Here is a 72089-nt window from a genome sequence, read left to right on the forward strand (position 1 = left end):
AAGTTGCCATATTATAATGCTTTTGATGTGCTTATTGATATTGAGACTAATAAACATGACCTTAGAATTGTAACTAATAGGGAATAAATATCTTAACCTTTATTAGCTTTGCGTGATCATTTATTGGCTGGAAGGTCATGGTGTTTCGGTCTTATTGGAGGGTATTGGTAAGGCGAATCGATTAGTTATTGTGAATACTGATGCAGTGATTGATCTATTGATTGAAATGCCAAATAGGTATCTCATCTTAAGGAGTCCCCAATCAGGGTCAAAAGGTTCATTGGCCTAAAACGAGTCCCCGTGTAAATAAATTAGCTAGGTCTGGAAGCGTTAACAGCTACGCTTTCCCAGATGAAACATACCAAGAAGAAATATCCTTATTTCTCCTCCTTGCTTACTCTTTCTATGTGTGCTGCATTGTCCTGTTCTACGCCCCAGCCAGAGCACCTCACTTGCCCCTACCTGTCTGGTGGGTAGGTCCAAAATCAAAAGACAGAGGGGATCAAATAAGATGGCCCAGAGTGGCTTGCAGGCAATGTAGTTCCATTGGATGAAGATCCTCACAGTGTGGGCATCAGCCAGTAGATCATGAGAGCAGTCCTAATGACCACGGCCAACAACCAGAGAAGGTCACCTGCAGGAGAGTGGGGGTCAAGCGACCACACCATCATCCAGTCATTCTGGGCTCCAGCACGCCCCTGCATGTCTGTGCCCCAAATAATGTAAGAACCACCTCTAGCCCACTGTGACATCCACATGCCAATCCTTTCATTTGCAAGGTAGGTCACTCCCTATTAATGACTCAGGTTTCCGCCGCTGCCACCTGCAAGTACTGTCAGTAGGGGGCTTCAGTGTGCCAGTCATCATGGATGGGCCCTCACTGCCGGGATCAGACCCCACAGGTCAAATGAGAGGGACTCGAGTGCTCCCAAACCAGGTAGTCCCCATCACTAGTCTAGTGCGCCAGGGCTGCCTGCTCTCTCACCTACTGACAACTCAGAGGTCAGCTACTGCTGCTCGATTAGAATACTCAGCATACTTGGGACAGTGTATACTCCCTGCAGGAGCCACCAAATGGGCCCTTGCCACAGGAAGCAGGCCCACTGCAAGCTCTCACGAGAGAGGAGCACTCCATCCAGGCCCCGACAAGGCGGAAGGGACATGTATTGTAGTTCAGTTTATTCGTTCATCTCTTACAAAGGATCCTTATGTCTTTGAGCTGTAGGAATTCATAGAGTTTTCCCCAAATATAGAGAGTGGGTGAACATAGATTGTCACATGGTGATTCATATATCATAGCAGATGTAGTGAACTGGAATACATATAACAAAGAACTAAAGGAGGTATTTCCTGTTGTAGATATTAAAGCCTCTGCAATACAGGTTGAGCCTAGCCATAAGAATGGGAAGATTGAAGCTATCCAGTTCCTCTGTTTTTCTCTCTATTTTACCATTCCCCTTTGCAGGGGTCTACTGGTGACCGACATAAATATCCTTTCATGGTCATTATTGATTTCAGGGAAGTGTGGCTACTAGTATTGCTCTTGTTGGATCTGGATTACCAGGTTAGTGCAACCTTGACACCCCACTTATAAACATATACATAGAGTCTCCTCTATATAAGGAAAAGATCAATCTGATGAACTGAGTTGGGAAAATCATTTCTCTTAGCAGTGATTCTACGAATTCTTAGTTCACCAGCAGTACACCAGATCAAAGGCTTTTTGAGGATTGGAGAAAATGACAGCCTGAGAGGATTTAGGGCCAGATGTAGGAAACTGTTTGCGACTCGCAAACGGCAAAATTTGCCGTTTGCGAGTCGCAAAACGCAGTTTCCTATGCAGAAATGCATTTTGCGAGTCGGAACCGACTCGCAAAATGCATTTCCGACTCGCAAATAGGAAGGGGTGTTCCCTTCCTATTTGCGACTCGCAGTGGGATGCAATACCATTTGCGACCGCGTACGCGGTCGCAAATGGCATCGCAGTTACCATCCACTTCAAGTGGATGGTAACCCACTCGCAAATTGGAAGGGGTCCCCATGGGACCCCTTCCAGTTTGTGACTGGACCCACAAATATTTTTTCAGGGCAGGGAGTGGTCCAAAAAATACCAAAACTAAAGGTTTCGGTTTTTTTTTAAGTGCAGCTCGTTTTCCTGTAAGGAAAACGGGCTACACTTAAAAAAAAAATAACTGCTTCATTGATCAAGCAGTCACGAACATGGAGGTCTGCTGACGACAGCAGGCCTCCATGTTAGCGAGTGCCTATACTCGCTATGGGGCCGCAATTTGCGACACACCTCATGAATATTCATGAGGTGGGTCATTGCAACCCCATAGCGAGTCGCAGTCGGTGTCTGAGACACCGTACTGCATAGCAATTTGCGACTTGCAAATTGCGAGTCGCAGGGACTCGCAATTTGCAAGTCTCAAATTGCCGTTTTGCTACATCTGGCCCTTAGAGTTTAAACAGAAATCTATTGTGTCACAATATGAGGCATATTGAAGGCCAATAGCCTGCCTGTGGTGAACTCAGTCTGATCAGGGTGTATGACGTTGTAGATGATATTGCCAAGTCTAATATATATTAATTTCATGAACATTTTAAAATCAGTGTTTGAGAAAGTGATTGCCTGGTATGTCCACGCAGTCAGGAATCATTTAATGGCATCAGGATAGTAATGAGATTTCTTCCAAAGAAAAAAGCAAGCGCTTCATCTTTGACAAGGATAGCATCAAAGATCATTATGTGATAAGATCGGTCCCCAAGAGATTATACACTTTATTAGGGAGACTGTCGTCTCCTGAGATTTATGTGGATGGAAGTGCTTAGTGAAGAGGCTATCCTGACCTCCTCTTCACTAAACTTATTAGCCTGGTGAGCCCATCTTTCTCTGTCATTTTATCTAGTTTGGTCTGTTGTAGAACTTGTTGTATGTATCCAGCTTGTAGATGTAATTCTTCACTGTACAATCTGTGGAAAAAGTGTACAAAATTATTTCCTTTTGCCTGTGGGGTGTCCAGTATGTCACTTGAATCAGCATCTACTATTTCCTCTCAGTAGAGTGCGACAACCCTCATTGTAACTAGGCGGATGGGCAGACAAGTCAGAAGGTAACACCAGCAGAGCCAGTAAAGGATCCACCTGTGTAAACAGGGCCCGTCCATCAAAACACTAAATAGAGTAGGGCAACAGCAAGTTTTGCGGAGCAGAAGCACCACACTGTTATGGTAGTTCTCCCGCTCTGCCAAACTCTACTTGAAGCCATTCGCTTTACCTTTGTCTTTGATCCTAGTGACTTGAACTTGTCAGCCTGCAGTATATAGTGCTGAAAAAGGATGGTCTCATAAACAGCAACTCAGTGTTCTTTGGAGAGTTGAACAAGCTGGTAGTTTAGGCATATCTGGCTTAAGTCAGGGTAAGAGAAGCCAGGCTTCAACCCTTCCAACATTATCTGTAAATATATACATATACATTTTTACATTTAGCAAAACACAAACTTTTATTTTACACACTCCTACAGCAGGCTTTGAAAGCACCACATAAATGTCAATGACTCATGGATTACAGATTGTCTCTTACTGCTTTTCAAATTCAATTTCTTGGGCCTCCGACTCCTCAAGTGCTCTACTCCAGGCAGTCTCCAATCTCACCAATTTGACCTGTGCCTAAATTACTTTTTTCTTTCAGAAGTTGTTTGTGATTGTTAGAAATGGGGTCTCTGGTTGACAGTCAGGTTACCCCCTGTTCAAGCAAGGACCCTCACTCTAGTTAGGATAAAAGAGAATCCCCCTCAGCTAACCCCTGCTTACCCCCTTGGTAGCTTGGCAGAGCAGTAGGCTTAACCTCAGAGTGCTGGGCGTAAAGTATTTGTACCAACACACACAGTAACTTAATGAAAACACTACAAAATGACACAACACCAGTTTAGAAAAATAGGAAATATTTATCTAGACAAAACAAGACCAAAACGACAAAAATCCAACATACACAAGTCAAGTTATGATTTTTAAAAGGTTTAAAATAAAAAGAGTCTTTAGGTAGTTGTAACAACACACTAGCGCTGCTAGCGTGTAAATGTACCTGGTTTGCGTCAAAAATAACCCCGCACGGGCGGTGTGCGTCGAAAGTAACCCTGCACGGCTGTGTGCGTCGAAAACAACTCGGCACGGCGGTGCGCGTTGAAAAAGCCAGCCACACGACGATCCGAAAGTCCCGCGGCGCAGGGTGCGATCTCTCAGCCTCCGTCAGCGATGCTGCGCGTCGTTTCTCCTGCTCCGGGCGTCGGTTTTTCGGTCGCGTTTCCTGCGGCGTCGTTTCTCAGCTGCGGAACCGGCGTCGCGTCGTTTTCTCAGCCGCGATCGGATTCGCGTCGATCTTTTCTCCGCACGGTGCTCGGTGCGTGTATTTTTGTCCTTAGGCTGCCAGCCTCTCCTTTCAGGGTCCCAGGAACTGGAAGGGCACCACAGAGCAGAGTAGGGGTCTCTCCAGAGACTCCAGGTGCTGGCAGGAAGAAGTCTTTGCTATCCCTGAGACTTCAACAACAGGAGGCAAGCTCTACATCAAGCCCTTGGAGATTTCTTCTTCAAGATGGAAGGCACACAAAGTCCAGTCTTTGCCCTCTTACTCTGGCAGAAGCAGCACTGCAGGAAAGCTCCACAAAGCACAGTCACAGGCAGGGCAGCACTTGTTCCTCAGCGATCAGCTCTTCTCCAGGCAGAGGTTCCCCTTGATTCCAGAAGTGTTTCTAAAGTTTGTAAGTTTGGGTGCCCTTCTTATACCCATTTTAGTCTTTGAAGTCACCTTCCTTCAAAGGGGACTCACACCTTCTTGTGAAATCCTGCCTTGCCCAGGCAAGGCCTCAGACACACACCAGGGGGTTGGAGACAGCATTGTCAGAGGCAGGCACAGTCCTTTCAGATGAGAGTGACCACTCCACCCCTCCCTCCTAGCAGAGATGGCTAATCAGGAAATGCAGATCACACCCCAGCTCCCTTTGTGTCACTGTCTGGGGTGAGGTGAAAAACAACCCAACTGTCAAACTGACCCAGACAGGGAATCCACAAACAAGGCAGAGTCACAGAATGGTTTAAGCAAGAAAATGCTCACTTTCTAAAAGTGGCATTTTCAAACGCACAATCTCCAAATCAACTTTACTAAAAGATGTATTTTTAAATTGTGAGTTCAGGGATCCCAAACTCCACCTGTCCATCTACTCTCTAGGGGAATCTACACTTTAATCATATTTAAAGGTAGCCCCCATATTATCCTATGAGAGAGAGACAGACCTTGCAACAGTGAAAACGAAATTGGCAGTATTTCACTGTCAGGACATATAAACCACATTACTATATGTCCTACCTTATCCATACACTGCACCCTGCCCTTGGGGCTACCTAGGGCCTACCTTAGGGGTGCCTTACATGTAAGAAAAGGGAAGGTTTAGGCCTGGCAAGTGGGTACACTTGTCAAGTCGAATTTACAGTGTAAGAATACACATACAGACACTGCAGTGGCAGGTCTGAGACATGATTACAGAGCTACTTATGTGGGTGGCACAACCAGTGCTGCAGGCCCACTAGTAGCATTTGATTTACAGGCCCTGGCACCTCTAGTGCACCTTACTAGGGACTTACTAGTAAATCAAATATGCCAATCATGGATAAACCACTTACATACAATTTAAACAGGAGAGCATATGCACTTTAGCACTGGTTAGCAGTGGTAAAGTGCTCAGAGTTGAAAAGCCAACAGCAACATGTCAGAAAACAATAGGAGGCAGGAGGCAAAAAAGACTGGGGATGACCCTGCATAAGCAAAAGTCTAACACGACCCCCTACCAGCCTAAAGCCAGGGGAGAACAATCAATACCTTGATGTACTTCCCTGATTGGGGCGATAGAACAGGGACCCAGGCTCACAACAGCAGGGGCATGTTCCAGTTCTACGCCTTCCTGACTCCAGTTGGATCCCTCTGTCCATACTCTCAGGGCCCACTAAGCTAACCCATGGGGAACCCTTCTCCACATCTACAGACACCATCTGTGCAACACCTAACTTTACTTTGCTCACAGATGTATTGCAATGGGCAGATAGTACCACCAGGGCCAACACAGTGGTGTTGCCCACTCCACCCCCGGGGTGTGACTCTCGTCCTCCCCCCCCCAGGGGCAACTCTGTCCACCAGGACAGCAAGCCACAGTGGCCCCAGACAACTGTCAGGGATGAGAGCCCGACCTCAGGCCTCTCTAACCACTGTGACTGTGGAGAGTGGGGGGTGGTAGCCCCAGGTGCCTGGCACCCTTTGACCACTCTCTCTTCCACCAGGTCAGGGATGACAACCTGACCCTGGTCCTCCCCTCTGGGGCTCTGTACCCTCCCTGCAGAAGCGGCACCCCCAGAGTCCAAAACTGTCAGGGTGCTTGTAGAAGCAGTCCTGCACAATTCTTCCATCAGTGCAGGGATGTTAACCTGCAACTGATCCTCCAACCTGGGGTCTGTACCTTCAGGTTGGACCAGGGCCAGGGGTGAGGCTTCCCTCCCCCTGCCCTCTCTTCTGGGGTCCTGAACCACCCAACTAGGAGCGGCCCCCCCAGAAGACAACATGGTAGGGGTACTGTTAGCAGTAGCCCCTTCCTCCAGGTCAGGGGGGACACCCTTAACCTGGCCTCCCAATCCAGGGCCTGTACCCCCAGACTGGATCACCGCCTGGCAAACCAGGACTTCTTGGGGGGCATACCTACCCCCTACCAGGTCAGAGTTTACCCTCTGAACCTGGTCATCCAACCCAGGGTCACCACCCTGCGGTTGAACCACTGCCTGGCACACCAGGACTTCCTTGGGAGCACCCTTACCCCCCATCAGGTCAGAGTTTATCCCCTGAACCTGATCATTCAACCCAGAGTCACCACCCTGCGGTTGAACCATTGCCTGGCACACCAGGACTTCCAGGGGGGCACACTTACCCCCCTCAAGGGACACACTGTCCCGAAGGGCCACACAAGAGTCTGGCTGGTGCAGGTCTCCTGACCTCTGCCCATCTGACAGAGTCTGGATTCCCCCCAACCCAGAAATGGTCTCACCAAGGTCATTCATGGGGGGCTCTGCTCTCAGAGCTGACCCCTGACCCTCCAGGTTCTCCACTGGGGTCCGCAACCCCCTCTCAACCCTCTGTCTGGACTTCTGCACCCCCTCACTAGGAGTGGTACTGCCAGACACCAGAACTGGTGGGACGCTGGCTACAGCCGCCCCCCCAAGTTCTCCTGACACTGTGGGGTCTCCCTCAACAGATGGCCCTATGGTACAGGCTAGGCTCCCCTCCTGGTGTTCCCGCAGGGAACCCTCCAGGACCTGGGACCGGATCTCGGGCACCTTGGGCCTCAACCCATCCCCATTCCCTCTCCTCTGAGACTGGACATGGGGTCCCTCACCCATCCCACTACACTGGGACCTACCTGGGACACTACAATCCTTCCCTACCTCACCTGGTTGGGAACTACCTAGACCACTCCTCTCAGGAGCACCCCCAAATGCCTCTTCAGACTCTCTGGTACTCACCCAGAAGTCTGCCTCCATTGTAAGCTCCCTGGGGTCAGAGAACTCACACTCCACCTGGTGTTGGCATAGCTCTGGAAAATAAGGACTAGACATATGCTCTCCAGCAATTACATCACTCAGCCCCTCACATGAATTAACCAAAGTACCCTTCACCCAACCATCCAGTGACTCTGCTTTGAAAAAGCACCCCACATCACCCTCCTGAGACTGGTGAGACAGTACCTGACTGTCCCTGACACTCAACCCACACTCTTCTGGGATGTTTTCACACTCCATAACCAGGACTTCTACCTGGGGGGAACCCCTCTCCCTGTCACTCTCAACTAGAGTCAGTAGAGTGTCCCTCCCACCAGTAGGAATATGACTCCCCATGCCAGTTCCCCAATCCACCTCAGGGACCCTGTGCATCACTGGAGCTACCTCATACCCCTGAACCTCCTGGCGTGTGTTAACTCCCTCCTTCAAGTAGGGCACCACATCTCTGGGCATGTGCACTTCTTCAGCAGTACTGGATACAAGATTTTTGCTGCCACCATCTGAACTGGACTCAGCCCTCATGGCCTCCAGCTTCAGCTCTTCACAGCTCAGCTCTTGAGCTGCAATCCTTTCTTTTTCCAGGACTAAGGCTCTCTCCTCCTCAGCCCTCTCAAGCTCTGCATCTAGCTCTTCCAGACTCCGGATTCGAGCTAGGAGCCACTCATCTCTTTCTGTTTCCTCCTCCTCAGAGTAGTTATCCTCCTCCTCAGAGTAGTTATCCTCCTCAGACTCATTTGGTGGTGTTGCCTGACAACGTTTCAATTCATACTGAAACAGGGCTGACTCAAGATCCTCCCTTCTGGATTTCCTGTTCACAGCCAGTCCCCTTTCCATGCAGAATGCTTTAAGCTGCCACTTTTTATACATAAATAGGTGCCAGAAATTGACTTCCATTCTGCAAAGGCTTCACAACCCAAAAACAAAGTCCAAAAATATTATCAATACTTCCAGGAGGACATCAGAGAACAAAAAGCAGAATCACAAGACAAGTAGTATGTGGTCACGTAGTGGTCTGAGATCAAAACAGTAGTGTACACTTAATTACTGTATGTCAAGTACAAATACAAGTCCAATCCCGACCGCTGGTCACCAATGTTAGAAATGGGGTCTCTGGTTGACAGTCAGGTTACCCCCTGTTCAAGCAAGGACCCTCACTCTAGTTAGGATAAAAGAGAATCACCCTCAGCTAACCCCTGCTTACCCCCTTGGTAGCTTGGCAGAGCAGTAGGCTTAACCTCAGAGTGCTGGGCGTAAAGTATTTGTACCAACACACACAGTAACTTAATGAAAACACTACAAAATGACACAACACCAGTTTAGAAAAATAGGAAATATTTATCTAGACAAAACAAGACCAAAACGACAAAAATCCAACATACACAAGTCAAGTTATGATTTTTAAAAGGTTTAAAATAAAAAGAGTCTTTAGGTAGTTGTAACAACACACTAGCGCTGCTAGCGTGTAAATGTACCTGGTTTGCGTCAAAAATAACCCCGCACGGGCGGTGTGCGTCGAAAGTAACCCTGCACGGCTGTGTGCGTCGAAAACAACTCGGCACGGCGGTGCGCGTTGAAAAAGCCAGCCACACGACGATCCGAAAGTCCCGCGGCGCAGGGTGCGATCTCTCAGCCTCCGTCAGCGATGCTGCGCGTCGTTTCTCCTGCTCCGGGCGTCGGTTTTTCGGTCGCGTTTCCTGCGGCGTCGTTTCTCAGCTGCGGAACCGGCGTCGCGTCGTTTTCTCAGCCGCGATCGGATTCGCGTCGATCTTTTCTCCGCACGGTGCTCGGTGCGTGTATTTTTGTCCTTAGGCTGCCAGCCTCTCCTTTCAGGGTCCCAGGAACTGGAAGGGCACCACAGAGCAGAGTAGGGGTCTCTCCAGAGACTCCAGGTGCTGGCAGGAAGAAGTCTTTGCTATCCCTGAGACTTCAACAACAGGAGGCAAGCTCTACATCAAGCCCTTGGAGATTTCTTCTTCAAGATGGAAGGCACACAAAGTCCAGTCTTTGCCCTCTTACTCTGGCAGAAGCAGCACTGCAGGAAAGCTCCACAAAGCACAGTCACAGGCAGGGCAGCACTTGTTCCTCAGCGATCAGCTCTTCTCCAGGCAGAGGTTCCCCTTGATTCCAGAAGTGTTTCTAAAGTTTGTAAGTTTGGGTGCCCTTCTTATACCCATTTTAGTCTTTGAAGTCACCTTCCTTCAAAGGGGACTCACACCTTCTTGTGAAATCCTGCCTTGCCCAGGCAAGGCCTCAGACACACACCAGGGGGTTGGAGACAGCATTGTCAGAGGCAGGCACAGTCCTTTCAGATGAGAGTGACCACTCCACCCCTCCCTCCTAGCAGAGATGGCTAATCAGGAAATGCAGATCACACCCCAGCTCCCTTTGTGTCACTGTCTGGGGTGAGGTGAAAAACAACCCAACTGTCAAACTGACCCAGACAGGGAATCCACAAACAAGGCAGAGTCACAGAATGGTTTAAGCAAGAAAATGCTCACTTTCTAAAAGTGGCATTTTCAAACGCACAATCTCCAAATCAACTTTACTAAAAGATGTATTTTTAAATTGTGAGTTCAGGGATCCCAAACTCCACCTGTCCATCTACTCTCTAGGGGAATCTACACTTTAATCATATTTAAAGGTAGCCCCCATATTATCCTATGAGAGAGAGACAGACCTTGCAACAGTGAAAACGAAATTGGCAGTATTTCACTGTCAGGACATATAAACCACATTACTATATGTCCTACCTTATCCATACACTGCACCCTGCCCTTGGGGCTACCTAGGGCCTACCTTAGGGGTGCCTTACATGTAAGAAAAGGGAAGGTTTAGGCCTGGCAAGTGGGTACACTTGTCAAGTCGAATTTACAGTGTAAGAATACACATACAGACACTGCAGTGGCAGGTCTGAGACATGATTACAGAGCTACTTATGTGGGTGGCACAACCAGTGCTGCAGGCCCACTAGTAGCATTTGATTTACAGGCCCTGGCACCTCTAGTGCACCTTACTAGGGACTTACTAGTAAATCAAATATGCCAATCATGGATAAACCACTTACATACAATTTAAACAGGAGAGCATATGCACTTTAGCACTGGTTAGCAGTGGTAAAGTGCTCAGAGTTGAAAAGCCAACAGCAACATGTCAGAAAACAATAGGAGGCAGGAGGCAAAAAAGACTGGGGATGACCCTGCATAAGCAAAAGTCTAACAGTGATGGTTTGGGATCTTTTTTCTATGAGCAGATCACAAGATCAAGGCAATTCATAATTGCATTGCCTAGCTTCTGGTTGCATCCTGTGTCATAGAGCATAATTAAACACTTTCACCATTTTGTCTCTTCTATAATAGCTCTCCCAATGATTAAAGAAGAACAGGAAGTTTCCTCTGTGCTTACATCCCTAAACCTCCTTAGATAATGTATTCTCAGTATGGACTCGAAGATGGTTACACCCGCTTTTACCTTCATCTGTAACACCTGTTTTCATCTCTCAGTGCCCCTAATGGATAGAACAATAGGGTTGTCAAACCGCTTTTAAAGAAATCAAATTTGGTATCCAGGGCAGAAGCTAACTATAGGCTCATTTCTCTCTGGCCACCTATCACTAAAATTGGTGAGAATTTCTGATGCACCAGCTTTCTAAACACCTTGAAAAGCACCAGTTGATCGATGCTAGTCATACACGTTCAGGACCTGTTTAGGCACCGAGACTGTCCCTGTGGCTGTACTGAATGATATCAGACAAGAATACAATTGTGGTATTTCCATTTGCCTCAACCTGCTGTTGCAGTTGTTTTGTTACTTCCAAAGGAGCACCTTAAAGAAAAACCTTTGTTTTATTTTCTTCTACCCAACATCCTATATTTTTTATGCTACAATTTTTCTAGATTGAACTATGCCAATACCTACTACAGTGGCCTTCTTGCGTCAATTATTTACAGGCTCAAGGCATTCACAAAATGTATTTTCTTTTGTTGCTTCTGCTTACTGGAATGCACTCTGTCTTGGCCTGTACAATGTATAGGCCGTTCTATGTTTAAGAAGGCTCTTAAATGTCATCTGTTTTATTGACAATCTTCATATCTTTTCTATTGTTGTTACTCATACAACAGCAAGATACCAGAGGGCATTTGTTGCACCTTTTAAGTAACAACTCAACTCATATCTTACATAAACAGGTTTTCAATATAGTGGATGTCCTTGAGCACTAAACACAGGGTGAGTGGCAATTGTAGGACAAATTAAGCAGATGTGAAGGGTTATAGCTCTGATGAAGCACTGTCACCTGAGGAATACCCGAGGTGTCTGGACTCTGACCCTTGTGTAAACTGAGCAATAGCTCAGCTAAGCAAAGCCTGAACTTATAATTTATGTCTAATCAAAGCCATACCTCTTCTGTCTAAAGCAAATGCCTCTAAAGCCAGTTTTTCAGAATGCATTGTAATGTATGGCTGATGTGGTTTCCTCGAGGATGGTGCCTATATTGAGGTAGTACAGCAGCATTTCCCTTTTGTGGGCATTATATCACTGTGTCCTATTGTTCGATGAGAAAGATGATGATGCAGATTTTAATGAATATGAAAGTGATTTAAAACAGCTTGACTTATATTTTGGGAAAAAGAAATATTAAGTGGTGGAAAGGTTTACATTTTTGAAGAGAGGACAACTTCCTGGAAAATCAGTAGATAACTACTATGCTGCTTTGCAATGTCTAACTGCTATAACTATAAGAGATTTCTAAATGAGATGCTACAAGATCAATTAGAACAAAAGGTTAACAGCACTAAGGTTCAAGAGCAACTAATTAATTTAGAGGACTTAACTTTGAAAAAGCAATAGAGACCCTAGAGAGAGCAGAACCCACTGTGAGGGTCTAATGGAAATGTGGTTGAATACTCAGAGATCCTTGTGGTGTTAATGTACATTGGCAAAAAGAACTCAAGAGTAAAAGGTTTGCCACAGAATCCCCAAAAAAATGCTGGCGCTGACAACTTGGACATAGGGCCTGATTTAGTTATTGGCAGAGGGGTTACTCCATCACAACTGTGACTGATATTCTGTCCGCCAAAATCTAAATCCATCATGAGTTACTCCATCACAATGGTGACGGATATCCCATCAGCCGAAATTTAAATCCCTTAGGATATAATGTGATTTAGATTTCCATGGATGGGATATGCACCACCATTGTGATGGAGTAACTCGTCCGCCAATATCTGAATCAGGCCCTTATTGCTCTGCCTTGACCCCAACCGCCCTGATCAAGCCTTAGGAGCAATGTCAAAGGTAAATGTAACAAAAAGAGGTATGGGGATAAAGGATTTCCTAAGTTTTCAGGAATAGCCTGGTTTGCTGGAGGGCTCTGCGCACAAAATAATCTTAAAGAGTAGTTTTGTGCCCAAGGCACATGAAGTTCATACTGTACCTTTACTCGTGAGAGACCCCTTACAGAAAGAACTGGAAAGATTGTATGAAAATGATATTATAGAAGACATTGAGGCGTCAGAGTGGTTGACACCTGTGGTGCTAGTGAAGAAGGCCAGTGAGGAAATTTGCCTTGTGCGGATTTGTCCTATTTGATTATTACAATGAGGGTTAATAGGCATTTCCTTCCCAACATTGGGGAGATGCTGACAATAATAACTGGGGCGTGAGTGTTCTCCACCTTGGAATTGTTGTCAGCGAATCTCCAAATAGCTCTCCATCCACAATCCAGACCATTGATGTCAAGCCTGATGGGGCATACATATTCAAGTACATGCCATTCAGGTTGCCTTCATGCGCCAACTTTTTAGAGATGTCTCAAATGTGACATGCTTTCAAGATGAAAGTGCAGAGAGGCATGATAAGACTAAGTGAATGTGCAAACTTATGTTGAAAAGAGAGAAGTTTGTTTGGGACTAGGAGTGTGAAAAATAATTTAGGGCAAGATTTATGAAAATGTGAAACAGTGCAACACAGCACATCAACATACTGCGCTACGACACATGCAGAGGGCAGGAATGTGATATATCAACTGAGATATGGTGCATTGTTGGTCACTCACTGCTCCGGCACGCATTGCAGCCTAGCACAAATGCAGGCACCCTTGCACCACGGTGCAAGCGTGGCTCTGTTGCAAGCAGGATTGTTTTTGTGCAGGAAGGGATAGCTTCTTGTGCAAAAACAATCTCTAGAGGCTTTTCTTCTCTTTCTATGTGTATGCAGCACATGCAGAAAGAGAACTAAGAGGAATAAAGTTATTTCTCCTCGCTGTGCTTAATGGAACTTTAGCAAGGAATTATCTTGTTCTGATGAGGTTGTAGTGAGGAAGGATTGCTTGTGGTTCCTGAGATGTTAATGGAGAAAATTTTAAGTGCTGGCACATTGAGTTTTGAAAAAACTGATGCTCCATGGAAGAACATTGAATTGGACATGCTGAGGTATTCAAACACATTACAGGTAAAAAAGAGTTGATCCATATCCTGTAAAAGTGAGTGACAGGAATGTCGGAATCAGGGAAAAAATAGTGAAGATGCCAGAGTGTCTGACCAGAGCTGTGATGGAAGACCAGGAAGATAAAAATGCTGTTGAACCCAATCATTTCCAAGTTAGGACACACAAAACACCGAGCTAGTTGGAATAATTTGTAGTATCTAACTAATGTACCTATGAACATAGAAGTGGTGTAGCAGTAGTTAAGTTGTATCCAAGCATGATGCAATAGTTATATATATTTGTAGATGCTACAAATATATATTTAAGTAATTACATATTTTATTATTATCATTATTCAATGAGGAAGATGTGTTGTATCCGGTGTCCTGTATGAAGAATGTGGACAAACATTCTGATTCCGAGAATGTTTACTATTGATTCTGAAAAAGGAGCAGCTGGCAGGCTCGCTCCCTCCTGTGCTCTTAGGGCCAGTTTTACAAACCTCTCAGGTAACGCAGAGAAGCACCCAGAGATGCGTGAGAGGGAGAGAGAAGAGCAGTGGCACATCTACAGAGATATGGCACCCTCCTGCCCTCTCCCTAGTGCTAAAGTATGCTGCGAGTGCCACGCACACACCTTTGCTCCATAGCTCCAACGTGTCTGTGAGCCTAACATACATTTTGTACTGGAAGGGTGCCTTCCAATACAAACTGCTATACTTAGACCGACCTTACGACTTTTCCTTCTCCGTATGTGTGGGGTAGAGTGCAGCACACATGCCAAGTCGGAACAGCAAGGAGAAGTGCAAGCATTTCTGCTTTTAACACCTGCCTTCAAATGGCATTCATTGTTGGTGCAAAACCTGTCTACCATTGTTAGTATATAGGGTTTTGCATCACAAACCATGGGTGGTAGCACGGGAACGCCCATGTGCCACCCATGTAACGCCCCCTTGACGCATAGTAAGACAAAGCAGCACTTTGCACTTTTTTGTGTTACTTTTTCTTACAAACCAACACAAATGGCAATTTGTGTTGGCTTGTTGATCCCGTATAAGGCTTCACATAGCGCCCGCATCGAAAAGGTAACACAAACCTGATGCAAAACCTCTGTAAATCTGGGCCTAAGTTACTAATAAAGCTTGCTGCTTTTATTCATTGGCTTTTCTTTTCTCGACGTCCTGCTGTCTTTGCTTCTCGTCAGCGTCGTTGTCTTCAAACAACTTTGTAGTGAAATTTGTAGATGCTGATCTTTGGTTGTCAAATCACTTATTTCCCTTTTTAAAACTCTGTCCCATTAACCATCCTCAAATTCACTGAAACCTGTGTGATGTAATGTTGTCGGGTTTGTCCACTATGGTTAAACTGCACACTCTCTTGCTATGTACTTCAATTGGCTCGAAGGATAGCTCCAGCCCAGTGTTTGAAGTTAGTCCCGCCTCTATTGGTTGACCTGTTAGCCCCGCCCCCCTCGCCTTCCCAAAGTTCGGGGTCTTGTTGCACCTCTGTGGGTCTTGTTTTCATGAGGTGGGCTGTTGGCTCTAGGCTGGATTAGTAAAGCATTTACAACCAAACCTGCTGCGTCATTTGAATGTCACCACAGTCACCAGCCAATCCCTGGACAAGTGGGGGTTGCGGAGTCCCACAATTACCTTGTAATTTGGGTCAGTGTCTGGTTGACTGAACCTAAAATGAGGCTTTGTGCTAAGGTTAAAATTGAGGCGCTACAAAAACACAGAAGAGATATATTAAAAATGTAAGATATGTTTAAAAATCTTAACATGGCAGCCTCTTGCAATCACCGCCTTTTGCCCGACGCAGGTCATTAAGGCTCGAGGGAGCTTCTTTAGAGAGCCAGGCTTCTGTAATGAAAAGGCAACTTAATTGCATCCTATGAATTAAACTGTGGTTTTAGTGCGAGGCAGCACAGCTGAGCTTGCATTAAACAATGCCCACAAAGTGTAAATGAGTTGTCAGTGCTCGCGCTGGCACCAGACACAGCAGCATGAATGCTCCCTGCTGTTTCTAATATCCTAGCGCCTGCTGTGGTGGAATCATACTGAGGGTGGAGAGGATTTTTATTCATTTCAGAGTTTTGTTAAGTGCTGGCACGTCCCCTTGCGGCTCTTGGAAACTTAGGAAAGTTATTTTACAGAGAGTTAGCCCCTAACACTGAGTGGGATTGGAATGGTGCTCTATAAAACCACCCTGGGGAAATTATTTGACCACCCCCTGTGGTGTTGCTAGGAGAGGGCGATGAATGTCCCTCTGCCACGCTTCTTATTCAGAGTTCTGGCCAAATTCTGCCACCGCTGCGTCGCAGTTTTTTTCTCGTGTAGCTCATTGTAGGAAAGTACCCTCTTTTTGGCATGGTTAGTCCCACTTTTTGCCTGTTGTCAGTATGTTTTGACTGTGTTCACTGGGATCCTGCTAACCAGGACCCCAGTGACTGTGCTCTCTCCCTTTAAATTTGGTTGCTTAGACCACACTCACCCCACATTTGGCATACTGGTGCCCCTTGTAAGTCCCTAGTATATGATAACTATGGCATTGGGGCACCAGGGATCCCGCATGGGCTGCAGAATGTATTATGCCACCCATGGGGAGCCCATGCAAACTGTATCTGCAGGCCTGTCATTGAAGCCTGCGTGAAAGGGTGCATGCACCCTTTTAACTATAGGTCACTGTACCAGGTCACTGTAAGACACCCCTATGGTAGGCCTTCCTAGCCCCGAGGGCAGGGTGCAGGTACCTGAGTGTGAGAGCACCCCTGCACGAGCAGAGGTGCCCCCACAAACTCCAGCTCGATTTTTATGGACTTTTGTGAGTGCAGGGACGCCATTTTAGGCGTGTACTGGGCATAAGTCACTATCTATGTCCAGCTACATAATGGTATCTCCAAGCCTAGGCATTTTTAGTATCAAACATGTCGGAATCATACCCCAATACTGTTGCCAGTATTAGAAGGATGATTCCATGCACTCTGGGGGCTCCTTAGGGGACCCCCAGCATTGCTCCTACCAGCTTTCTGGGCTTTTCAGGGCATCCCAAGCTGCTGCCATCCCTCAGACTGGTTTCTGCCCTCCTGCTGCTTGATCAGCTCAAGTCTAGGAAGGCAGAACAAAGGATTTCCTTTGGGAGAGGGGGATAACACCCTCTCCCTTTGGAAATAGCTGTTACACGGCTTGCGAGGGGTAGCCTCCCCAAACCACTGGTATGCTTTGAAGGGCACACTTGGTGCCATTTTTGCATAAATCAGTCTACACCGGTTCAGGGGCCTCCAGTCCCTTCTCTGGCGTGAAACTGGACAAAGGAAAGGGGAGTGTTCACTCCCCTGTCCATCACCACCCTAGGGGTGGTGCCCAGAGCTCCTTCAGAGGGTCCCTGGATTCTGCCATCTTGAATCGAAGGTGGTCAGCGGCCCCTGGAAGCATCTGAGTTGCCAGGTCAAGCAGGTGATGTCAGAGCCCCCTCCTGATTAAGTGGTCACCTGACTAGGTGACTAATCCCCCTTCCAGGGCTATTTAGGGTTTCCCTCTTGGGCGGGTCCTTAGATTCGGCTTGCAAGATTCCATCAGGACTCCTCTGCAATCACTACTCTGACTTCTGGCCACTGGAATTGCGACTGGACCCTCCAGGAACCGACAGTCTGCATCACGACGAAGACCCTGCGTGCAACATTGTTTTCACTGCTCCTTCCAGCTTCTGCAACATTTCCCCGCTGTGCATCCTCTGAGGGTGGCAAGTTATCAGTCTGCACAAAAAGGAAGAAGAAATCTCCCTTGTAGTGAAGGAGTCTTTTCCCTGTATCTGCAGGGACCAACAGCAACGACAACCTGCTACGTGTATCTCCTGTCATCCTGAACTACGGTGGTGTACTGAAGTGGTCCCCTCGATCCTCTCCGCCAGCTGTCCAACTTTAGTGAAGGTAAGCCCTTGCCTTCCCACACAGGACAGTACCCCGTGCACTGTGACTCTTGCAGCTACTAAGGCTTGTTGGCATCTCCCCCAAGGGATCTTCAGGCTCCGTATAGCCCCAGCACTCTTCCCTGTGATGCACAACCCTGTGTGTGATTCTCCTGCGGGGGACACTGTGGTACTTACCTTTGGGGTTTCATAGTTCCGCCAGCTCCCATCTACAGATTCCACTTGCCTAGGTGGGGGCCCTGCATTCGCATTCAGTTTTTTTAGTATATGGTTTGGGCTCCCCTTAGGGTCCCTATTGCTATTGCACTGTTTTCTATTGCTATTTATCCCTATTTCTGATTACTAGTGTACATATTTAGTGTGTTTACTTACCTCCTGGTGGAGTATTGCCTATCTAGAATTTTTGGTAATTGTGCCACTAAAATAAAGTACCTTTATCTTTGTAAAACTGAGGCCCATATTTATACTTTTTTAGTGCCTCATTTGCGTCACTTTTTGACGCAAAAGCTGCGCAAACTTACAAAATACACTTGTATTTTGCAAGTTTGCGCCGCTTTTGCGTAAAAAAAATGACGCAAATGGGGCAGTAAAAAAGTATAAATATGGGCCTGAGTGTTTTCTTTCATGTGTATAAGTGCTGTGTGACTACAGTGGTATTGCATGAGCTTTGCATGTCTCCTAGATAAGCCTTGGCTGCTCATCCACAGCTACTTCTAGACAGGCTGGTTTCTGGACACTGCCTACCCTACACTAATAGGAGATACCTGGCCCTGGTATTAGGTGTAAGTACCTTAGGTACCCACCACACACCAGGCCAGATTCCTACACTCATCAACAGTATGTTGAGAACGTGAGCGAGTATTGGTGTCCGTTAGCATGATATTTAGGCACTAGGAGGGCACCTGGTGAGATTTTCTCACCCCCAACATTCATGTGTGGACATGACCTTTCGCTGTAAGAAAGCTGCTGCTCGAGTAGAAAATCAATCAGCGTGTCAGCAAAATCAACTCGAATAGCAGCACCGTATCGTTCATGCAGATTTCTCAATGCAGTACGAGCTCCTGGCGCTAAAAATCAGTGTAAGCAATGTAATGTGCTGATTTCTGCCCCTTTGTGGAACTTCACAGAATCTCACAGAGGTTTTATGTAACTCTGCGGAATTCCACAGAGTGAAACTTCGTGAGTTCTTCTGACCACTAGGTTTTACCACCTGATTCAGAATTCTGCATGCTGGGTTGGGATTAACATGTGGTTTTACATTTACTAAACAGTAAAACCATATATTTTACTAATTTTCAGAACGTTTTCCCTTTGGGGGCTGGAGAAGAACCCAGAGACAAGACCAATCCTGGCTCAAAATACAAAAAATACATGAAGAAGAGACACATATACAACTCTTCTCGTGTGTTTTCTGATGCCCTGGAACAAACTACCCCTAGCTTCCAGAGTGGGCTTACTTAACCCAGAATAGACCTCTTTTTTCTCTGTATCCTACTTCCACTGTATGTCTTAAGTGGTATATTTATGATGGTGTTTGCGTCACATTTGCGCCATGCAATGTGGTATATCTGCAACACAGATTCCAAATGCGATTTATGAAGCCATGCAAGGCCACTTTGCGTGGCCCTGAGTGGCTTCATAAATCTGGAGTAAAGCAACACAGCGCAAATCGCTGCGTTGCCTTACTCTGCCCCAGGGAGGCATTTCATGACTGTTGCGTGAGCGTCCCCATGCAACTTCCATGAATTTTCATTCCCAGATTTAACAGAACCAGTAACCTGGGAATGCACCAAAATGCTACGCCTTCACAGGGAACGCCTAATGAGGAGAAATATCTTTATTTCTCTTTATTACTTCTTCATTCTGCAGGACACATAGAAAGAGGAATATGCCTCAGGGATTGATCTTGTGCAGGAAGGGGCCCCTTACAATGCAGGCACCCTAGCACCATGGTGCAAAAATGCCTGTGTTCGCACAAAAGGGCACCAGCGATGGGGAACAGGCAGGACTGCACCTTATTGACTTAAATACTGCGCATTCCTGCCCAATCCATGTCACGCAGTGCAGCACAGCAAGGTGACTTGCTGCGCTGCACTGCATGTTTTTTTCATAACTATGGGGGTCATTCCGACCCTGGCGGTCACGGGGACCGCGGAAGCACCGCCAACAGGCTGGCTGTGCTTCCTGGGCTATTCTGACCGCAGCGGTAAAGCCGCGGTCAGAAAAGGGGAACCAGCGGTTTCCCGCCGGTTTTCCCCTGGCCCAGGGAATCCTCCATGGCGGCGCTGCTTGCAGCGCCGCCATGGGGATTCCGACCCCCTTCCCGCCACCCTGTTTCTGGCGGTTCTTACCACCAGGAACAGGATGGCTGGAACGGGTGTCGTGGGGCCCCCTAACAGGGCCCCACAAAGATTTTCACTGTCTGCTTAGCAGACAGTGAAAATCGCGACGGGTGCCACTGCACCCGTCGCACCCCTGCAACTCCGCCGGCTCCATTCGGAGCCGGCTTCCTCGTTGCAGGGGCTTTCCCGCTGGGCCGGCGGGCGGCCTTTTGGCAGTCGCCCGCCGGCCCAGCGGGAAAGTTGGAATGGCCGCCGCGGTCTTTTGACCGCGGGGCGGTCATTCGGCGGTGACCGCATGGCAGGCGGCGACCGCCGCCCGCCGCGGTCAGAATGACCGCCTATGTCCCTAAATCCTTAGTCCATACACAGAGTTCTCCTATCAAGGTTTGGGGGACTATGCACCTTTTGAGAAAATGTATATAGAAATGACATCTAAACACCAGTATCCAAGCAACCAGACCCAACAGGAACCATTTATAACTGATGAAATTAACTCCTGGGTCTTGCCCTCAGCCTTGAGGTGGTTAGGTTCATTGGCACTCATTAAAAGCTGGGTGGAACACCATGGGGTTAGGATACGAAACTGTAGCATTTTCCAGGATTTAAATTCCACTTGCCAAAACAAGCAATCAGATTTGTAATACTTGAGGTGCTTAGGCCCTCCTTACAAGTTCAGTGGAATTCCTCCTGTACTGAAATGGTGACTAGAATTTTTTGGGTGTTTCAAGATCACATATATACCATTTCCACACATTTCTACTATTGATGGTCGACTGTAAATGTAGCAATTGTGTGTGCACTCCAGCAACTTGAATTAAAGGAACAGTAAGGGACATAAAAATGAAATATTATGGGAAAGGACAAAATACATAAATATCTTCACTGAACAAACAAGAACTAAAGTGACAGCATAGTTAGCTGTAGTAACAGGATCTTAACTCACATTTATAAAAACAGAGAAATTCACTGAAATAAAGGCTAAAGTGATGTTATAGTTAGGTGCTGAAATGAGACAAGACCTGGGCCCTCATTATGAATCTGGCAGTCCATGGACCGCCAGACTCATGGTGGCGGGCGGACCGCCACAGTAGTGGCGGTCCGCCCACCCTATTATGAACGTGGTGGAAACGCCACGGTAGAAATGCCGCTGCCGCCACCAGGCAGCCTGGCGGTGCCCTGCGGATTATGAGTCCCATTCCGCAAGCCTTTTCCTGGTGGTTTACACCGCCAGGTAAAGGTTGGTGGAATGGGTGACCTAGGGCCACATGCACAGCCCCATCGTGCATTTCACTGCCTGAATTACAAGCAGTGAAATGCACAACAGGTGCTGCTGCACCATTCCGCACTGCCACATTGGCGCCGGCTCCATTTGGAGCCGGCGTCAATGTAAAGGCCCTGTTTCCCACTGGGCCGGCGGGAGGAAACACTGTTTCCGCCCGCCAGCCAGCGGGAAAATCATTATAGGGCCAGCCGTGGCTTCGCCGCGCTGGCGATCTTCCGTCAACCATCAGTGCGGTTGTCGCTGGGGTATCCCGTCATTATCATAATGACCCCCCTAATGTTTAAAACCCCCAAAAAAGAATTTCATCCACCATAGTTTACTGAACAAACTATAACTTGCTCCCCTCATGCACTGCTTATGACCTCACATATTACATAATTTAAGACATTTTAAATGACATAATGATGACATCGCAGATGACATCATTGCTGGTATTACTAAGGACTTCATCTAGTGAGTGCTTTATGGACTGGAAGTAATTCAAACAGCTACAGCTTTACCCAATTTACTGTCAGCAATCAAGTAATAATGGGCATACCTTTTTGCAACATGCATAACACATGGCATATCTTTAAACTCACTCACATTTGGTGGACTTCGACAAGTTTTTACTGGTATTTACCCACCTCACAAACAAGGGGCCTGAGTACGAGTTTAGCGGTCCAACTGTAAAACTGCCAAACTCGCAGGGAGGAGGCAGCCGTCAAACCGGCGGCCTCACCCCTGGTCGTTTTACAATGTTTCCACCGGGCTAACCAGCATAAACATCGTATTATGACTTTTCCGCCGGTCAGCCCTGTGGAAACAGTGTGGCGGCATTGGCCTCGGCTTGGGAGCTGAGGCTAATGCCATCGCACACAAGCACCGTCTGATTGCGCACTGTCTGCATAGCAGACAGTGTGCATTGCAAGGTTGCTAGTAGGGGTGCCCCTGCACTGCACACGGCATGGTCGTGGGCAGTTTGGGGGCCCCCTGTGGCCCCCAGCACTGCTTTCTGCCAGCCTTTCCATGACGGTGCAACTGCCATGGAAAGTCTGGCGTAAAGGTAGTCGTGATCAGCATGGCGGTGCCGAACTCAGCACTGCCGTGGCTGACTATGACTCCTACCACTGCCAACCCGTCGGGCCATGATTCTGGCCGCCAGGAGTGTGACAGTCTGACCCCACCATGGGTTTGGCGGTCCTTGGACCGCCAAACTCGTAATCAGGCCCAAAATGTCTCCCACTTTTTAAATCTTGTACAGCCTACAAAATAGTGTTTGTTTTCTATTCACCTTAATGTGATTAGACTCTTAAAACCCTCATGTGATCCCCAATTTTCAGTCAAGAAATTGGCCGGTATGAAATTAGGCACTGATAAGACACCTCTAGTATACCCATATAAACAGCCCTACATAGTGTAGTAAAATACACCCCATACACTACTTTGAGGAGCAGAAACGAGTACAACCTTTGAGCCCTTGTTTCACCCACACAGTGTTACACCATTGCTCAGTGGGTTAATTCTACATTGCACATTATTATTGTAAAGGTGGGATGCCTCAAAATCATCACGGAAGTTCTGCGATTTAATATGATAAATATGCACACCTAAATCTTCAGATACAATCTGTCTATAGCAGTATATGATATATATTGAACATGGTCATGTGCCCAAGCATCCACAGGTCAATAATAATTTGTGAAGAGAAGCTTTCGCTTTTCTCTGAGACTTTTGGAAACAGCCTTTGTGTTCAGTCCACAACCTCCTTTACAACATGGCTCTGCAACGTACATCATGTGTGCTCACCATTTACCTTTTTTGAGATGGAGAGCTCATTGTACCCGTAACTTTAGTGGTAGGTAACCCATGCACCATATAACATTTGCCATGGAGAACTAGACTTATAGGTTCTACACTATTTCCATTCTATGCACAGAGTCATTCTACGCTGTATAAAGCCATTGGTCCTTTAATACTAACTTAATATTTTTAAAAATATGCATAGTTATTGAATAATGAAAATAGCAGCGATATGGATGATGTAATCATTGATGTCATCAATTATGTCATTTGAGATGTCATCAGTGATTAACATGAGCAGTGCATGAACAAGTTCACTCATTCTAAGTGGTCAGTTTCAGTGTTTTTTAGTTTGTTTAAACGTTAGTGCTTGCCTCATTCCATGATATAACTGTAATGTTTCTTTAACCTTTGATTGTTTTAATTAATTTGTCAGGTTTTTACCGCACAGAACTATAACTTCACTTTAACATTTGTTTTGTTCAGTGAGGTCATGTTTTTTTTTTTTTTACGTAAGTTAAGATCTTATTTTCATACCTGACAGTAACATCACTTGAACCTTTGTCATTTCAGTGAATTTCTGGGTCTTTTTTCATGTTTGAGTTGAGGAGGTTTCCTCAAAGGCACAAAAAAACGAAGACATTTTGTAGTTTTATTAAAATGTTTGTGTTTTTAAGAGTTGTTGTATCACATTCAGTAAAACTGGTGCTGCTGTACCTGTGACTCACAGTAAAAGGACATCTGATTGGTTGAAATCACTGTATTGATGCATTATAAACAAGTTACCGCCTCATTACCCTTATTAGGGTTTTGCACTTGGGCGTGTCAATATTCCTTACTGTGCCCTGAGCCATTATCCCTTCCTTTTGTGGAAGGAAAAGGAAGGAAGGGCGACACGATAGCAAGAGCCTCAGATGCAAGAGCCATGGCAGAATCCATTGCCTGGCAATTCTTTTCAATTCCAGCTGGAGAGAAGAAAGTATCGACTAAGGTGGTCAAATGCAAACTGTGCCACCAAGCACCTCAGGTATGATGAAGTACCTGATTGTGAGGCACTGTCGCTAACTGATTACTGCCAAAAGGATAAGGGAAGAGATCGAAGAGGCTTCATCTCTGCATCCCAATGATTCTGTTAAACCACAAGTCCTAACAACACAGAGAGATCTCAACCCTTTGTACTCTCATATTGGGTTGTACTTCAAATTCAGAAACTTTGTCTATTTAAAAATAGACCATACAATAGAATACAATTCATTACAATACAATAATATCAAATAAGGTTAAAACCATACATGTAGTTAAAATAAGTTCAAATGAGAACAATATAATAATTTAGTGTCTCCAGGTTTCAACAAACTTCAAGATTTAGAAGTATTTTGATGACAGTCAAAAATACAAGTTCAAGTTTAAAGCCCTTGAACGTATTACACCAAGTGGTATAAAGCAATTTCTATTTGGAGAGCAAAGTCCTGGAGCTTGAAACCCAAGTTTTTGGTACTCTCCTCATCCTGTTTTCCACAATCAATGTTTAGTCTCTTTAATAAGGGGATTTAAAGTTGCAATATTCTTGGCAACTTCATCTAAGAGTAGTAGTGCCTACAGTATTTGTGATTTATTGTCAGCCTTTGATATATCCATTTACCCTGATGTGGTGAGAGCCAGCAGATCAAACCGGGATACCAGAAAGCAGCTGGATAATCTTGTGCTGTCAGTGCATGTCTATCCCAGATCACTCCTCTTCCCTTCTGCGCATCTCTGCATCCTTCCTATTCCAGGCATGTTTCTCTTCTTAACTTCTCTCCTTTCACAGGTCTCTCTGCCTGCCCTCCTCCCTTTCCTCATTCTGCAGTCCTCCCCTTGCTTTAAACCTTTGCCTTCATGACCCTCCTTCCAGTTCTTTCCTTTCTCCTCCTGTTTTTCACACACAGGCTGTGTAGGTGTTTTCAAGATACAGGAGATGTCTTGCATTTGTGCCTCTTGCACGCAGCATTTGTGGTAAAATTAGGGAGGTCAAAAGCAAATACTGGCCCGCAAGACCATAAAACAGGCCCACAAACAGCCAAAGAAAACCAGCCCTCACACTGACCTGTCAAACCAGCTCTTCTGGCATTGCCATATCACCCTACAGACCAGTGCACAAGGATGCTCACTGTGCCAAGTCTGTGTCACAAAAGTGCACCAAAGTAAACAAAAAGGTAACACAAAGTAGCGCTGTGTACTACCTTGTGTCAACGTGGGCATTCTTTTGCAACCACCCTTGGTTTTCTATGCAAAGACATATTTACTAAAAAAAAAGATGGACAGGGCTGTGACCCCAAATCCTAGAAGCAGGAGTAACTTTGTGGAAAAGTTTTATTTTCTCCAAACTTTGCATGTCAGCTCTAATGTACAGCGCACATACAACGTGGGATAAGTTTTAAACTATGTCTAAGCATAGTATTTTGAACTGGAAGGATATCCCTCCAGGGCAAAACCAATGATAGACATCACACTCTCTTTCTCTCTCTCTCTCTCTCTCACCCCACCCCCGAACACTGACAGATAACCAGAGATCAGTTCTGCACCTGTTTGTTTTCATTTAAATTGTGTTGGATACTCTGTTACTGTGATTGCCTCACCTTAGTAAATCTGGGATTGCCTCAAAATCCATGGGGGAATGCATGGGAACGCCCATGCTCCACCCACGGAGCGATGCACTGCCTGGTCTTAGTTTGTAATATCTACACCACAAAGTTGCTTAGTGTGGCTTAGTAAATGCCAAAGAGGATTTTGCACCAGGGTTGCGTCACAAAAGTGACGCAATTCAAAACCTTAGTAAATCTGAGCCACAGTATGGAGAGGCAACCACGACTCTGTGCTACAGAGTAAAGCCCACATTACAAGTTGGACATACAATTGGTGGTACCATACTCTCCGATTACAAGTTTCACAAGATACGGAACCTCACCCAGTAAAATCAAACACTTTTCCACATACATACAAAGTTAGGAAAGTATTAAACTACATCTAAGCATAGCGACATTTATAAAGAATTGGCATAGGGCAGCCTCACAAGTCTATTTACTGTACTGCCCTGCACCAATCCGAAAGGGCAGGAATGCACTGATTCTCTGAGATACAGTGCATTCCTGTCCTTTCAGCCTCTGCCATCGCACAATTTGGTGCCTAGCACCAATGAAGGTACCCTTGCACCAACGCAGGCACCCTTGTGCCAATGCAGGCACCCTTGCACCAACGCAGGCACCCTTGCACCATCGTGCAGGTGTGTCTGAGCTGTTAGCAGGATTGTTCTTGTGCAGGAAGGGGCACCTTTCTACACAAAAACAATTTATGGAGGCTTTTCCTCTTTCTGTGTGCAGCACACATAGAAAGAGGAAAACGTAAGGAGAAATAAAGATATTTCTTCTCAGTACGCCTCCCCTGGGGAGGCATATGGTTGGCGTATTCTCAGGTTTACACGTCCTTGTAAATCTTGGAATGCGTCAAAACCCATGGGTGTTGTGTGGGAAATCCCACTGCAACGACCATGGAACGCCCCCCCCCGTCGCAGTGTGAGGCAACACAGCGACTTGCGCCATACACCATATATACGAGGCCATGAAAAGCCCCACAACGTGACTTTGCGTGGCCTTGTAGATATGGGTCTGCAACCTGCGCCACCGGTGCGACATAAAAAGTGACACACTGATGGCGCAAGGGTGTAGTAAATATGCCCCATTGTATTTTGTGCTGGGAGGGTGCCCTTCCAGTATCAAGGAAAAGATCCAAGAATTACAAAGCACATGGCACAAGGACCAGTACTGGCGTGTTATTCCACATCCGCAACCGGAAACCAGTGATGCTTGGTACCTGGAGGGGGATAATGGCCAGAATTATTGATCCAGTCCCACCCTCTCCACCCCTGATTACCAGGCCTTTCTGAGGCTCCTTAGCACAGCACAGGCACACAGCTCCATTCTGCTCCTATTCACAGTAATCAAAAGAGGACTCCAACAATTTCCAAATGAGGCAGCAACCGTGGTGCTTTAGGGGAATGTACAAAGACAAAACGATAACATTTAAACTACAAACACTGACAAATGAGGAAAGCAACTGCAGGAACTGAGAGGCTTAACAAGACTACACCAAAGACCACAAAGCCCCCTAAGGACACTAAAGAGGAACGGCAATTATGGAAAGTATGATTGTAAAAGCCAAGACAATAACAGATTAGAAACCTACAAACCACAGCGCAGCTAAACATCTTGAAAGGAGTCTTAATGACAATGGAATTACCAGCAAGTGAAATGATACACATTACAAATCGGAAACAATTACAAAAAATGATTTATTACTAAATGCAAAGTTATAAGTAAACAGGGACATTATGTGGCGTGCTGAACATATGCTCAAAAACAGGAAAGAATCATTTTCCAAATGTTCTTGTTTTGGCTTCAACTATGCTGTCTGTGGGCTGAAACTAGATTGCAGCGCCTGCTGATGCAGGGTAAGGCAGCTCACAGACTCAGCTGTCACCGAAGTCATGTCAAAAGACACAGATGTTCACAAGGGGGTGCATGCTACCTTAGTGTTACAAGGGAGTGCTTCCTGCCTGTGTCGTTACAAGGGGGTGCGTGCTGCCCATGGCGTTACAAGGGGGTGCGTGCTGCCTGTGGCGTCACAGGGGGAGTGCGTGCTACCTGTGTCGTTACAAGGGGGTGCGTGCTGCCTGTGTCATTACAAGGGGGTGCATGCTGCCCATGGTGTTACAAGGGGGTGCGTGCTGCCTGTGGCGTCACAGGGGAATGCGTGAAACCTGTGTCGTTACAAGGGGGTGCGTGCTGCCCATGGCGTTACAAGGGGGTGCGTGCTGCCCATGGCGTTACAAGGGGGTGCGTGCTGCCTGTGGCGTCACAGGGGGAGTGCGTGCTACCTGTGTCGTTACAAGGGGGTGCGTGCTGCCTGTGGCGTCACAGGGGGAGTGCGTGCTACCTTAGTGTTACAAGGGGGTGCGTGCTGCCTGTGTCGTTACAAGGGGGTGCGTGCTGCCCATGGCGTTACAAGGGGGTGCGTGCTGCCTGTGGCGTCACAGGGGGAGTGCGTGCTACCTGTGTCGTTACAAGGGGGTGCGTGCTGCCTGTGTCGTTACAAGGGGGTGCGTGCTGCCTGTGGCGTCACAGGGGGAGTGCGTGCTACCTTAGTGTTACAAGGGGGTGCGTGCTGCCTGTGTCGTTACAAGGGGGTGCGTGCTGCCCATGGCGTTACAAGGGGGTGCGTGCTGCCTGTGGCGTCACAGGGGGAGTGCGTGCTGCCTGTGGCGTCACAGGGGGAGTGCGTGCTACCTGTGTCGTTACAAGGGGGTGCGTGCTGCCTGTGGCGTCACAGGGGGAGTGCGTGCTACCTTAGTGTTACAAGGGGGTGCGTGCTGCCTGTGTCGTTACAAGGGGGTGCGTGCTGCCCATGGCGTTACAAGGGGGTGCGTGCTGCCTGTGGCGTCACAGGGGGAGTGCGTGCTACCTGTGTCGTTACAAGGGGGTGCGTGCTGCCTGTGTCATTACAAGGGGGTGCATGCTGCCCATGGTGTTACAAGGGGGTGCGTGCTGCCTGTGGCGTCACAGGGGGAATGCGTGAAACCTGTGTCGTTACAAGGGGGTGCGTGCTGCCTGTGTCATTACAAGGGGGTGCATGATGCCCATGGTGTTACAAGAGGGTGCATGCTGCCCATGGTGTTACAAGGGTGTGTGTGCTGCCCATGGAGTTACAAGGAGGTGCATGCTTCCCTAGTGTTACAAGAGGGTGCATGCTGTCTGTGGCGTTACAAGGGGATGCTTGCTGTGTGTGGTGTTACAAGGGGGTACGTGCACTCCCTGGTGTTACAAGGGGTGCATGCTGCCCATGGTGTTACAAGGGTGTGTGTGCTTCCCATGGAGTTACAAGGAGGTGCACGCTTCCCTAGTGTTACAAGAGGGTGCATGCTGTCTGTGGCGTTACAAGGGGATGCTTGCTGTGTGTGGTGTTACAAGGGGGTACGTGCACTCCCTGGTGTTACAAGGGGTGCATGCTGCCCATGGCATTACAATGGGGTGCATGCTGTCTTTGGTGTTACAAGGAGGTGTGTGTTGCTCGTTGTATTACAAGGGGGTGCATGATGCCCATGGTGTTACAAGAGGGTGAATGATGCCCATGGTGTTACAAGAGGGTGCATGCTGCCCTACTGTTACAAGGGGTTGCGTGCTGTCTGCGGCATCACAAGCGGGTGCATGCTGTCTGTGGCGTTACAAGGGGGTGCACGCTGCTGATGGCGTTAATAGGTGTGTGTACTGTCCATGGGATTACAGGGTGGTGCTTGCTGCCCATGGAGTTACAAGGGGTTGCATGATGCACGTGGTGTTACAAGGGGGTGCATGCTATTCATGTGATAACAAGGGGAGGGAAGCTGCCCATCTTGTTACAGGGAAGTGTATGCTGCCCAAGGAGGTGCACGCTGTCTGTGGCATTACAAGGGGTTGCATGCTGCCACAAGCGTTACAAGGGGGTGCATGCTACCCATCTTGTTACAAGGGGGTGCATGCTGTCCATGGCATTACAAGGGGGTGCATGCTGCCCATGGTGTTACAAAGGGGTGCAGAACACCCATAGCTGTTACAACGGGGTGCACATTGTCTAAGGTGGCTACCAGGGGTTTAAAATGTCCATGTTGGTGACAAGGCAGTGCATCCTGCCCATGGTATTACAAGAGGGTGCATGTTGCCTGTGACATTTCAAAGGGGTGCATGCTGCCCATGATGTTACAAGGGGGTGCTTGTTGCCCATGGTGTTACAAGGGGGTGCATGCTGTCTGTGGTGTTACAAGAGGGGGTGCATGTGGTCCATGGTGTTACAAAGGGGTGAATGCTGCCTATGGCATTACAAGGGGAGGCATGCTGTCCATGCCATTACAAGGGGATGGCGCTGGCCATCTTTTTACAAGGGGGTGAATACTGTCCATAGTTTTACAAGGGGGTGCTTGCTGCCCATCTTGTTACAGGGGGTCCATACTGCTTATGGCGTTACAAGGGGGTGCATGATGCCCATGGTATTACAAGGGGGTGCATGCTGCCCATGGCTTTACAAGGGGAGGCAAGCTGCCCATATTGTTCTGGGGGGGGGGTGCATGATGCATATGGCATTAAAAGAAGGTGCATGCTGTCTGTGGCATTACAAGGGGTTGCATTCTGCCCATGGCGTTAAAAGGGGGTGCATGCTACCCATCCTGTTAAAAGGGGGTGCATGCTGCCCATGGCGTTACAAGGAAGTACATGCTGCCCATGGCATTACAGGGTGTGCATGCTGCCCATGGCATTACAAGGGGGTGCAAGTTACCCATCTTGTTACAAGGGGTTGCACGTTGTCTAAGGTGGCTATTAGGGGTTTCAAATGTCCATGTTGTTGAGAAGGCAGTGCATCCTGCCCATGGCCTTACAAGGGGGTGCATGCCTGCGATGTTGTGACAAGGGGGTGCATACTGCCCGCTGCATTACAAGGTGGTGCATGTTGCCTGTGGCATTACAAGGGTGTGCATGCTGCCCACGGCATTGTAAGTGGTGCAGACTATCAATGGCATTACAAGGGGGTGCAGGCTGCCCATGGGGTTACAAGGGGGTGCATGCTGCCCATGGGGTTACAAGGGGGTGCATGCTTTCCATGGTTTTACAAGGGGGTGCATGTTGCCCATGGCGTTACAAGGAGTTGCATGCTGCCCATGGTGCTACAATGTAGTGTGGCTGCCCCTGACATTAGAATGGGGATGCATGCTGCCCATGGTGTTAAAGGGGGTGCAGGATGCCCATAGCTGTTACAAGAGACTGCATGTTGTCTAAGATGACTATCAGAGGTTTCAAATGTCCATGCTGGTAAAAAGGCAGTGCATCTTGCCCTTGGCTGTACAAGGGGGTGCACGCTGCACATGGTGTTACATGGGGGTGCATGCTGCCCATGGTGTTACAAGGGGCTGCATGCTGCCCAAGGCATTACAAGAGGTGCATACTACCCATGGCATTACATGGGGATGCATACTGCCCGTGGCATTACAAGGGGTTGCATGATGCCAATGGTGTTACAAGGGGAGACAAGCTGCCCATCTTGTTACAGGGGGGTGCATGCTGCCCATGGCATTACAAGGAGGTGCATGCTGTCCGTGCCATTGCAAGGGGTTACATGCTGCATGGCATTACAAGGGGGTGCATGCTGCCCATCTTGTTACAACAGGGTGCATGTTGCCCATGGCGTTACAAGGGAGTACATGCTGCCCATGGCATTACAAGGGGGTGCATGTTACCCATCTTGTTACAAGGGGTTGCACGTTGTCGAAGGTGGCTATTAGGGGTTTCAAATGTCCATGTTGTTGAGAAGGCAGTGCATCCTGCCCATGGCCTTACAAGGGGGTGCATGCCTGCCATGTTGTGACAAGGGGGTGCATACTGCCCGCTGCATTACAAGGGGGTGCATGCTGCCCACGGCATTATAAGTGGTGCATACTATCAATGGCATTGCAAGAGGGTGCAGGCTGCCCATGCCTTTACAAGGGGTTGCCTGCTGCCCATGGCATTACAATCGGGTGCATGCTGCCCAATATGTTACTGGGGGGACCTGCTGGCCATGGCATTACCGGCGGATGCCTGCTGCCCATAGCTTTACAAGAGGGTGCAGGGTGCCCATAGCTGTTACAAGGGGCCGCACACCGTCGATGGTGGCTACCCGGGGTTTCACAATGTCCATGTGGGTGACAAGGTGGTACATCTTACCCATGGCGTTAAAAGGAAGTGCATGCTGCCTGTGGCTTTACCACAGTCCTTTCAGAAGACACAGATGTTTGCAGGGGCCTGCATGCTGCCCATGGGGTTACAAGAGGGTGCATGCTGCTCATGGTGTTATAAGGGGGTGCATGCTGCCCATGCTGTTACGAGGGGGTGCATGCTGCCCGTGGCCTTACAAGGGAGTGCATTCTACCAATGGCATTACAAGAGAATGCATACTGTCCACAACATTACAAGGTTGTGAATGCTACCCATGGTGTTGCAAGGGGGCACATGCTGCCAATAGTACCCATGGTGTTGCAAGGGGGCACATGCTGCCAATAGTTGTTACAAGGGCCTGCATGCTGTCTATGGTCCTTACCACTGATTTCACTATGTCCATGTTGGTGTCAAGGGTGTGCATACTACCCAGGGCAGTTGCATGGGGATGAATGCTGCCTTGGTGGTAAAAAGAGGCTACATGCTATGCCCGCAGTCTAGCAGTGATCTTCAGTTACAAAGAAGTGCACATTTTTCTTAGCAATTACAAGGGGCCACATAATATCAATGGCTATTACAAAGGGACGTACGCAATCTACGGTGATTTTAAGGGGATACGTGCTGTCTATGGTAGTTATAAGGGGATGCATTGTAACTATGACACTTACAAGGGCCCACATCCTGTTCATCTGTGGCAAATATAATGGGAAGCATGATGTCCATGGTACTTACAAAGGGCAACATACTATACATCCACAGCGGTTATAAGGGTACACATGCTGTCCATGGCAGATACAAGGAGAGGCATACTATACATCCATGGCAGTTACAAGGGGGTGCATGCTGTCACTGGCAATTAGAAGGGGACAAATGCTGACTATGGTAGTTGAAAGGGACCACATACTATCTATGGTGGTTACACAGGGCCCATGCACATGGGGCCATATTTTGTCCATGGCGATTACAAAGGGTCACATACTATCCATTGCAGTTACAAAGGGCCTCAAGCTGTCCAAGGCAGTTCCAAGGTGCCCTATACTATCCAGTTCCAAGGGGCCCTATACTATCCATGCAGTTACAAGAGGAGGAATACTGTCCATGGTGGCTACAAGGGACTCTGTCCTATCCATGGCAGTTATATGGAGACGGATGCTGTCAATTGCAGTAACAATGGGCCGCATGCAATATGTCCATGTCGGTTACACGGGGACGCATTCTGTCAATGGCAGTTACAAGAGGCCGCATGATGTCCATGGTGATTTAATGGCACCTCATGCTGGCCGGGGCCGTTAAAATGTGACTGAGGCTGTCCATCCTCTCTGTTCTAGCCTCAAATGGGTTGGAGGCCATAAAACTATGACACAAGTACTCGCATACTTCTCCTAAGAGTTTTTGTCTATAGAGGTTATTAACTCTGCTGCTGTCTTCTATTCAAAACTCATACCTTGTGACACTAGGCAAAACTCAGGTCGATAGAGTATAATGAGTGTAAGAAATTTGGTTACTGGTTGAGGGGGGTGAAACCCTACTCAAGTATTAACAACAATTCTGCTCAGGATGAAGTCACAAGCAAACTCTAAATGTACTTGTGCTCAACCCTTCGGTAGTTTGGCACAGAGCAGTCAGGCATAACTCAGAAGCAATGTGTAAAGTATTAGTGCAACACGTCCAACTGTGACAAAGGGGAAATATACCACAAAAAGAAACCCACACCAGATTAGAACAATTGAGTAATATTTATTCAATTAAAAGAGACCAAAACAACAAACATCTAATCAGTAGAAACGGAGATATGCAGTATTAAATATATAAATGAAAGTAGCACCAAAAAGCACAAAGTGCCAACGGTAGATATCTGGTTGTGCCAGACTAGGACAAAGTCACAGGTTCAGGTTGACTGCAATGAAGCACTGGCTGCCTACAGGGATCCAATTAGGACTGCTGAAACAAAGTACCTGGAATCCTGGTTGCAGAGCATTAGGAGGCCCGCCTCAAGGATGCGCCGCACAGTTAAGGCAATGTGAGGTCTGAGATGTGCTGCGTAGTATCGGTCTGGAAGAGCTGTGAGGCTGCAATATGAAGTCCTGAGCTGTCATCGAGGAGGCCATTGATGAGAGAAACTTGCGATGTGAAGTCCTGTGTCACCCATCAGCTAGTTCTGAAAACACTGCAGAACTTGTGATGTGAAGTCCTGGGTCGTGGTTGACAGTTCTGTCGATGAGAGGTTTGTGATGTGAGGGCTTGCGTCTGGGATGTATTGCACAGCGGCGGTTCAAGTGAGGCTGCAAGGTCAAATCACAGTCCTTGTGCCAGAAGAATCCTCACAGCAGAGGTGATGTGTCGGTTCTGCTGGATCCACAGATGAGCTGGCAGACCACCTTCAGGCCCACTTCTAAGGGTCGAGGAACGTGGTGGCACTGTTGTGTAGCCATTTTAGCTATAGTCTTACACACGTTATCTTAGCTAACTAGGCCGGCCGCTGTGCACTTTAACTTAGACATATTTTATTCAGCTTTGTTTTATTATTTTAACAAACAGCCACATTTACGGTCTTGTTTTATTTTCTCTATCTAGCTGTTCTTAGCCTAGGCCAGCACTGCATTCTAAAACAAGACATTTCTTTCACTCTGTGCTTTTTTCAAGGCTGCAGTAAGATAGGTTGCCGACAAAAGTGGTACGCTTTGTCTCTAATGTTTACAGAAACACACACACTCTTACGTGGGGATCCTTTCTTGGAACATCAGCAGTTTTATTATAAACTCACTACTTTGACCCATGTACATTAGAGGGAGATTCCAGCCAGATGACCACAACTGTATGCTGATTGCTGAGTGCTTCGCTGCAGCTGCTCACAGGCCTCTTGCTCAGGTATGAGGGATGATGTCTTGCCAGGGGAACCTGAAGGGTAGAATTAGAGCTTAACATGCTGTGCTCTAACATAGCCTAGGTAGGGCTATTGTTAGCGATCGTAGTAACAATATGGTAGCGTTATTTTTATGCTTTACTCTCATTGTCACAATTTTAATCCTGTCATGCTTCACCGTTCTAGTTATTGCATTACATGCTTTATTATCTAAGATGCAGTTACTTCAATAAAACCTTATTGAACTATATTCTGCCTCTGATTGTCCTTGCATATGTGAGACTAATGTTACTGAGAGAAACAGATGACATCTGAGTGAACATGGTTTCCCTGAGGAGTCAATTGTGTCATGCACTCGGTTGCCCAATCATCCCTGCTCTAGGGTGGAGATGAGGCACTGCTAGTTAGCCGAAACAAAACCCGGATTAGGCTGACAGGTGTCACCTGTAGTGGGTTAGACTCAGTCCCCCACAGTGCAAGTGATTCTGCCACCCAAATCCAGTGGTCTCATTAGAATAATGAGAGCCTATGCAACAGCACCACTTGGCAGGGTAGAACCCACAGTTAGAAAGTCCAGGTGATTGTTACAAAAGTGAAGCCTTTGGAGTCACTCTGGTGGCCCTGGGTACAGGTGGCTCGTCCAATCCTCCTCACCCAGGAAAGAGGGCAGCAAGTCAGCACAGCAGGCAGCAGTCCTTTCACCAGCACAGCAGTCATTCTTCCTGACAGTCTACCACAGGTCCAGAAGTGTACTGAAGAGTTGGTATCTGAGGTCCATTATTTATACCTTTTGCCTCCTCTGAAGTGGGAGAAGCTTCTAGAGTTGTCCCTTTGAAGTGTAGAGGGTTCCTGCCTCCCCTGCCATGGCTCCAGACTAACTACAAGGGGTATGCAGTCCTTTTTGTGGGAAGGCAGGACACAGCCTCTTTAGGTGTAAATAGGGCTGTGCCCAGCTTTCCCTTCCCGTCTTATCAGTGATGGCCCATCCAGGTACAACTAAGCTCTCTATTGTGTGTGGCTGTCTAGAAAGAATACACAAATGCCAACTAAACCCTGTCAGGTGACCCAGAGACAGGTTCTAGGCACTAAATGGTTAAGATAGGAAAATGCAAAACTTCTAAAAGGGGCATTTTTTAAATTGTAACTGAATATCCGACTTCACCATAAAAAATGATTTTGCATTACATTTAGGCCTGGTAGCCTTAGGGTGGTCTTCCCCCAACTTTTCTTGCCTGCCTCCCTCCATTTTTCTTCTCATTTTTGCTGGTTGTAGGACTCTGAACACATTAGCACTGCTAACCAGTGCTAAAGTCTTTGTGCTCTCTCCCCTAAACATGGTAACATTGTCTCATAACCAATTGGCATATTTAATTTACCTGTAAGTCCCTAGTAAAGTGCACTACATGTGCCCAGGGCCTGTGAATTAAATAGTACTAGTGGGCCTGCAGCACTGATTGTGCCACCCACGTAAGTATCCCCTTAACCATCTCTCAGATCTACCATTGCAAGGCCTGTGTGCCAATTTTACTGCCATTTCGACTTGGCATTTAAAGCTGCTTGCCAAGCCTTAAATTCCCTTTTTATTACATATATGTCACCCCTAAGGTAGGCCCTAGGAAACCATAGGGCAGGGTGCTATGTAAGTCAAAGCCAGGACATGAACTTATAGGTTTTACATGTCCTGGTGGTGAAAAACTCTCAAAGTTGTTTTTCACTACTGGGAAGCTTGCTCCTGTCATACCCCAGCATTATAGACTCCCTTATATGCTTTTAAGTGGTAATTTCGGATCTGAGAGGAATAGACTTATCATACTTGGTATGGTTAGAATGGTGGTGGGAAATCCTACTTACTGGTGAAGTTGGATTCTACATTACTATTTCAGAAATGCCACTTTTAGTAAGTAGGCATTTTTCTGCACTTACTGCACTTACTGCACTTACTGCACTTGCCATCTGTGCCTTACAGCCTATCTCCAATCAACGTCTGGCCTGTGCTGGTTGACAGCTCCCCTTGTGCATTCCACCCAGACAGCCATAAACACAGGACACTCGGCTGCATCTGCATTCATCTGTATACAGATGTGTTTCCCTGGGCAGGGAGGGTGGAGGGGCTCTCTCTTACACTTCAAAGGCCAGTGACCTGACCTCATACAAAGGACTGATAACCCCCCACGGGCTCCTGGCAGACAGAGTTCAGTTGAAAGAGAAACATGTGCACTTCAAAACCACTGTTTGAAGTTTCCTCCACTTCAAACACACTTTTGGGTGTATATACTGGGTCTGTGACCCCACCAAATCAGACACTTATGGACCTACAACTGGACTCTGTCAGAGGGACTGTCTGGCTGCCCAAAGGACTCATCTGGACTGCTTTGCTGGAAGGGCTGCTGGCCTGCTTGTTTCCCTGCTGCCTGCTGACCCTGACTCTGCTGGAAGAACTCTGCCTTCCTCATCAAGTGCTCTCCAAGGGCTTGGATTGAGCTTGCCTCCTGTTCTGAGGTGTCAGGGCTATCAAAGACTTCATTAGAGATGAGGAAATCCAGCACGTCAGAAAATCAACACAACGCCTGTAAGTTCGAACCAACATCTAATGGATCAACGCAGCGCCTGTCTCGCGGCTGAAAAATCCCCACATCACCTGCAAGATCGATGCATTGCCTGTTGCCTCTGCTCAGCTGGTTCTGGGTTTTCCATGCATTGTCCCTGGGCGTCAGAATTTCCCTGCATTGCAGTGAGGAACCAAGGCTGCGCTCCTGGAAACCAATTCAGTGTCTTGCAGCGTGGAAAGAAACGGCACATCCCCGTTGCTGCACCGAAAAAACACGACACATCAACTTGCAGTGTGAAAAGAAACGACGCATCACCTTTGCCGCGCCGGAAAATCTATGCATCGATTTACTTTTCCATGCATCTCCTCCTCTGCGGCCCCTCTGCATTGTTATTTTTGATGCACCCCATGTACCGGTGTTTAAAGGATACAGCCACTGATTCTTAAGGATTAAGACTCATTTAAACCTTTAAAAGTGATATGTTGACTTGTGTATATTGGATTTTGGTCTTTTTGGTCTTATTTCATTCAGATAAATATTATCTATTTTCCTAAATTGGTGTTTTCACTGTGTTACTGTATGAGTTATTGCACAAATACTTTACACCTTCTGTTCTAAGTTAAACCTATCTCCTCTGTGGCAAGCTCTTAGAGGGTGAGCACAGGATAATTTAGGTTGTCAACAAGTAAACACTCGGTGCAGATCAAAAGTTCCACAGATTGTGAAAAGACATTTAGTGAATCCACTCCAGGCAAAAGTTCAGGTGCAAGAATGTGATGTTTATTTCATTTAAGAACAGGCAACCCGCACTCTTTCGTCTTTGAAGAAAAGAACGAATTACCATCAGATCAGTAGCCATGTTCCAGAAGAACTAACTGAACTTACTATGACCTTGTCCTGTGCTACCCAAATTCACACTAATAAATACTTATCCTTTACTGGTATTAATGTGGTTAATTTGTCAGATTACAGTTTGAGTCCTGCACAGAACAAACTTTTGTCTAAGGGGCTTGGTTTCTGCCTCACCTCAAAACCTAATTTCACGCAGATGCACATAGACTTGTTTAAGTTTATATGCAAATTAAAATTTAAGAAATACTTTTCTACTAAACATCAGTCTTCCACATATTCTTCTGCAGCAGACACAGGTCCCTGCTCTAAGACCATTAAGGACATTGAGGACCTCCAGATGTTGTTATCCTTTGACACAACAGACTCTGTTACTCCTTCTTTAACTGACATCTTGTCTGAGTTCTACATTTCTCCTAATCTGAGCTTGAACAGTGGTCTTGACCCAAATCAACTTTTGTTTACCACCAGCCCAGGGTGACGGTGTCATTGAGTCTTTCTACAAACTGGTAACCGATAACTTTTAATGTTGGACTTTCTCTCACTACATCTGGCACTAGTCTGGTAGCATAGTGCTTTCACCTGTAGAGCAAAACATTATACATCAGTAGGAATGACTGTATTTCCTTTAGAGGAGCGTGGCATTAGTGTAGCCACTGCTACCATCCCCTTTTTTGTGATAATTTAGTTTGTCGTGACTTACCCTGACTAGGATTAAGGTCTCTACTTGGACATGGTACATACCTCTGCCAACTAGAGACCCCAATTTCTAACATTGGTGTTTACCAGTGAGGATAGGACTTGTGTTTGTGCAGTGTGATACAATAGCTATGTGTACACTACCTAGCCACATATAAAGACCATTTAAATTATTAACTTTTTCTGCAATTTTTACCTGCTTCACATTTTTTAATTCATCCTACACATCATGTCTCTGGTTGGTTCTGCAAGTGGAGCCATGGAGTTTGAGCTGGTTAACCTGAAGGATTACAGTGTTAGCCAGTTGAAACGCTTCTGCAAAGAGAGTGGGTACCTACCCAAGAAGCCACAAAGAAGGTAGAGTTCCAAAAGGGGCTCAGGGCCTGGGCAGAGTCCCGCACCCGAGAAGATGATGAGTTGGAGGAGCCTGTGACTGGCCCTTCCGAGGAGTTACCTGCAGCAGTGGAGGGGGACACCCCTGAAATTGTGCTACTTGTGAGGGCAGGGAGCAGTGTCTCAAATCACATCCTGACTGCAGAGGAAATGAGAGTGGAGAGAGAATTTCAATTGCAGTTAGCAAGGTTTTAAAATAGAGGCTGAGAGGGAAGCCAAGCAAGCTGAAAGAGAAGCTGAAAAAGCTGAAAGAGAGGCTGAAAGAGCCACTTGGGAGGGACACACTTCTAACATTAGAGGTTAGGGACCAGACGAAGTACACGCCTACGAAAGCCATTTTGACTGCCAAATTTGGACTGGTCGCTGAGAAGTATTGCCAACAATTCAGGGACAGTAACAAGCTGCCCAACCAACGCTGGCTAGATTTAATTGATTACTCCAATAGGGCACTGAGTGTGGGGCAGCAAAATCAGTGAATATGTTGGGTTGTAGAATTTAATCCTGAGAGAGCCTATGCTTAGTATTTGTTTTACAGAGTTGCGCCAGCACCTAGTTGACAGTAAGCTGACTGATCCCAGGAAGCTTGCTGAGGAGGCGGACCTAAAGGGCTAGCACCCAAAAGGTATCTGGGGGGACACCCACAAAGGGGGTCAAGGTTCCCAACAGAAGAAAGGAGGGAGAAGAGCTTAAAAATAAGGAGTTCTCTAAAGGCCCCTAAATAATTCCCAAGAGAGTAGTGGTAACCAGTCCCAGTCTGATCCTAAGAAGAAAGAGTTTGTTGATCACAAGACAGGGAGGTTTGTACCCCAATGTGCAGAGTGCTGCAAGTCACTCTAGGGGTGACTCCCAATGTCCCAAGAGAGCACAGCCCCCCACTGGTGGGCAGACAACTGGGTTGGCTAGTGTATGGCTTGAGGCGGAGATAGCCCCAGATAGTTTTGGGGAACATACAGAGGTGACGCTAGTGTCCCTGGGGGAATGCAGATATGGTGCCAAAAGCCCACATCCCTGCCAATACTTCCAAGTATAGGCAGTGGGTTACCATTAATGGGCAAGGGGTGGAGCCTCTGCGTGACATAGGAGCCAGCATGACAACTGTCAGGTGTCGGCTGGTGTCAGCAGAGCAGGTCCTACCGAACACATTCCACCAAGTCATAGTTCCACCATTCCACCAGCCACAATCGTGAGAGCCATCTGCCAGTGGCTCTGGTTCCCTTTGAGTGGGGGGCGGTCTCTGGTACTCTGGAAGTAGTTGCATACCCTGCCATGCCTGAAGGGAGCTAGATCTCAGGTCTCACTTGATGATGATGGGATTGTCTGAGTGGGTCTGTTTGACCACACGGTCCATGTGTGCCCAGGAAGGGAGTCAAGGGTGTCTGGAGCCTGGAACAATGGCCCAGACAGCTGCCAAGGAGAGGGGCAAGGGGTGTGAGAAACCTGCCCCTGAAGTTCCCGCAGTGGAGGTTGATGGGGTCCCTGAGGTGGAGGCCCCTGAGACAACCGGGGAAGATATTGCTGCCCTAGGTGACCTACCTAAGCTTGCTCGCTAGCAAGGTGACGGTAGGTCCACCAGGTAGGAATTCTGCAAAGAGCAGAAACGGTGTCCCACTCTTGAGGGCTTGAGATGACTCATGCAGCAGGTGAAGCCTGTGGGTATCAGCTAATCTACTGGGAGAATGATCTATATAGCAAGCCTAAGGCTCCGGGTACTGAGGCAACACGTGTGCTGGTGGTCCTTCAGTGTTATCGGGCCTTCCTACTGGGTCTGGCTCATGCCATTCCCCTGGCAGGACATTTACGATAGGACAAGACCTTTGCCAGGCTTGCCGCCCACTTCTATTGAACCCGAATGAAGACAGCCTCAGATACATTCGGCAGGTCCTGTCCCACCTGCCAGGCCAGTGGGAAGTCTGGAAAAAAGCTGAAAGCTCCCCTGATCCCACTTCCCATCATTGGCACCTCCTTTAAAAGGGTGGGCATTGATGTAATTGGTCTATTGGACCCGTAGACTGCCCTAGGCAGAAGGTTCATACTGGTCTTGTTGGACCATGCCACACGCTACCCAGGGGCAATCTTTCTGAGAACAGTGACTGCACCTGTGGTGACCAGACCTTTGATGGGGATCTTTACCCATGTGGGGTTCCCCAAAGAGGTAGTATCTCACAGAGGAACTAAATTCATTTCTGCATACATAAAGTCCATGTGGGATGCGTGTGGTGTTTACTTAGAAGTTCACCACAACTTATCACCCTCACTCCAATGGTGTAGTTGAAAGATTCAACAAGACCTTTAAAGGCATGATCACAGGCCTTCCTGAGGCCATGAGGTGTAAGTGGGACATCCTCTTGCCATGCCTTCTCTTCGCCTACAGGGAGATGCCACAGAAAGGAGTAGGGTTTAGTCCCTTCAAACTCCTCCATGACTAGCCTCCCAGGACACCCCTCCAGGATGTGGTCAGCTACATGTTGGCCCTCCAGAACCAGATGCACCACTTCTGGAAAAAGGTCAAGAGCAACCTTGAGGCCAGTCAAGAGGTAATGAAATGCTGGTATGATCAGAAGGCCACTCTGGTGGAGTTTCAACCTGGCAACAAAGTATGGGTCATGGAGCCAGCAGAGCCCAGGGCTCTCCAGGACTGCTGGACTCGCCCTTACAAGGTCAAGGAGCATGAGGGAGAGGCCACTTACTTGGTGGACCTCCAGACGCCTAGGAGCCTCCTAAGGGTGCTCCATATCAACAGATTAAAGCTCACTTTGAGAGGTCCAAAGTGAGCATGAGGGTGTGGGGAGAGCGAGCCTCTCCCTGACCTCCTCTCTCCACAGGAATACAATGGGTCAGTGGAGGGTGTCATCCTCTCTGCTACCCTAACCCCAGAGCACCAAAGTGACTGATCACAGTTGCTGGGACAGTTTGCCTCACTGTTCTCCCTCCCTCATCCCTGGACTCACACACCTGTGCATCCATGATATTGACACGGGAGTCAGTTCCCCTATAAAGAACACAATTTACAGGTTGTCAGACAGGGTGAGGGCCAGCATCCAGGAGGAAGCCTTCAAGATGCTAGCCTTGAGGGTGCTTGAGCCCTTTAGAAGTCCCTGGTTCACCCCTGTGGTGTTGGTACCAAAGGCCACCCCACAGGGTGCCAAACCAGAACTTTAGTTCTGCATAGACTACAGGGAACTCAATTCCATCACTGAGACTGACACACACCTCATTCCCAGAGCTGATGAGCTTAATGACAGTGTAGGTGCTGCCACATTCCTCAGTACTTTTGAATTAACATCAGGGTACTGTCAGATCGCCTTGACTGAAGGAGCAAAAGAGAGGTCAGCATTCTCAACCCCTGGGGCCATTACCAATTCGGGTGATGCCCTTTGGCTTGAAGAATGCCCCTGCTATCTTCCAACGGTTGGTTAACAGGGTCCTGGTTAGCAAGGAGGCTTTCTGTGCCGCCTACTTAGACGACATTGCTATCTCCAGAAGGTGCTTCAGGACCTGCATCAGGCCCTGCAACATGTCCTGTTTCAGAAATGCCACTTTTGGAAAGTAATAATTACTCTGTACTTACTGCCATCTGTGCATTACAGTCTGTCTACAATCCACGGCTGGCCTCTGTTGGTTGACAGCTCCCTTTGTGCATTCCACCCAGAAAGCCATAAACACAGGACACTCATCTGCATACAGACAGGTTTCCTTGTGTAGGAAGGGTGGATAGGCTCTCTGTTACATTTCAAAGGCTAGTGGCCTGCCCTCAAACAAAGGACTGATAACCCCCCACAGGGCTCTTGGCAGACAGGGCTGGGTTGAAAGAGGAACTTGTTCACTTAAAAACCACTCTTTGAAGTTTCCTCCATTTCAAAGGCACTTTTGGGTGTATACATACTGGGTCTGTGACCTCACCAAATCAGACATTTCTGGACCTACAACTGCCCTGGCTGCCCAAAGGACTCATCTGAACTTCTTTGCTGGAAGTACACTGGCCTGCTTGTTGCCCTGCTGCCTGCTGACCCCTGACTCTGCCTGAAAGACTCTGCCTTCCTCCTTAAGTGCTCTCCAAGGGCTTGGATTGAGCTTGCCTCCTGTTCTGAGGTCTCAGGGCTATCAAAGACTTAACTAAAGAGGAGAAAATCCACTGCATTGGAAAATCGACGCAACACTTGCAAAATTCGACACAACGTCTGCTGGATCGCCGCAACACTTGCCTAGCGGCAAAAAAAACACAGCACAGGATGGACACAGCGCTTGTTGCCTCTGCTCAACGCGTTCTGGGTTTTCCATGCATTGTCCCTGGGAGTTAGAATATCCCCGCATCACAGTGAGGAACCAAGACTGCACTCCTGGAAACCGGTGCACCACATTGCAGTGGAGAAAGAAACAACGCATCGCCTTTGCCTTGCCGGAAAAATCAACGCATCAACTTGCAGTGTGGAAATAAACGATGCACCACCTTTGCTGCACCGGAAAAATCAACACAGCGCTTTACTTTTCGGCACATTTCCTCCTCTATGTCGTTATTTTTTATGCATCCCAGTACTGTGTGTTAAAAGGATACATCCACTGATTCCTAAGGACTGAGACTCATTCAAACCTTTAAAAAGTAATATCTTGACTTGTGCATATTGGGTTTTGGTTGTTTTGGTCTTATTTCATTCAGATAAATATGATCTATTTTCCTAAACTGGTGTGGAACACTTTTTGCGGTTTCACTGTGTTAATGTATGAGTTATTGCACAAATACTTTACACATTGCCTTCTAATTTAAGCCTGCCTCCTCTGTGCTGAGCTATCGGAGGGTGAGCACAGGATAATTTAGATTGTGTTGTGAGTTACCTTGATTAGGATTGTGGTTCCTACTGGGAGAGGGTGTATAATTATGCCAAATAGAGATCCCAATTTCCAACAATTACATTTCTAAAGACACCAAACATGAACTGATACCTGTTCCTATTTGGAAGTTTTTTTTAATTAAACATAATAAGGTAACCCCAATGTTATCCTTTGGGAGAAGCTGGCCTTTCAATAGTGAAAAACACATTTGAGTTTTTCACTACCAGGATGATGAACATTTACAATTACATGTTGTAGGAGGCTGGCCTGGTTTGTAGTGGGTACCTAAGGTACTTACACCTTGTACCAGGTCCAGTTATCCCTTATTAGTGAAATGTAGGCAGTGTCTAACAGCTTAGGCTGTCTAGGGGTAGCTGTAGCAGAGCAGCCAAGGATGAACTAGGAGACATGCAAAGCTCCTGCAATACCACTATAGTCACACAGTACGTATACACAATAAAAGACAATACTCAGTGTTACCATAAATAAATGTACTTTATTTTAGTGACACAAGGCCAAAAATATCTTAGAGGCAATACTCCTTCTGGAGGTAAGTATTATACACAATATATACACTAGTAACCAAAATCAGGTAAGTAAACAGTGATAGAATAGTGCAAACAGCAGAAAATACAATAGGTTGCAATAGGCCTAGAGGCAACGCAACCCATATACTAAAATAGTGGAATGCAAATGTGAATTTCCCCCTAGGCAAGTGTAGTGTGTAAATGGGTGCTGAGAGTGTAAGAGAACACCAAAGGTAAGTAAAGTACCCCACCCCAGAGCCCAGGAAAGCAGAAGTAAAGTACAGCAAGTTTCCTCAGAACACACTACAAGTCGAGATGAAGAATTATGCAAGAACCAAGCAAGACTGCAAGCAACCCATGATGGATTCCTGGACCTGAAGACCTGTGGAGGATGGAGACAAAGTCCAGAAGTTGATGAAGAATCCAGGAAGAACAGGAGCCCCTGCCCACTTGGAAGATTGTGCAAAAGTGGATTCTCCGGTTGGAAGAAAAGTACAGAAATGCACCAAAGAAGATATCTGTGGGTTCCTGCTTGGTGCAAGAGATGTCCCACGTTGAGTTGTTGAATGCAGGCTGTTTGCATCGCTGGATTCTGCCAACAAGCCTTGGTTCACGCAAGTACGTGTTTTGCATCAAAGAGGAGCTGCCCGGACCTGGGAGGGACCTGGGGGCCCCAACTTGGACTGAGGAGACAGAGAGGGCTCTCAGCACTTCAGAGAGCCCTCAGAAGACAAGGCAGCCCCCACAGGAGTCCCAGGACATGGGGACAAAGGAGTTGCAAAGTGCAGTTGTTGCAGCACTACACAGGAGAATCCCACGCCGCCTGAGAACAACTCAGAGAGCTGTGCTTCGCAGGATAGAGTGCTGAGGACCTGGGCTTTGCTGGGCAAGAAGAACTTTTGGAAGAAGTGCACAGAAGCCCAAGGAGCTGTAGAAGACGTGGTGCACAGGGGTACTTTTGCTGCACGGGGAGGCAAGCTCTTACCTCCACCAAATTTGGACAGCTGGACCTTTGGACAGTCTGGGTCACTTCGATCCACCACATGTGTTCCAGGGATCCTCTCATCGACCGGAGAGGAGTCCCAGAGTACCGGTTGTCGTTGGAGAGAGGTGCCTGCTGAAGCAGGCAAGTGACTCTGTCACTCCACGGGAGATTCCTTCGGTTCTTCTGGTGCAAGGTGAAGACAGGCAGTCCTCCGAGCGTGCACACCTTGGAAATTGTTGCAATTGCTGGCTGGAGCTGGAGCTGAAGTTGCAGGTCACAGGAATCTTCCTGGATACTTTGTTGCAGTTACAGCGGTTCCTGGAGCAGTCTGCGGTTGATCCGTCGGTCAGAAGCTGAAGCAGAGGAATCCTGGAGGAATCTTGCAAACCGAATCTGAGGAAACACCCAGAGGAGAGACCCTAAATAGCCCTGAGATGGGGATTGGCTACCTACCCAGGTATGCACCTATCAGAAGGGGTCTCTGACATCACCTGCTGGCACTGGCCACTCAGATGCTCCCAGAGGGTCCCCACACCTTGGAATCCAAGATGGCTAACACCAGGGACACTCTGGAGGAGCTCTGGGCACAATCCCTGGGGTGGTGATGGACTGGGGAGTGGTCACTCCCCTTTCCTTTGTCCAGTTTCACGCCAGAGCAGGGACTGGGGGTCCATGAACCAGTGTAGACGGGATTATGCAAGGAGGGCACATTTGTGCCCTTCAAAGCATTTCCAGAGGCTCTGGGAGGATACCCCTCCCATGCCTGTAACATCTATTTCCAATGGTAGAGGGTGTTACACCCCTCTCCTAAAGGAAATGCATTGTCCTGCCTTCCTGGGATTGAGCTGCTGCTCAATCTCCAGGAGGGCAAAAACCTGTCTGTGAGGTGGCAGCAGCTGGGGCCGCAGTGGAAACCTCAGAGAGCTGTTTGGCAGTACTCGGTGTCCATGGTGGAGCCCCCAGGGTGCATGGAATTGCCCCCCCAATAGCTGATTTGGATTGAGGGTTCAATTTCACAATTTTAGACCCCTCATATGGCCATATTTGGAGTTACCATTGTGAAGCTACATATATGTATTGACATATATGTAGTGCATGCTTATAATGGTGTCCCCGCACTCACGAAGTCCGGGGAATTGGCACTGGACAACGTGGAGGCACCTTTGCTAGTGCAAGGGTGCCCTCAAATACAGTACCTTTGCACCATCCTTCAGTAAATGAAGGTTAGACATATAGGTGACTTATAAGTTACCTGGTGCAGTGAAAAATGGCTGTGAAATAGTGTGTGCACTATTTCACTCAGGCTGTAGTGGCAGTCCTGAAGAAAGGTTTGTATGAGCTCCTTATGGGTGGCAAAAGAAATGCTGCAGCACATAAGGACCTCCTGGAACCCCAATGCCCTGGGTACCTAGGTACCATATACTAGGGACTTGTCAGGGGGGGTCCAATGTGCCAAAGAGAATTGGAATATGGAGTCACTAAGCTATAGTGACAAATTTAGTACACAGAGAGAGCAGAAGCACTGGAGTTCTGGTTAGCTGAACTCCAGTGACACAGTCAAGCATACTGACAACACATAGCTAGCAGGATCCCAGTGAGACAGTAAAAACACACTGACAAATATGTCTCAAACTATAAGCACTGGGGTCCTGGCTAGCAGGATCCCAGTGAGACAGTAAAAACACATTGACAAACAGGCCAAAAATGGGAGTAACCATGCTAGAAAGAGGCTATTTTCTCACACGTCTTACGTTTTAAATATATTGCACCCTGCCCTGTGGGCTGTTTAGGGCATACCTTAGGGAAAACATATATATATATTACAAAGGCATGCATGAGCCTGACAAAAGTTTAGTTTGCCAGGTCAAAATGACAGTTTCAAACTGCACACACAGCCAGATTTATCATAGTTTTGCATCGCTCTTGCGGCACACAAGGGTGAAGCAATACTAATAGATTTATCAAGCCACACAAAGCCACCTTGCGTAGCCCTGCAGGGTTTTGCAAAATCTGAAGTAACACAAGGCAGAGCAAATTGCTGCCTTGCATTACTCTACCTCAGGTAGTCGTTCCATGGGTGGAGTGTGGGTGTTTCCACGCATCCACCCATCGATTTTGGAGCATTTCCAGATTTACTATTAGTGACAGGCTTGGGAATGCATCAAAATTATATGCCTATCGACTGCCTCTCTGCACAAAAACAATCCTGCCTGTAACGCAGGCACCCTTGCACCATGATGCAAGGGTGGCTGGGTCAGTGCCAGGCGGGCAAAAGTGCACCAGCACAAGTAAAGGACAGGAATGCACAGTATAATATTAAAGATGGCACATTCCTCCCCTTTCGCTTTCATGCAAAGCAGCAAGGTGGCATGGTGCATTGTGCTATGTGAAATTTAGATACATCTGGGCCACAGGCTGCAAAGGCAGGCCTGAGACATGTTTAAATGGCTGTATAAGTCGCTGGAACAATTAGTGCTGCAGGGCTACCAGCAGCATTTCATTTACAGACCCTGGGTACATGTAGTACCATTTTACTAAGGACTTATAAGTAAATTATGTATGCTAATTGAAGACAAGACAATGTTATCATGTTTTAAGGAGTGAACACTCACACTTTAGCACTGGTTAGCAGTGGTAAAGTGCGTGGAGTCCTAAGGCCAACAAAAACAAAATCAGAAGAATTTGGAGGAGTAACTGGGGAAGACCACCCAAAGGCTGACAGCTCTAACAGTGAGGTGCTGCTGAGAACTCTTAGCCCTTTGGGGTTAAAGTATTTAGTGGTACTGTCCTATTTCAAATTATTCTTACCAAAGATTTCATCTGCAAAAGACAACTTATGTCATTCTGGGCCCATTGGACCAAGGAACTAATGGACCACTCCAGAATTATGTTTCACCTCTTGTCACAGGTTAGAATCCTGGCAGGTTCATTTAGCCTCTTATCCTTCCGAGGACAATTAAATGAGTACCATTGACCTAATACATTATATCATTGAAAAAAAATGCAATTTCTGTTGAGTTAGGTAGCTTTTTGAAGCTCTCATTATGCATCACATCCATTGTCTGGTGCTAAATCAAGGAGTGGAGAAGTGTTGAGAGCCCTGGGGGCACATTTACTAAACAGTCATACAATGCAGGGCAGTAACCGAAGTGTGAACACGGCGTTGCATGAAAGGGAGAGACCAGAAATGCTCATATTTATGAAGATAAGGAGCATTTCTGCTCTCTCTTTACACTGGGGCACTGTGTGCTGCCTAGCGCCAACGCATGCACCTTTATTCCAAAGTGCAAGGGTGCCTGCATTACAGGCAGGATTGTTTTTGTGCAGGAAGGGACACCTTTCAGCACAAACAAACTCTGAGATGCATTTTTCCCTTTCTATGGAGAACACAACACACGTGGAAAGTGCAAGTAACAAGGAGAAATAAAGATATTTCTCCTCATTACGCCTCACTTGGGAAGGTGTAGTATTTGGACGCATTTCCTGATTTACAAGTCTTTCCAAATCTGGGAATGCACTATTATCCATGGGTGGATACAAAGGCACACCCATGCTCCAACCATGGAAAGCCTCCCAAGCTGAAATGTAACATAATGCAGCACCATCAGCTACCTTGCATTACTTTCCTTTAAAAAGCCAAGTAAAGCCACACAATCAGAGTTTGGGTGGCTCTTTAAATATTACTAAAGACTTTGTGTTGTTCTTGTGCCACCTTAAAATGAGTTTGGTCCCTTCCTACTAGCTAGTGTAGAACCTTTAGTGCAGAGGTGAAGTGTCAGTTTGGCTCCGGCTGTGCAGGAAGTGAGTCCCTTTATGTTGGCCATAGTTTTAGCCATCTGCTGGTGTGGTCGGGGTTGCATTATTGCAGTCTGAAAGTGCAAATCACACGGATCAGATCAATGTGACCTGATGAGGGAGGCCCAATACACGGAGTACTCAGTAAAATAGTAGCTGTAGAAATGCTTCAGAAAACCCAGCTAACATTGGATATAAAAACAAGCATTTGCAATGCAATAGATCTCGCGTTTGCTCGAGTTAGCGCTATTAGCATTGTAAATTTCTAACTGGAAATTTCTTGCCACACAAACTGAAGATAAAAGGTAAAAGCTGCCGCTGTGAGCACGAAGGATTGAGACAAAAGGGAAAAGGAGTTTGCTCGCAGTCAAAGTTATCAGCAATAGCGCAATTATCCATGTAACAGGGTCAATGGCAAAGGCGGGAACAAAACCACCCTAAGGAGGGACAAACATAAAGCATTTACCAACGAAAACAAAGGATTTTTGAAAGGCAAGCCCAGAAACTAGTGATAGTGATGGGCGTGCGGTGGGCATGGGTAAAAGCCCAGATACATACCAACATGTCGGAAAAGCAGCGCTTGCAAGCTGCTATGCTCAACCTAACTAGTTCAGAGTTGAAAGTCACCCCAACAGTCTGCACTTCCTGTTAAGGCTCAAGAGGCTACAGAACAGACCCATGGATTGTGGCCAGTTAAAAGGAAGACTGGCTCAATCAACTGCACCTCGAGAAACATCTCTCTCTGTTTCTGAGCTTTTAAGGCACAGTTTATTTTGGTGCCACCAATATTGTATTCTTGCGGCATGTCTTGCGGCATTCCCAGGGAACTCTGAATTTGCTGTTTGCTCTTACATTCATCACACACTTTCAGATGTATTGTCTTCAGCACACATCTTCAATCCTATGCTGGTGTGCGCAAGGATCTGTGCCAATGGTGCCAGGCATATATTAAAACAGTCAAGAAACACACCAAGTCTTAATGCACACCAAAGGGAATCATAGATGTTTCAGAGAAAGAAGGATGCCAAGCTTGACTTGACGTCCTTGTTATGTTATTTGTATTTGTAAAGCACACTATCACCTGCAAGGGTATCCTGGCACTGAGCAGATATGAGTGCCTACCCCTTCCTTTGGTAGGTTGGTTAATTGAAAAACAAGGTCTTCAACAGAATTATTTAAGAGAGGAGGAGGCTGTGATGTGGAGTGGGTGGTTGTTCCATACTTTAGGAGCATTGTAAGAGAACACCTGTCCCCCTGATCTGGTTCTGTGTATTCATGAGACATTTGGAACTAGCACTCCTGAGGAGTGGAGGTGTTTGAGTAGTTGGTAGAAGGAGATGCAATTGTGCAGGTAGGTGAGGCCTGAGTTGTGCAGTGCCTTGAATGTGTGTATGTGTGGAGTTTGAGTTGAGCATGTTTGTGTATCAGGAGCCAGTGAAGTTCCCTGAGGTGTGGTGTGATGTGAGTTGAGTGTGGGAGGTTGAGGATGAGTCTGGTTGTCGAGTTCTGGATAGTCTGTAGTCTTCTAGTGAGTTGCTTTGTGATCCTGCCGTGGAGGGTGTTCCCACAGTCCTACTTGCTGGTGCCTAGGGTGTGAGAGACGTTTTTTTAAAACTTTGATTGGGAGCTATTTGAAGATCTTCCTCATCATTTTGAGGGGGTGGAAGCAGGATGCAGTGGCAGCATTCAATTGTGTGATAACGTTTGCTGTCAGTGATTATTCAGAGGTTCCTGGCATGGGTTATGGGTGGGGGTCTGAGTTCTGCCAGTCACCAGTTGGGTCCCATGGTGAGGTGTTCTTGACGAAGTTCACTATTTTTGTATTGTCAGTGTGGAGCTTGAGATAGTGGGCATTCATCCAGTTAGCAACTTTGGTCATGCAGGTGGTGAACTTGTTTTTTGTGTTGGGAGTCTTGCGCGAGAGAGAGAGAGGGAGGGAGAATATTGCATGTCAATTGCCTAGGAGAGGGTGTTGATGTACTGTGCACCTGACCAGAGAAATCATGTTAAAGAGTGTGGCGCTGAGCGATGAACCTTCAGATGCTCTGCAGATGAGTTTGTTGGCTTCCCAGGACTAAGGTGCCAGGATGACAGCCTGTGTTCTATCTATTAAGAAGAAGCAGATCCAGTGGGGAACAGCTCCTTGGATGTCATTCTCGTACAAGAGCATGATAAGGATGGGGTGTAAGACCTTCACAAATACTGCAGGGATGTCCAGAGAATGAGGGCTGACGTGTCTCTTCAGTCAAGGATCATGCAGACATTGTCTGTGGGGTTGATGAGTGAGTGCTGTTTCTGTACTGTGGTTGGGCCTGAATCTGGACTGCTTGGCTACAAGGATTCCCAGATGTATAAGAACAGGCAAACATGGGAATGCACCAAAAATATATGCCTCCCCAGGAGAGGCATAATGAGGCGTAACGAGGAGAAATATCTTTATGTCTGTTTGTTTTTTCCTCTTTCTAGAGGAAAAAGCCTCTCAGGATTATTTTTGTGCAGGAAGATGCCCCTTCCTGCAGAAAAACAATCCTGCATGGAATGCAGGCACCTTTGCACCATGGTGCAAGAGTGCCTGCGTTGGCGCTAGGCAGCTCATTGAGTGCTAGCGCAGGGGGAAGGACAAGAATTTGCTGTATTGTCCTAAATGCAACACATTCCTGCCCTTGCCCAGTGATGCTGTGCAGCACAGCAAAGTGACTTGCTGTGCTGCAATGCGCCACATTGTTATAAATATGCTGCTTATGTTTTTTAAACTTTGCCACAAAGAAATTGGCAACAAGGAGAAACGTGGCAGTAATTCTGTTCTGCTCAATTGGTTGCAAAGTCTGCATTTTAAAATATCTTAGGGTATGCATTGACATTTATGTGCCAATCAAATCACAGTGAATAATAATAATGGTAAGATAACTCTGGAGGTTAGTGCATTTGCTGGAGAGAGATCTGTATTTTGTTTAGTCCCAGTTTAGGATCAAAGTAGCATAGAGGATTAATATGTCTCCTGCAAAGCACATCATGTGGCACAGATGTCAGATTTCTATTTTATGTAGATGGGTAAGTGGGTTACTGCTTTTAAAACAGAGATCCATTTGTTACTTGCAGTTTATAAATTGCAATTCTTCTAATATAGGACAGTGAGCTATAAAGGACATGTGACTTCTAAACCTTGTAACACTCAGGCCTAGATTCTCAAAGGTTTAGCTTCTGGTTAGTGTTACTTTTGTAACGCTAAACCGACACTAAACCTTTTTGGGGATTCACAAACCAATGCAAATTGCAATACTTTGCTTTAAGGCGGTGTTACATGGGTGGTACAAGGGCGTTCCGGTGCTACCACCCATGCTTTTTGATGCTAAACCCTATTCTCAAACATCAGTAGATGGGGTTTAGCACCAAAAATGAATGCCAGTGAAAAGCATGCCTCAAACAGAGAAATGCTTTAATTTCTCTGTGCTTTTCTGACTTTGCATGTGTGCTGCACTGTACAGCACACACACAAAGAAGGAAAAGTTTTTCACTTGTCTAGACATACTATTTTGTACCCTTCCTGTACAAAACCTATCTTAGACTCACACACACACTGTAGCACTTTGGCGCTAAGGTGTGTGTGTTTGTGGCTCAAAGCAGCTGAAATCAGCGCTAAGGAGAGGGGAGGAGAGATCCATATCTTTGTGAATATGGTGCTCTCCTGCTCTCTCCTTGTCGTGCAGCATTTTTGACTGCTGCACTGCATTGTCAGTCACCTCTCAGAATGTTGGCCTCACTGTCTTATGTAACACATCCTACACATTGATTAACACACATCTAACTTATCGTCAATGTGTCATGTGTGCGTGCAATGTAAAACGCTCCAGCACCCTAGATTGGAATGAGTAGCACTATAAAAAAAATAAAAGAAAACAATGGTATTTAAATGGTTATTTTTGTAAATACTGGGACAGAACAACACATCTAACATTCTTACAGTGTATGCATATGGCTCATATACGTGACTTAACAAAGTCAAAAGCATGCCTCTCTTAAAGACCTGTGAAGTAATGACAAGCTGTGTACCTCTGTTTCCTCTCCGCTGCATGCGCGGCTAGGTGTGAGGTTCCAGAGAGCTTCCAGCCAATATACTCAACCAGAAGGAGGCCTTGTGGCCCTTAACGTTGGTCCTTGTTTTGGGCTCTGTTGGAATTTAAAATAACAAAGCTCCCTCATCTGCACATTGGTGCCCGGAACGAAAGCAGACAATGTGCGGGCGCTGCTGAGTGTACCCTTGTGCCTGATAATTATACTAGGACACGTTCAACATTTTCTGTGGGGACCCAACTTCTTGGCAGGGGAGATGGAGTCCACCCTATGAAAAGAGTGGGTGGACCGCATCTACCCACGTGTACCCACGACTTGTGCCCTGCTGGAAGTGATATCCGAGGTCAGCCCAGTGTTGCTTCTGCCACACCATGGCCCATCTGTGGTATGCCTTGTGGTACAACTGATGTTCGTGGATGTGCACCTGGTAATGGAATATATGGATCGTGGAGGGCAAGGTATGGAGTATGGAGGAGTGTTAGGAGTTCAGTGGAAGCGAAGACTTCAAGAAGAGTTTTTCTGTTCTTACTGCTCCTGTTATTGGGCCTTTCTTTCGTAACCCCAGAGTTCGGGGCACATTTACTATTATTTCATGCAATGTGATGCAGCAAGGGGACATACTAAGCTGCATTGTGTGAAAGTGAGAGAGCAGAAATGTTTCACATTTACAAAGATGCAGAGCATCTCTGCAGTCTCTTTGCAATGACACACTGTGTACAGCCTAGGGCCAATGCAAGCACCCTTGTACCATAGTGCTAGGGTGCCTGCATTACAGGCAGGATTGTTTTTGTGCAGGAAGCTACAACTTCCTGCACAAAAACAATCCTTAGAGGCGTATTCCTCTTTCTGTGTGTGCTGCAGAATGCAGCACCTGTGGATAGAGGAAGTAACGAGGAGAAATAAAGATATTTCTCCTTGTAATGCCTCTGCTAGATAGGTGCCCCATTGTGGCACAAACCCAGGATTACAAGTCCGTAAATTTGGGTTTGCATCAACATACATGGGTGGATGCATGGGAATCCGCCTCCTCCTGTTTCCACACTTTCCAACTTTGGAAGATTTTCAGATGGATCCCAAATGATTATCGCAAGACTGTAACCCACGTCCTGGTCACCAGCAGACTCGACTATGGCAACACCGTCTACGCTGGCACCACCCAGAAGAATTTGAAAAAACAACAGCACATCCAGAACGTCTCCGCCAGACCCATCCTGAACGTCCCCAGCCGCAAACACATCACCAGACATCTGAGAGATCTCCACTGGCTCCCCGTTGAGAAAAGGTTCAACTTCAAACTCCTCGTTCACGCATACAATGCTGTCCATGACCTGGGACCCACCTACCTCAACCACCACAACACCTTCTACTCCCCAGCCAGACCTCTCTGCTCCTCTCAACAGGCACTAGCTACCGTACCCTGCACATGGAAGGCCTCAGCTGGAGGAAAATCCTTTGCCTACTTTGCGGCTAAGCGCTGAAACACCGTGCCTCTCCACCCAGGCAGTCACCATTGTTACCTCAATTCAGAAATTACCTGGCTCTTAGACTGAACCTCAGAGGACCAACCCTCACAGCGCCTTGAGACCCTTGCAGGTGAGTAGTGTGCTCTACAAATAACTGATTGATTGGTTGATTGAACCCCCATGGGTGTTTTTGCATTGCTAAAGTTGCCCTAAGTGGGAAGGGAATGCCCAGACGTGGGTCCCTTGCTCACTGTGCCACTGGATTCAAGCTAGCCTGGCTGATGAAGGGTGAAACCCTGAAACCGGTCCCAGGATCCTTGTTTCCGGTCCAGTGATGACCTGGCTTGGCAGTTCGGGCTGGACTGTTCCGATGAGGGACAGGGTCAAGACTGATTTGCATATGGCTGGGTCCAAACTGGGGTGGCATGGTGAGCAAAAGAACGATGTATTAAACCCAGATCTGTGACTGGGGGTGAGTGTTTGCATTGTTCAGCACCCCGTCCATCATCCTTTTGTGTTGCTAAAGTTGCCCTAAGTGGGAAGGGAATGCCCAGACGTGGGTCCCTTGCTCACTGTGCCACTGGATTCAAGCTAGCCTGGCTGATGAAGGGTGAAACCCTGAAACCGGTCCCAGGATGCTTGTTTCCGGTCCAGTGATGACCTGGCTTGGCAGTTTGGGCTGGACTGTTCCCATGAGGGACAGGGTCAAGACTGATTTGCATATGGCTGGGTCCAAACTGGGGTGGCATGGTGAGCAAAAAAACGATGGATTAAACCCAGATCTGTGACTGGGGGTGAGTGTTTGCATTGTTCAGCACTCCGTCCATCATCCTTTTGTGTTGCTAAAGTTGCCCTAAGTGCGAAGGGAATGCCCAGACGTGGGTCCCTTGCTCACTGTGCCACAGGATTCAAGCTAGCCTGGCTGATGAAGGGTGAAACCCTGAAACTGGTCCCAGGATGCTTGTTTCCGGTCCAGTGAGGACCTGGCCTGTGCAGTTTGGGCTGGACTGTTCCCATGAGGGACAGGGTCAAGACTGATTTGCATATGGCTGGGTCCAAACTGGGGTGGCATGGTGAGCAAAAGAACGATGGATTAAACCCAGATCTGTGACTGGGGGTGAGTGTTTGCATTGTTCAGCACTCCGCACATCATCCTTTTGTGTTGCTAAAGTTGCCCTATGTGTTTGTGCTGTATCCTGAGTTAGTCTGTGTAGGCATGTGTCTGTCTTAGAGCTGCCTTCTGACCTTTGCTGTCAACTGGTTCCATGTTGACATCCGGATCTGATGGATGCCACTTGAGACTGATTTGTTAGCACCTGCTCCTGATGGGGTTTCCCCAATTACTATGTACCTTTACCCACCTTTTACCAGCACCTTAACAGGTGTTCCTGAGTGTAGCAGCATGCATCCTGTCTTCCTTTCATACTGCTACGAGCCTGCTTCGTTACAGGCGTCATATACAAAAGGTGTTTTTAGTTTGAATCAGCACACCTGCAGCTTAACAATGTAGCTTTTTTGCCAGACATCACCACACCAACTGAGCATCAGATTCTCAGGCGTATAAGCATTAGAGCGGGAGCAGCAGGGCAAGGCTCCTCTCTATGTTATTCACAGAGCAGTCATGAATCATTTAGCAAATGTGTCTGTAGGTGCAGATCAACCTGCACTTATACATTATTTCCCCTGATGTTAACATATTTCTTTGACATTGCAATATTTCTTTTTCAGGGTGAAAGATTATTGCAAGTGGGAATTCAGGCTCAGCACAGTCACTGCCAACAATAATTTGTGGGATTATATATAAATAACAGAGTAGTGGTAGGTCTTCAGAATTTTCATTGGCAATAACTTTGCCGCTGTTTGAAGAATCTCCACAAAACTTTGCAGACCTATTCCTTTTCTACATTGGATGATGATTGAATGGTTTGTGGTGATTAGTTAGGAGGTGCAAAGAAAAAGAGGGGATCCCAAAACACGTTTTTCCACCAATTCATTTTCCATAGACTTTTTAGACAACAGTAGCAGCAAAATGGCTGAACGGATTTTCATGAAATTTGCCAGGAATATAGATTATGGTGCAGAAAGGATTTTTTCCTTATCTGATCCAAATTGGATCTGTAGTTGTAGGAGGCTGGACTGGCTTGTAGTGAGTACCAAGGGGTACTTGCACCTTGCACCAGGCCCAGTTATCCCTTATTAGTGTATAGGGTGTCTAGCAGCATAGGCTGATAGATAATGGTAGCTTAGCAGAGCAGCTTAGGCTGAACTAGGAGACGTGTGAAGCTACTACAGTACCACTTAGTGTCATATGCACAATATCATAAGAAAACACAATACACAGTTATGCTAAAAATAAAGGTACTTTATTTTTATGACAATATGCCAAAGTATCTTAGAGTGTACCCTCAGTGAGAGGATAGAAAATATACACCAGATATATATACACAATAGCAAAAATATGCAGTATAGTCTTAGAAAACAGTGCAAACAATGTATAGTTACAATAGGATGCAATGGGGAAACATAGGGATAGGGGCAACACAAACCATATACTCCAAAAGTGGAATGCGAACCACGAATGGACCCCAAACCTATGTGACCTTGTAGAGGGTCGCTGGGACTATTAGAAAATAGTGAGAGTTAGAAAAATAACCCTCCCCAAGACCCTGAAAAGTGAGTGCAAAGTGCACTAAAGTTCCCCTAAGGACAAAATAGTCGTGTTAGAGGAATAATGCAGGAAAGACACAAACCAGCAATGCAACAACTGTGGATTTCCAATCTAGGGTACCTGTGGAACAAGGGGACCAAGTCCAAAAGTCACAAGCAAGTCGGAGATGGGCAGATGCCCAGGAAATGCCAGCTGCGGGTGCAAAGAAGCTTCGACTGGACAGAAGAAGCTGAGGTTTCTGCAGGAACGAAAAGGGCTAGAGACTTCCCCTTTGGTGGACGGATCCCTCTTGCCTTGGAGAGTCGTGCAGAAGTGTTTTCCCGCCGGAAGGACGCCAACAAGCCTTGCTAGTTGCAAATCGTGCGTTTGGCGTTTTTGGACGCTACTGGGGCCCAGGAGGGACCAGGAGGTCGCAAATTGGACCTGAAGAGAGAGGGGACGTCGAGCAAGACAAGAAGCCCTCACTGAAGCAGGTAGCACCCGGAGAAGTGCCAGAAACAGGCACTACGAGGATGCGTGAAACGGTGCTCGCCGAAGTTGCACAAAGGAGTCCCACGTCGCCGGAGACCAACTTAGAAAGTCGTGCAATGCAGGTTAGAGTGCCGTGGACCCAGGCTTGGCTGTGCACAAAGGATTTCCGCCGGAAGTGCACAGGGGCCGGAGTAGCTGCAAAGTCGCCGTTCCCAGCAATGCAGCCCAGCGAGGTGAGGCAAGGACTTACCTCCACCAAACTTGGGCTGAAGAGTCACTGGACTGTGGGGGTCATTTGGACAGAGTCGCTGGATTCGAGGGACCTCGCTCGTCGTGCTGAGAGGAGACCCAAGGGACCGGTAATGCAGCTTTTTGGTGCCTGCGGTTGCAGGGGGAAGATTCCGTCGACCCACGGGAGATTTCTTCGGAGCTTCTGGTGCAGAGAGGAGGCAGGCTACCTCCACAGCATGCACAAGCAGGAAAACAGTCGAGAAGGCGGCAGGATCAGCGTTACAGAGTTGCAGTAGTCGTCTTTGCTACTATGTTGCAGGTTTGCAGGCTTCCAGCGCGGTCAGCGGTCGATTCCTTATCAGAAGGTGAAGAGAGAGATGCAGAGGAACTCGGCGGAGCTCATGCATTCGTTATCTAAAGTTTCCCCAGAGACAGAGACCCTAAATAGCCAGAAAAGAGGGTTTGGCTACCTAGGAGAGAGGATAGGCTACTAACACCTGAAGGAGCCTATCAGCAGGAGTCTCTGACGTCACCTGGTGGCACTGGCCACTCAGAGCAGTCCAGTGTGCCAGCAGCACCTCTGTTTCCAAGATGGCAGAGGTCTGGAGCACACTGGAGGAGCTCTGGACACCTCCCAGGGGAGGTGCAGGTCAGGGGAGTGGTCACTCCCCTTTCCTTTGTCCAGTTTCGCGCCAGAGCAGGGGCTAAGGGGTCCCTGAACCGGTGTAGACTGGCTTATGCAGAATTGGGCACATCTGTGCTCAAGAAAGCATTTCCAGAGGCTGGGGGAGGCTACTCCTCCCCTGCCTTCACACCATTTTCCAAAGGGAGAGGGTGTCACACCCTCTCTCAGAGGAAGTTCTTTGTTCTGCCATCCTGGGCCAGGCCTGGCTGGACCCCAGGAGGGCAGCTGCCTGTCTGAGGGGTTGGCAGCAGCAGCAGCTGCAGTGAAACCCCAGGAAGGGCAGTCTGGCAGTACCAGGGTCTGTGCTACAGACCACTGGGATCATGGGATTGTGCCAACTATGCCAGGATGGCATAGAGGGGGCAATTCCATGATCATAGACATGTTACATGGCCATATTCGGAGTTACCATTGTGAAGCTACATATAGGTAGTGACCTATATGTAGTGCACGCTTGTAATGGTGTCCCCGCACTCACAAAGTTCAGGGAATTGGCTCTGAACAATGTGGGGGCACCTTGGCTAGTGCCAGGGTGCCCTCACACTAAGTAACTTTGCACCCAACCTTTACCAGGTAAAGGTTAGACATATAGGTGACTTATAAGTTACTTAAGTGCAGTGTAAAATGGCTGTGAAATAACGTGGACGTTATTTCACTCAGGCTGCAGTGGCAGGCCTGTGTAAGAATTGTCAGAGCTCCCTATGGGTGGCAAAAGAAATGCTGCAGCCCATAGGGATCTCCTGGAACCCCAATACCCTGGGTACCTCAGTACCATATACTAGGGAATTATAAGGGTGTTCCAGTAAGCCAATATAAATTGGTAAAAATAGTCACTAGCCTGTTAGTGACAATTTGAAAGTAATGAGAGAGCATAACCACTGAGGTTCTGGTTAGCAGAGCCTCAGTGAGACAGTTAGGCACCACACAGGGAACATATACATGCACACCTATGAGCACTGGGGCCCTGTGTGACAGGGTCCCAGTGACACATACATATAGGCCACAAACCTATGAGCACTGGGGTCCTGACCAGCAGGATCCCAGTGACACATAACAAACATACTGAAAACATAGTGTTTTCACTATGAGCACTGAGGCCTGGCTATCAGGATCCCAGTGAGACAGTGAAAACAGTGACAAACACCCTGACATACACTCACAAACAGGCCAAAAGTGGGGGTAACAAGGCTAGAAAGAGGCTACCTTCTCACACAACCCCCCCCCAAACGAAGGACAATAAGGCTAACCTTGGCCAGTTGAGACTTTATTGTCTAAGTGGTGATAAGTAGAGAGTAGCTCTGCAATAGACTGGTTACTCCCTTGATCATCCACTATATGGTTACTTCCCTGTGGGGATGTAAACCACCCTGTTTGAAGTTTTTTAGCTAAGCAACAATGTGAAGATGTATTTTCAGAGTTTCTATCAGTAAGTTTTAGTTTAGAGCAGTGGGAATTGTCCACTGAACCTATTTGTAGTGATGGAAATGCCAGACAGGGATGCTGTCTCAGAAAAGCCATAGCTGGGCAAAAACTTTGTCCATATGGCTGGAAGAGAGAACAGGGATGCTGTTTCTCTTGGGTTGGAGCAGGGCAGGGATGCTGTCCTATCAGCTCCACACTAGGGCAGGGATGCTGTCCTAAGTGTTGTGAGGCAGTGCAGAGTTTCTGCACTAAAGTTTCTCTGGGAGGGTTGGAGGGATGCTCCATGTTAACTAAAATGGTGCTCTTTTTCTCACCAATGTTAGTTATCCCACAGAGAGGTACTTCCACCTCAGGGAGTACAGTTTTGCCAACTGATGATTCCCTTGGAACAGGTGCCACCCCAGGAGAGGTTTCTCCCACCACAGGAATAGTATCCTGAATGGTAGGGTGGTTAGGGGATACTGTGATACCCTTTTTACCTGTTGATGGAGAGGGATCCTGAGTTTTCAGGCCTTCTTTCCTTTGCTTTTTCATTTCACTTGAAATGAGAGGGAACAATTCCTCAGGGATGCCCAGCATGGCTGCATGGGCATAAAACTCTACATCAGCCCAACCTGAGGTCTCTAGGTCATTACCTAAGAGACAGTCTACAGGTAAGCTAGGTGATACCACCACCTGCTTAGGGCCAGTAACTCCACCCCAACTAAACTGAATTATAGCTAAGGGAAGAAACTTAGTGGAGTTATGGACATCAATAATCTTATACTGTTGTCCAATGATGTGTTGATCAGGGTGCACTAGGTTTTCAGTCACCAAAGTGAAACTGGCACCTGTGTCCCTGTAGGCCAAGGCCTCAACACCATTTATTGAAACTGTCTGCCTGTACTTATCCATTGTAAGGGAACAAGCAGCCAGTGTGGCAAGGCCAATGCCACTAGGTGTTACAGAAACTGTCTTGGGACTGATTACATCAGTTTCCACTATGGACCCATAAGTGAACCCAACTACACCCTTTGCTTGACTGTTGCCAGCAGTCCCACCACTAGTACCACTACTGCTAGGGGCACTATAGCTTGATGTATTAGTGGTGGTAGGCTCAGGGGGTTTACCTGGACAGGACTTATCCCCTGGCCTATGGTCTCTATTTTTACACACAAAGCACCAAGGCTTTTTAATGTGTGCAGGTTGGGAAGAAGAGGAAGAATGTGTTTTATCCCCACCCTCTGAAGAGTGTTTAAGATTTGAAGTGGGATCTTTGGTTTTACCCTTATCCCCATGCTTATCTTGAGATTTTTCACCATCTTTCTTATTATTGCCATCTTTGTCACCCCCTGTATGAACTTTTCTGTTCACCCTTGTTCTGACCCATTTGTCTGCCTTCTTTCCCAATTCTTGGGGAGAGGTCAGATCAGAATCTACCAGGTACTGGTGCAACAAATCAGACACACAATTATTAAGTATATGCTCTCTCAGGATTGTGTTATACAGGCTTTCATAATCAGTAACTTTACTGCCATGTAACCACCCCTCCAAGGCCTTCACTGCCTGGTCAATGAAATCAACCCAGTCTTGTGAAGACTCCTTTTTGGTCTCTCTGAACTTTATCCTGTACTGTTCAGTGGTTAAGCCATAACCATCCAGGAGTGCATTCCTAAGAACTGTAAAATTATTGGCATCATTTTCTTTCACAGTAAGGAGCCTATCCCTACCTTTTCCACTAAATGATAGCCATAGGATAGCAGCCCACTGCCTTTGAGGGACATCCTGTACAACACAGGCCCTCTCAAGTGCAGCAAACCACTTGTTAATGTCATCCCCCTCCTTATAAGGGGGAACTATCTTGTGCAGATTCCTGGAATCATGCTCTTTTGCAGGATGACTATGGGGAATACTGCTGCTGCCACCATGGGTATCTAAACCCAACTTCTGTCTTTCCTTCTCTAATTCAAAAGACTGTCTATCCAAATCCAGCTGTTGCTTTTTAAGCTTCAGTCTGGTTTGTTCCACCCTCAACTTATTGAGTTCCCTCTCTAACATTCTGTCATCAGGGTTGGTGGGAGGGACATTTCTAGAAACAGAGCTATGATGGGAATGAACAGAAGGAGACCTGTCCCTTACAGAAGCCACCCTAACAGCTTGGTTTACAGAAACATTACTACCAGTATGGTGAGAATAAATGCTTTTGCTATGATGTGAGACAACACTATTTATTTGGTGTGGCTCATCATCATTACCATCTATGCTAGATTGTCTAGTAATGGGCAGGCTAGGAAGTTTCTTTCCTGAATCTTTTCCTGGGGGAGTCCCTGAATCAGATTGGGAACTATTAGGTACTTTTTCAACAGATGGGGCACCTATGGCCTTATCCTGTTCTCTAAGCATGTTTAGTAACAGTTCCAAGGAAGGATTCTTCCCTACACTCAAACCTCTCTCTATACAGAGACTCCTTGCTCTTTTCCAGCTAAGGTTGTCATATGCAAGTTTGGACAGATCAACACTTTGGCCTGTGCCAGACATTTTTTTTGAGAGAGTTAAAGTGATAGAAAAAAAAGAAAAAAGTTTTCAGAACTTTTTGGAAAGACAGAAAAAAACTTTTTAAACTTTTAAGAACTTTTTGAAAGTTTAGAAGTACTTTTCAGCACTTAGAAAAGAGTGAAAAGAGGAAATGCAAAACTTTTTGGCTATGTGTATATACACTGACCTTGTTTTGTATATTTTTCTCTTATGAAAAGTACAATGACAAGAGTGGTAAGTAGTCTCAAGCACTTATCCCACCGCTGCACAACCAATGTAGGAGGCTGGACTGGCTTGTAGTGAGTACCAAGGGGTACTTGCACCTTGCACCAGGCCCAGTTATCCCTTATTAGTGTATAGGGTGTCTAGCAGCATAGGCTGATAGATAATGGTAGCTTAGCAGAGCAGCTTAGGCTGAACTAGGAGACGTGTGAAGCTACTACAGTACCACTTAGTGTCATATGCACAATATCATAAGAAAACACAATACACAGTTATACTAAAAATAAAGGTACTTTATTTTTATGACAATATGCCAAAGTATCTTAGAGTGTACCCTCAGTGAGAGGATAGAAAATATACACCAGATATATATACACAATAGCAAAAATATGCAGTATAGTCTTAGAAAACAGTGCAAACAATGTATAGTTACAATAGGATGCAATGGGGAAACATAGGGATAGGGGCAACACAAACCATATACTCCAAAAGTGGAATGCGAACCACAAATGGACCCCAAACCTATGTGACCTTGTAGAGGGTCGCTGGGACTATTAGGAAATAGTGAGAGTTAGAAAAATAACCCTCCCCAAGACCCTGAAAAGTGAGTGCAAAGTGCACTAAAGTTCCCCTAAGGACAAAATAGTCGTGTTAGAGGAATAATGCAGGAAAGACACAAACCAGCAATGCAACAACTGTGGATTTCCAATCTAGGGTACCTGTGGAACAAGGGGACCAAGTCCAAAAGTCACAAGCAAGTCGGAGAGGGGCAGATGCCCAGGAAATGCCAGCTGCGGGTGCAAAGAAGCTTCGACTGGACAGAAGAAGCTGAGGTTTCTGCAGGAACGAAAAGGGCTAGAGACTTCCCCTTTGGTGGACGGATCCCTCTCGCCTTGTAGAGTCGTGCAGAAGTGTTTTTCCGCCGGAAGGACGCCATCAAGCCTTGCTAGTCGCAAATCGTGCATTTGGCGTTTTTGGACGCTACTGGGGCCCAGGAGGGACCAGGAGGTCGCAAATTAGACCTGAAGAGAGAGGGGACATCGAGCAAGACAAGGAGCCCTCACTGAAGCAGGTAGCACCCAGAGAAGTGCCAGAAACAGGCACTACGAGGATGCGTGAAACGGTGCTCGCCGAAGTTGCACAAAGGAGTCCCACGTCGCCGGAGACCAACTTAGAAAGTCGTGCAATGCAAGTTAGAGTGCTGTGGACCCAGGCTTGGCTGTGCACAAAGGATTTCCGCCGGAAGTGCACAGGGGCCGGAGTAGCTGCAAAGTCGCGGTTCCCAGCAATGCAGCCCAGCGAGGTGAGGCAAGGACTTACCTCCACCAAACTTGGGCTGAAGAGTCACTGGACTGTGGGGGTCACTTGGACAGAGTCGCTGGATTCGAGGGACCTCGCTCGTCGTGCTGAGAGGAGACCCAAGGGACCGGTAATGCAGCTTTTTGGTGCCTGCGGTTGCAGGGGGAAGATTCCGTCGACCCACGGGAGATTTCTTCGGAGCTTCTGGTGCAGAGAGGAGGCAGGCTACCCCCACAGCATGCACAAGCAGGAAAACAGTCGAGAAGGCGGCAGGATCAGCGTTACAGAGTTGCAGTAGTCGTCTTTGCTACTATGTTGCAGGTTTGCAGGCTTCCAGCGCGGTCAGCGGTCGATTCCTTATCAGAAGGTGAAGAGAGAGATGCAGAGGAACTCGGCGGAGCTCATGCATTCGTTATCTAAAGTTTCCCCAGAGACAGAGACCCTAAATAGCCAGAAAAGAGGGTTTGGCTACCTAGGAGAGAGGATAGGCTACTAACACCTGAAGGAGCCTATCAGCAGGAGTCTCTGACGTCACCTGGTGGCACTGGCCACTCAGAGCAGCCCAGTGTGCCAGCAGCACCTCTGTTTCCAAGATGGCAGAGGTCTGGAGCACACTGGAGGAGCTCTGGACACCTCCCAGGGGAGGTGCAGGTCAGGGGAGTGGTCACTCCCCTTTCCTTTGTCCAGTTTCGCGCCAGAGCAGGGGCTAAGGGGTCCCTGAACCGGTGTAGACTGGCTTATGCAGAATTGGGCACATCTGTGCCCAAGAAAGCATTTCCAGAGGCTGGGGGAGGCTACTCCTCCCCTGCCTTCACACCATTTTCCAAAGGGAGAGGGTGTCACACCCTCTCTCAGAGGAAGTTCTTTGTTCTGCCATCCTGGGCCAGGCCTGGCTGGACCCCAGGAGGGCAGCTGCCTGTCTGAGGGGTTGGCAGCAGCAGCAGCTGCAGTGAAACCCCAGGAAGGGCAGTTTGGCAGTACCAGGGTCTGTGCTACAGACCACTGGGATCATGGGATTGTGCCAACTATGCCAGGATGGCATAGAGGGGGCAATTCCATGATCATAGACATGTTACATGGCCATATTCGGAGTTACCATTGTGAAGCTACATATAGGTAGTGACCTATATGTAGTGCACGCGTGTAATGGTGTCCCCGCACTCACAAAGTTCAGGGAATTGGCTCTGAACAATGTGGGGGCACCTTGGCTAGTGCCAGGGTGCCCTCACACTAAGTAACTTTGCACCCAACCTTTACCAGGTAAAGGTTAGACATATAGGTGACTTATAAGTTACTTAAGTGCAGTGTAAAATGGCTGTGAAATAACGTGGACGTTATTTCACTCAGGCTGCAGTGGCAGGCCTGTGTAAGAATTGTCAGAGCTCCCTATGGGTGGCAAAAGAAATGCTGCAGCCCATAGGGATCTCCTGGAACCCCAATACCCTGGGTACCTCAGTACCATATACTAGGGAATTATAAGGGTGTTCCAGTAAGCCAATGTAAATTGGTAAAAATAGTCACTAGCCTGTTAGTGACAATTTGAAAGTAATGAGAGAGCATAACCACTGAGGTTCTGGTTAGCAGAGCCTCAGTGAGACAGTTAGGCACCACACAGGGAACATATACATGCACACCTATGAGCACTGGGGCCCTGTGTGACAGGGTCCCAGTGACACATACATATAGGCCACAAACCTATGAGCACTGGGGTCCTGACCAGCAGGATCCCAGTGACACATAACAAACATACTGAAAACATAGTGTTTTCACTATGAGCACTGAGGCCTGGCTATCAGGATCCCAGTGAGACAGTGAAAACAGTGACAAACACCCTGACATACACTCACAAACAGGCCAAAAGTGGGGGTAACAAGGCTAGAAAGAGGCTACCTTCTCACAGTAGTTTTTAAGTAATAATGGACAAACGCTTAGTGATATAATGGCCACAGTATACTGCGATACCTTTGCCGTACACCACGGTACCTGACAATGACAAAATACAATATGTTTGAATGAAAGTCCTTACAAAGTGAAAAGGCAGCCATATTCTTTACACCACACTTTCGAACTGTACTGCGTTTTTACATAAAATATAGCTTTGTACTGTTTGTGTAATGCATAGGAAGAAATGAGGGGATTTAGGAAAGCTTCTAGAGTTAGGGAAAATTATTTTTTATTGATTTATATATGTTTTAAAACGTTTACAGAGTACCACTGTACTTTTGCAAAATTATCTAGAAAGTACAGCAGTACCTATGGAAATCAAAAAAAGACAAACGAAACACTGCAACACAGCACTCCACTCTACGACACACCATTCTACAACATTCCACTCCTCTATCTGCCAGTCCACTCTAAGACAATCTACAACATGCCGCTCTACAACATGCCACTACACTCTTCTCTACGACATGCTACTCCATTCTACACCAGTGCACTCTACAAGACTGTACTCCATTCTATGGCCCTCTACTCTATGATACACCACTCTACTCTGCTCTACAACTTACCACTCCATTCTACGATACACCGCTCCACTCTTCGACATGCCACTCCATTCTACGACAGAACCCTCCACTCTACGACATGCCACTTCACTCTACGCCACTCCACCCCTCTTGACTGTAAGACACTCTACAAATTGCCACCCTTTTACACGCCACTCCACTCTAATCTAGGACATGCAACGTATCTCAGTGCTACTCCCCTCTACGCTATGTCCAGTGTGTTAATGCTTACGAAGTTTTAACATTTTATGGAGAAGCAATTCTAAGCAGATGGTTTCAATGAACCCTATACTTCATTATTCAAGACGTATTCTTGTTCCTCTGTACCAGGTATCCTTGTTTCAGTGTCTTTGAACAGCAGTTGCCTCTTGTCTACAGCTTTATAGAGCGTTTGAAGTCCCTGGCTTGTTGACACAAGATCCTCCAGTAGGTAGGTTCTTTTAAGGATAACAATCCATGTATCTAAATAGATCCCAATAGGGAACTGGCTCATGGGTTTCTGATGACAAGTACTGGAGGAAGAGGTGCAAGTCAAGGGTAGGGACACATTCCCTATGGTTCATCTAGCAGACAGGCAGAAAAGTAGTTTTTTCAAAGATAGATCTAACTTCATTTGTGGTAGTATCTAAAATAATCCAACTTACAAAGCTCCATGATATATGTCCTGCTCTGGGAAACTAATCTTGCCTGTCCAAGATAAGCATAACATGAGCATATGTCTGCAGAAGATATAAAATCGAGCTACTCAAATTAAATCTGGAGAAAGTGGAGTACCAATTAATCACGTCAACAAACTTTGAAAACTAATAAAGAGTGGATGTCTAAAAGACTTGTGGAGGTTGTCTCCTGTATTAGACTTTAATGTAAAATCTTTATGAGAATTTGGATTGATTCACAGTTAACCATGACCTGCCATTCTGAAAAAATTGGCCTCTAAAACTGAACCACCCCATTTTGCGAGGCTCTGAGTGGCTTCATAAATCTAGAGTAAAGCAACACATCACAAATCGCAGTGTTGCCTTAATCTGCGCTAGGGAGGTGTGCCATGGGCATTGCATGGGTATTCCTACGCAACTCACATGATTTTTAACACATTCCCAGATTTATCAGAACTGGTAAACATGGAAATGAACCAAAGAGATACGCCTCCCCAGTCGAGGCGTAACGAGGAGAATACTTTTATTTCTCCTTGGTTTTTCCACTTTCTATGTGTGCTGCATTCTGCAGCACACATAGAAGAGGAAAAAGCCTCTCAGGATTGCTTTTGTGCAGGAAAGAGTCCCTTCTTGCACAAAAACAATCCTGCATGCAACGCAGGCACCCTTACACCATAGTGCAAGGGTGCCTGCGTTGGTGCCAGGCAGCCCATTGTCCACCAGTGCAGGGGAAAGGAAAGGAATGCACAACATTGCCTTAAATACGCCACATTCCTGCCCTTTCCCTGTGACGCAGTGCAGCAAGGTGGCTTGCTGCTCTTTTCCACAATTCTATAAATATGTTCCCCAGTTACCTTCCTTCAGTTCTAAAATGGTCCAGTGGTACATGGTACCTGAGAAGCTTGCAGAATCCCACTCTAGCATGCAAGCAATTAGACAGTACAAGATGGCCGCACACGCCTTCTCTGGGCGTTTGACAGTGTTTTTGAGTTCACTTGAAATGGCGCTCAGACAACCAGAATCCTGAATTAGTTTCGGAAAAGACTACAAAGCCTTCTTTTCAACTCACATCTAAACAGTTTTCTCCAATTTTCTTGCATATTTATTAGTTGATCTTTGTACTTTTGTTCCAAGCAATCTTCACTTCCTGTTATACTCGCTGCTCCCCTACCCCACCTTTTCTTCATCTAAACCAGTCATGCTATTGCAGCTGCACACCCTGGCTCGAATTTACAAAGAGTTTGCGTCTGGTTTGCATTACTTTTTTAGTGCCACCGAAGCAAAGTCTTCTGCTAGGATTTAAAAAGCACTGCAAGTCACAGTTTGCGTCGGTTTTGAACCCAGAGTAATGCAACGCAGTGCAATGTTCTGCCTTGCGTTACTTTTCATCAAGTTGGCATCCCATGGCTGGGGCATGGGCGTTCTCATTCAACCAGCGACAACTTTTTACCCGAATCCCCATCTACAAAGAACTGCAGACAGGGATTTGCACCAAAATCCTGTTCCTGTCTGAGGCATGAATAACAAACAGAAATGTTTTCATTTCTCTTCATGTTTTCCTATTTTTCATGTGCACTGCATTCATCAGCAGACTACAAAGAAATAAATGCCTTAAGGCATAGTTTTTGTGCAGGAAGGAAAACTTCCTACAAGAAAGCTATGCTGAGTACAATGCAGACATCCTTGCACTGTGGTGTAAAGGTGCCTGCGTTGGTGCATGGCAGCCACAAGTGCACCAGCGCCAAGACACAGCAGAACTCCGAATAGATATGAAGCATTTCTGCTTTCTCCCGCTCAAGAAACATTGCGCAACAACTTTACTTGCTGTGCTGTGTTGCAGGAACTCTTGTAAATCTTCCTCTATGTTTCTTACTCAATCCCTCCCATCACACCCAAGACATCCCACTTGTCTTGAGTATGGTATGAGTGGTTTTCTCCATCGGGGACTGCCACGTTCAAAATAGCCGAGGTGGGCATAATGCCATAAGCAAAGGTCTCAGAGGTTAGTATTGAGTAGGGTGGCCCCTCCATACCCACTGTTGGTAGGTGTAGTCAATGGATTTCCTGCCAGTGGATGCTCCGCAACAGGGGAAAACATGTTCCTCTTACATCTAATTGAGTTTGGGAACCAAGAGGTAGCCACGTGGGACATCAGCCAATTTGCGAATGGTGTCCCATTAATACTTCTCAGTGAATGAGGTCCTAAGTCTCTGGCTGAGAGGTATTGATCACCCTGCTACTTCCCTGGCAATACTTGTCTCCAGTGAACTACAAGCTGCTACTCATTTTTGTTAAAAGTTCATTACGAATGTCTTCCTTTCTTTGGAATAAACCATAGTTTTCCAGACTGAACACTTGAATTGTGTTTCTGGAAGTGGCCTGCTTTAAGACTCTAACCAGACAGTCTCCCAACTCAAAGAAAAAGGATCACCCTGGGAGAGGAGGTCATTTCATTTCACTGCACTTTTTCATAGATCCGACCATGTGTCTCTATCAAGAGACTTCCTTTTGGTGGATGTAAGACCCGGTAATGATGCTACCTGCTGTTAGTACATCAGTGGCTAACAACTTTCAGCTGATAGAAACCGGCTGTTGAGGGTCACAATACAATTTGTAAGAGATTTTTGGTCTTGGGATTGTTGTGGTTTCACTCCCTTGTGGTATTTCTCAAAATTCCCCAACTTTAAGCCAGTCAGCCTGCATTGAACAGCGGTTGTAGAAAGTCGATTTGTCCTACTTGTAAGGAGCCTGTCTGCAGCTGACACTAAATTTTACAACACTGTTTACACATATATCAAGTAAAAACTTATAACAATTTCAGCACTTTTCAATCATGGAAGGCCCTTGTAATTCTTTTACATATACAAAGGCCATTATCACAGGTTTAAAAATTTGAAATATAATGCCGGCCACTGTGTGGGAGCCAGACAGACACATGTAAACACAGGCTGTCTGAAATTTGCCATTACATTACACTAAGAGAGAGTATATGGGAGAAAAGGGGATAGAGGAAGAACACAACCGTGCTCGACTCCCAAAAACAATACTAAATCACAAATAGGAGTACGGGGTTCTTGTAACGAAGGTAGGTCGGTAGTGTAACAATTGTGACACTAGACCACCCGTGGCCCTCAACTAGAGGTGAAGTGTGGGTGAGCTGTAGTGTGATGTGTGGTCTGGGAGGGGGATTTCCTTTACGGACTAGGTGGTCTCACACACTATATAGTGTCATGCTTCATCATATGACCAACTAGCCCCACCCAGGTAGGAAGGTGCCACCTGGGCGGACTCAACCTCACTGTTAAAAGAACAGGAGGGAGTGCGTAAATTAATTTTATTTCTGGAAAAGGGATCCAGCTATGCTAGGGAAATTAAACTCCTACTCAGATACCCGGGTGAATTTTTAATAGAGGGTTCTGTGTGGTGTGGTTAAAAAGGACTGGGGAACCGGTGTGAGAACAATGACTCACAAGGTCACCTATCTAAAAGAAGTAGCCGACATGTTTCTGCCCTTAAAATTGAGCTATGGAGGGTCTCTGGGCATTCATCAGGGCATTGGATCCCTGTTGCATATGCTTATTGAGCGCTGCATAAATAATCACATTAGAAAAGGGGTGAAGGAATTGCCTACCTTTACCAGGGGAATACCTGGGGAGGACCTACAGTAAATGGGATAAAAACAGACCAAAAAAGTGATAAGGTAATTCACAGCAAACCACAGCACATGTGAGATAATTCATGCAAGACGCAGGAGTACTGGTTGCATTTTATGAATAACAATCGCATCAATACTAGCTATGCGCGCAGATATGTGGAGGACAATAGGCAAGGGAAGGCAATTTCTTACCCTAACACTCGAGGCTAGTGGCCTCTGGTATCCTGGAGAGTGAGCGTCCCCTTATAGTCAGACTCTAAGGTTCGAGCAAAAAAGGCAGAAAGGAAGAACCCATATGAAAGTAGATGGAGAAATACAAAACGGGGAAAAAAACCAGAAAGGATAGAGCAATAGAGGGTAAGACGTGGGGACAATAGAGGGTAATCCATAATGGAGGCAGGGAAAGGTGGAAGACAAGGGCGGAAAAAGGGTAAGATGGAAAGGATAAGAACAGGAGGAGAAGAAAAGCCAAGGGAGAAAGGGAAGCAAATGGGAAAAAGAGAAGAGAAGAAAGAAAGGAATTAGAGAAAGGAAGAGACGAGGAAAACGGAGAGACATCTCTTATCTGTGAATCCAACGCTGGCCGACTCACTGCATCAAAGGTGGGCGCTCTCTGTGCGCCTATACCGACCTCTCCT

The sequence above is a fragment of the Pleurodeles waltl genome, chromosome 5 (genome assembly GCF_031143425.1).
Source record: "Pleurodeles waltl isolate 20211129_DDA chromosome 5, aPleWal1.hap1.20221129, whole genome shotgun sequence".
Classification (NCBI taxonomy): domain Eukaryota; kingdom Metazoa; phylum Chordata; class Amphibia; order Caudata; family Salamandridae; genus Pleurodeles; species Pleurodeles waltl.